This window comes from Ochotona curzoniae, unplaced genomic scaffold, assembly GCF_017591425.1.
Source record: "Ochotona curzoniae isolate NIBS_2020 unplaced genomic scaffold, NIBS_Ocur_1.0 contig_430, whole genome shotgun sequence".
NCBI lineage: Eukaryota > Metazoa > Chordata > Mammalia > Lagomorpha > Ochotonidae > Ochotona > Ochotona curzoniae.
In genome coordinates, this window is record NW_024466219.1 from 28,172,448 (window position 1) to 28,244,536 (window position 72,089).

General features: G+C 40.1%; 1 pseudogene; it reads left to right on the forward strand.

Annotated features, from left to right (window-relative positions):
* The first annotated feature begins 16,057 nt into the window (after positions 1-16,057).
* Positions 16,058-28,200, forward strand: LOC121160114 (annotated as a pseudogene).
* The last annotated feature ends 43,889 nt before the right edge of the window (positions 28,201-72,089 follow it).

Here is a 72,089-nt window from a genome sequence, read left to right on the forward strand (position 1 = left end):
TATGCCTGGCTTTTTTTTTTTAAACAACTCCACTACAGACTGATCCTCACAATGATAAAAGCTCTTTAGATACTTTCTTTTATTTTTCCCATAATGACTTTTCTTTAAAGAAATAACTCTGATTGATGAACTATCAAGATGTGTATCTTTACAACAGCTAAACCCAAAGTGATGGTGGTATCTTCTCTCCAAAAGTAGTCTCTCTGCAACCAAAAAGTAAGGAACGGGCCAGGTGGATACGAGACCAAGCAGATCTTGTGTGGGCTTGGGTCTAAGTAGACAGACTGAAAAAGAAGGAGGTGAAATAAAGCCAAGGGCAGGGTGGGGCGGGTGATAAGATACATCTGTTTCAGTGTCAACAGCTCAGGACATAAGGTGCCAGGAAGCAGCTGGAAGGCAGGAGCAGGCAGCAAAGAGCATCTGCCCAGTACCTCTGTCATCACAGTCAAGTTCTTGTCAGGCACTGGTCTCACTTTATGGAGTGTGTTACATGGACTTGTTAAAATGTGGAGTAGAGGATCACCCCTAGGGTTTGAAAAGTTTAGGTGTAACCCCTACACTTCATGTTAGAAGCAGGAGACAAATCTTCAATTTGTTACCAACTGAAAATCCTAAATGTTTCCTCAGCAATACGAGATTAAGTAGAATGGAGGGGAAAACCACCTTTCTCTGTCAGATCATGAGGATTTAAAAGAGTTGGATGAAAGATTCCACCTCAACCCTCAACCTCTACTGTCACCTCCATTCTAACAACATCCTCTGCAATCCTGGTTCTAAACCCTGATGTGCTACCTCCCAGGTGCCCCATAATTAGCCCGTTATCTCCAAGTTCCTAAAAATGGAGCTTTAATTTACCCTTGAAATATTCCCTCCCTAGGAACAAAATCCCCTTACTCTGAGCCCTATACACGTTGATCTACTGTACCCTAACTGCTCCACTTTCTCTGGTTCAGAGAGATAATTGATCCATGTCACCACTAGATTCTGGCTCTTAAAAAAATGACATTTTATTTTATGGATTATGGCCATTGTTGAATGAAGGTGTGGAGGATACCAGCCGTTCTGATCCAAGGGGTCTTTCCCTACCTACATCACCAGCACTTTCAGTGACTGCCTCATCGCTGTGTACACAAGACATCCCATTCATCAGGGCTGAAAGAGCTTCACATTATTGGTAACTTATAAAATTCTGCAGAAAAGGCAAACATTGGCCAAGAGTCAAGATTTTAAATCAATTGACGCAGTAAACACCTAAAACTACATTTCACAAGGGACAGAGAAATTAAAATGCACTGATATATTGTTCCTCTTGAAATCTGAGTTAAATTCAGATCCCTTCGCCCTCAAAATTAAAAAAAAAAAATGCACAAAGCAACTCCACTACTGTTAGGTTACAAATGAATGTTAGAAAGCTTTCTTCAAGAAGAATACATTTGTTTTTAAACCTAATAGCACATTTTAACATACACCAACCTAAAATTATTTTTTTTTATTGTTGCTTACATTGTATTATGTAGTACAGTTTTATAGGCGCTGGGGATTCCCCCCACCCCTCCCATAACCCTCCCCCCATGGTGGATTCCTCCACCTTGTTGCATAACCATAGTTCAAGTTCAGTTGAGATTCATTGCTTGCAAACACATGCCTAGCATAAAGTTCAGCGTCTTAAAAGCCACTTTTGTGGAGCTGGTATGGTAGCACAGCATGCTAATATTCCATCCTGGCACCAGCATCCCATATGGGCTTCAGCTTGTTCCCCAGCTACTCCACTTCCATTCCAGAACACTGCTTGTGGCCTGCGAAAGCCGCAGTTTCTGGCCCAACACCTTGTCACCCTGCACCACATGGGAGACCTGAAGGAGTTTTGTGGTTCCTGGTTCTAACTCACCTTAGTTCTGCACATTGTGGCAATCTGGGGAGTAAATCAGTGGATGGAAGGCCTTTAAGCACGTGCTTTCTCTCTCTCTATAAAATCTGCCTTTTAAATAAAAATAAATAAATCTTAAAGGAAAAAAAGGAAAGGCCACTTTCTTTTTTGTTGTTTGTGAAAGCCCAGTTTATTTCCAGTGCAACTGTGGAAGTCAAAAATCTTTGATCATGTAAGAACATAAGCATTTTCCTTGAATCTTTGGTGTGTCATGGCCACAGCCCTTAGACACCAGCCCTCAATCACTCCAGACCATGACCTCTCCCTACCATTTGCATTCAAGGACACAGCTGTTGTATAACCCTGTGAGTCACCCTTTTCCAAGAGGAAAACATTAAGCCAAGTAACCTGTATCTGCATTTGTTCATAAATGCATGGTTCAGCAGCTTCCATTATCCAAAATTTGGCATGTCTGACCCACCAAGCGGTTTTGAAGGGAGAACTATGATAGCTTTAAGTACCATAGTGATGAGACCAATGACATCAAAATATTTCACCAACTATTTAACACTCTTGATTACAAGAACATCCTCCTGTTTCAGAGATGTTAAAATACAGAGTCAATGAATATGGAGATTTTTTCATATTTGGCAGACTAGCATATAATTTCTATCATGACCATTTATAATGCTATTCATTCCCTGGTGATTCTTCTTTTTCAAAGTTTTAGCACTGGTTGCTACAGTGACAGCCTCTGGTTCTTTTGTCTAACCCTTTAGGGCTCTGTTAATGACCCAGGGCTCATTTAATTTGCCTCTCAATCTTATATATGCCCCAAAGGAGGGGCTTTTCTGACAAAATAGGGCACACTTGTTTGTTCAGCTCTGCCTCTCCCAGCCCTATGCCAGATGCTTTCTCTCTAGCCAAGGTAGGAAGACATCCTACCAAAGACTTCTCGCACCTTCAGGAGCCCATGTAGAGTTCCAGGAAATCAGTTTCCCAAATCTGGGCATAGGTTAAACCTCAGCCTTATAAACCGCCTTCAATATGTAACATATTCAACGATGTTTCCCCTAGAATTGGCCTTGTCTTTATTCTGAAAAGATATTTCTTATAGAGATGTTGCTATCAGATTATAAGGGCATTCTTACCTTAGCTACAAGTTAATAAGTTGACCTAGCACTGTTTCTTAGGTGCTGGAGGGAGATTTGAGAATCTAGACCAGAGAAAAAGGATATTGATACTCACAGCACCGCAAGCAGCATGAGCTACTGTTTTATCAGTTTCCTCTATCTCCTAAGGAGCAATGTGAAGCCACCCAGATGAATGATGCATACACAATGAGTCTACATCACAGTTGTTGAAGAGCCCTTTGAAAAAAAGTCATTACATCATTCTGCCAGATTGCTCACTGCAAATATGACCTTGAATAATGACCCCTGCAAAGGGCCCTCTAGGCATTGTGTTCTTGAAAAGTCTAGCAAGAATGTGCAGGCATACTCAGAGTCCATGGGGGATTTTTGCTCCCCAGTAACTACCACCAAATATTGGACAGAAGTCCTGGTCATACACTATAAGGTAATCTTGAATTTTGATGTCATAAAAACATCTGAATTGTTTGACCTTTATCCACATAAGCCATGCAATTCCTAAAAGGGCTGATGTAATATTAATGATGTAAAAATGAAACAAGTTTTTAATAAATTTCATATAATCTTGTAGCTTTTTTTTTTTTTGCTAGTTTGTTTTTGAGAGATGCGAGAAGAGAGAACTTAAATCCCCTAGTTCACTCCCCATTTACCTGAATCTACTTCCACAACTTGCCCAGGTCTCATGTGTGGGTGGCAAAGAATTAACTGCTTGAACTGCTACCCACCAAAGTCACATTAGCATACACTTGTAACCAATTGTGGAACTGGGACTCCAACCCAGACACTCTGATACGAATACAGATATCCAAACTGGTGGCTTACCTGCTAATGTTACTTGCCAAATGCCCACTCCTACACTTTTCGACTAACTCTTTATGAGTATCTTTTTAAAGTTTTTTTATTATTATTATTATTATCATTGTTGAAAGGCAGAGGGATAAAAAGAGAAGGAGATAGCTCTTTCATCCACTGGTTCATTCCCCAACTGTACTCCAACAGCTGGTGCTGTCAGAGCAAAACCAGGAGCCAGAAATTCAATCTAGGTCTCCAGTACTGGTGGTAGAAATGCAAGCACTTGAGGCATAAACTCTTGTTTCCTATGATATTTAATAGCAGAACGCTGGATCAAAGGTGGATCAATCACAGGCACCCAGACAGGATGTACAGGTATCCCCAGCAGTGGCTTAATCCTTCATACCATTATTACTACTTCATTTTGTCCTAATTCTTAATGTTTCCTTTTTACACAGACTTCTTAGATTTACTTCCAACAATTCACCTCAATCTTCAACCCTCTAAATTTATACACAATGTCCTCATTCCAATTGAGATTAAAATGTTTCATCCTTACCTCTTCTTATGAAGGAAAGTATCCTGGGTTTCATCGCAAAGGTCAGTTAGTGTCACCAACAGCTAAAGAGCCACTCTTAGGATTGGGGATACTTCTGGATGAAGTTGATTATCCTAGTCTAGGTAGACTTCCTTAAAGGCATCTATAATATAGACCTTCATCCAATCATTGAAAGTGGCATGTATAAGAATACAGAATATGCAAATGTATTTTCTAATTCAGTTACTTATGTCTTCTCAGCTTTGGGCTGATATATGCAGATAACAGTCTGCTGACATGTTACATTTTTATCAATCTTAAAATGTATTCTGGACAAAGGGCTTAAGTCGACAGTACTCAAAAAATATGAATGGCTAACAAATACATGACAAAAACACTCAACATCACTAGCCATCAAGGTTATGCAAATCAAAATCACAATGAGATATCATCTTACCCTGTTAGAATAGCTAAAATCCAAAATACAAAGACTAAGAAATGCAGGTAAGGATGTGGGGAATGAGGAACACTTATACATTGTGGGATGTAAATTAACGAAACCACTATGGAAAACAGTGTGGAGATTTCTTTAAAATTTAGAAATAGGTTTGCTATGTTGATTCAGCTATCCCACTACTGGGCACATACCCAAAGAACTGAAATGCAATGAATCAAAGAGATACCTGAAATATGTTTAAAGCAGCACTGTTCACAATAAGAAAAATTTGGAATCAACCAAAGTGTTCATTATGGATGAATTAATAAAGAAATGTGGTATACATACACAATGGAATATTATTCAGCTATAAATTAAGAATGAAATTCTATCATTCGCAGCAAAACGATTTAAGTAGAAAACATCATGTTGAATGAAATAAGCTAGAGTCGGAAAGACAAATATTGCATTTTTCTCCCTTGTTGAATTTTAGCCATTCTAACAGCGGTACAGACCTTCAGATCATCATTGAAATACCAATCAGATGACAGTTTGAATTTTAAAATTTCAACTTCAAATTTTAAAAAGAAACAGAAAAAATAAGAAAAGTCTGTATGTAACCATATAGGCTTGTAAATCTGCAAATATAGGCTTGTAAATCTCATCTTTGTATCTTTGTCAAAACAATGGTTAAGTATGTCATACTACTCTAGTTTTAATGATATGTGATTACTCTATAATTCGCTGCACATGGGAAAAATGGTCATTTTTCCATTCAACTATTATTTATAACTGCTATCTGCTCCCATTAAGATCTGTTGATTTTTGTTACTTGTTAAGCTTCTTATTCAATTAAGTATCAAGACTTTAACTTTAGTGTAAGTCTAGACTACTTTCCCAGGCCACAAGCAAGGAGTTGGAGGGGAAGAGGAACAGCCAGGATATGAACGGGCGCCCATATGGGATTCCAGCACATGCAAGGCGAGGACTTAAGCCACTAGGCAATTGTGCTGAGCCCGATAGTTATTTCTATATAACTCTACATATGCTTGTTTGTTCTCTTTCCTCTAAATCCTACTTACCCACTCCCTATTAGGCTTTCCCAAGAGTATTTCCTAATAAGCTATTTTCAGTGGATCTCCAGTTTAAGATATAATTTTGGGAACATAAGCTAAGATTGTTGATTTTAGATGTGACTTTTTTAAAAAATCAGACTACCAGTAAAGGATACTGGACTCGGAACACTAACTAGCATATCAAATGCCAGTAGGGCTCCCATTGCAGGTGATAAATTCATGAAGATATCTACTTATATAATTAGTTGCTGAGACTTTCATTTGTGATGAGTTTGGATAGGATACAAGTGGGTAGGATACACCAACACTAAAAACTTCCTAACTAAATTGAGATAAATAAGAGAACTGGTAACTAAAAACACTATGGAGTTAGGTGGTAGCTGTCACAATTAATGAACTGACAAAAAAGTCAAGCTCCAGTAAGACAATTACCAACTCAGGAGGAATCTCAACAGCTAGAAGACCTCTTTTGTCCATTTTTAAAGAGAGTTTTATGCTTTGTAGCCAGAAAGTGGCCTTGCTAAATAATAGCTCAGGACTTGTTGGAGTGGCAGAACTTTGTGGTTCAGTAAATGTGAAGCCTCAGAAAGTCTGAAATAAGACACAGTCCCTGTTGGAAAGAGGCATATAGACATTGTGACATAATGTGGTCACAGCCCCTATCAGGCTCATAATGTGCTAATGGTTCCATCTGGTGATCATTTTTAGGGTCCTAAAGAACATAACTGAGATTGAGATATTAACCACCTGAAAGAACTTTCAGATTGGTTCTCAATAGCATATGCAATCTTATGAGTACACACTGGACAATTTATAGAACAGACCATCTGTCAGACAAAAATTAATTCAATAAATTCAATAGATAAATAGCATATTCAGTACCTTCTCTAATCACAAACAATGACGTTAGAAATCAGCAAGTAAAAAAAAAAACACACTTAAATTTGACAAATGTGTGAATGGTGGAAGAAAACCAGATATCCACATGTAAAGGAATGGGGTTGGCTCCTTTCCTAATTCAATATGCAAACATCAGTCCAAATGGAACAAAAACCCAAATGTAAAGCACGACCTTATAAAATTCTTAGGAGAAAACATAGAGCAAAATCTCCACATTGCATATGACAAAGATTTTAACATAACACCATGAGATACAGGCTGCATAAAAAAAACACAAGTTTGACTACACAGAAATTGCCAAATTTTGTGCATCAAAGACACTAACAGTAAAAAGGCAACTCACAAAATGAGGGAAATATTTTGCAAATCATAGTTGCAAATCATATATTAAGGGATTAATCTAAACTTGGAAAAGAACTTGACTACATACTTACAACACCACTAATAAGCAGCAACTACAATTAGTTTACATCCATTAACAGAGCCAGCACAGTGGCTCAGCTCATTAATCTACTCCTTTCAAGTACCAGCAGCTCATATGAACGGCATTCATATCTCAGCTGCTCCACTTTTCATCCAACTCCCTGCTTATGGGCCTAGGGAAACAGTCAAGGATGAACCAAAGCCTTAGGATTTGCAGCCATGTGGGAGATCCAGAAGAAACTCCTGGCTCCCAACTTCAGACCGGCTCAGCTCTGCCATTGCTGCCATTCGAGGAGTGAACCAACAGATGGAAGACCTTTCTCTGTATCTCTTCTTCTCTCTGTAGATGTGTCTTTCCAATAAAACTAAATATCTTTTTTTTTTAAAAAAAAAAAAAAGACTTTTTAAAAGACACAACTGTCCATGAGGATATGGGAAAATTAAAACCCAAGGGTACCAATGGTATAAATGTAATACATGCAAAACAATATGGAAATTCATTTAAAATATAGAATTACATAATTCAGGATTTTATTTCAAAAGAATTAAAAGCGTCTCAAAGGAAATTATGTATACCCATGTTCCTAACAGTATCATTCTTAGTAGCTAATTATAAAAGAAGTCCAAGTGTTCATTGGCAGATGAGCAAATAAGCACATTGTGAAACATGTATGTGACAAGATTTTATTCAGCTTTAAAAAAGAAGAAAATGCTGAGAAAAATAACATACAGATAAATCCTGAGTAAATTTTTCTCAGTAAAGTCAATCCCCACAAAAGAAAATACTACATAATTCCATAGTCAAAATCCCTGATATGTAAAGTTGATTGGTGTTTCAAGCAGTACAAGGAGTAGATGAGTTGTTTTATGGGAATGGGATTTCAGTTTTATAAGACAAAAATCATTTTGGAATTGGATGATGCTATATACTGTACAACACTATAAGTAAATTTAATAATATTAAACTCTATACTTAAAATGGGTTAAGATGGTAAATTTTACATTGCGTTTATTTTACTAAAATTTAAAAAAAGTATGTCAAAGAATGAGTATTTCAGTAGGGAAAATCCCCATGACTACTAGAGGAATTTCCAATGACACTGAATCAGCATCAAAATCATTCCAAGTGAAATGAACACAGCCACTCATCAAGGTCACTCCTTTCATTTTTAGCTTTGACTCAGACACTGTTGCTATTACTGCTGTCAGCCTTACATTCTGTCTGTCACCTCTTGACATCCTTGTCATTTCAATGTCCCAGGCAGGTAAATCTAAAGCAATCAGAGCAGGCAGATTTCTGTTCAGGGCTGTTTGGAACTGTATTAGTACCTGTAAGAGCCTCCTAGCTCATGTAAACAACTGGTTGGACAACTTACCCTGAATCCAAGAACTATACAACTTCCTTTCCCTGTCATCTTTCCTCTGTTCCTTCCCCCCCCCCCCTCATCTACTAAATAGTGTGAGGAAAACATCCATATTAAGTCCCACAGAGTCTCCACTTTAGCACCCTCTTTGTAACCATTTTTCCCAATAGTGCATTGGTTGATTTATTCAGCAAGTACTTGTGGAGCATTCATAACATACCATGCATTACGCTAGTCATTGGATAAATAATTGGGTACTGTTGATCCTTAAGGGATAGGCAAGGCCAGATGACATTGTTAGCTGTTGTAATCGTACTGAGTTACACCTTCTTACATACTTCAGAGCATGACTTCAAAGTTGTTATGGTTCAGATTAGGACTTTTGTTTAGAAATATGCAGAACAGAGCAATGTGAAAAATTCCCATGTAATTTAAGCTTCCTCAAAAGGGCCTTAAATACACACACACATTATATACACACATACATACATACATACACATGAAGGACAAGGTCTAACACTATCCCAAAGAGTACAAACAACTATAACAGGTGGGCATTTGGCATTTGGCACAGTGTTCAAGATGCCACTTGGGACACCTGCATTCCATATCAGTGTGCTTGAGCTCAAGTCCCAACTTGGCTTCCAATTCCAATTCCCTGATATGTGCATCCTGGAAGGCAGCAGAACTGCCAGTGGCGTTCTGGGCACCTGGCTTTGGCCCGACCTAGCCCTGGTTGGTTTAGGTTCTGACAGAGTGCACCAGTGGATGGACGTTGCCTCTACTTCCCCTTGTGCCTTCCAGATAAATAAAAACAACCAAATATCTTTCAAGAAACAAATTACCAAAGCCAGAAAAAATAATGGGCATTCAGTCAACAATAAAATAATAGACTATATCCCTTCCTTTATGTGTTCTCAGAGGCCAAAATAATCCGACTTGATTTCTCTCTACATTTTTGTTAAACAATAGGCAGATTCAGGATAAACTCATTTGCTACATTGTAAGGTGGCTTCTGGCTGAAATTGATCCCATTCTTGTCTCCATACCAAAAAAAAAAAAAAAAAAAAAAGAAGAAGAAGAAGAAGAACTCAAGAAAGAGACAGGTAAAAGTAAGCAGGAAAACAAGATCCATTTGAAGCAAAAGTACACCTCACTGGAAGTGAGCAAGATCAAGAGAGAATGAGCAGTTATTAAGTTATTAACAAAGTTCAGGAATGTCCTTTGACACCATCTGGAGGCAGAGAGAGTAGTTCTTGGATGAGGTTTAACTAACACTCACAGAAAGGAGTTTGGGGTAGTGCTTGAGTGCATGCATTTTCACATCCCACTCTGAACAATGCCAGTATTCTGACATCAAATGTGCAATGGCAGGAGTGTGTTGGTTGCAATCATTGTATTACAATATTACAGTAACCCAAAGTTTATTGCAGCCATTGGAGATTTCTAGCTGACAATGGTTCCAAGTTGCAAAATCTGGAACTTGTAGCCTGGGAAAGCAGTTGAGAAAGACCCAAAGCCTTGGGACCTTGCACCCACGTGGGAGACCCAGAAGAGCTCCTGGCTCCTGGCTCCTGGCTTCGGATAGGCGCAGCACTGGCCGTTGCAGTCACTTGGGGAGTGAACTATCGGATGAAAGATCTTCCTCTCTGTCTCTCCTACTCTCTGCATATCTGCCTTTCCAATAAAAATAAATAAATCTTTTTTTAAAAGTCCTCAAAGTTGATCTCAGAGTTGAAAACTTAAAGAAAAATCCTCCACAACAAATCTAAAAGAAATACCTAAAAGCTGGCCCAGCACCATGGCATTGTAGACTTAGCTTCCCCCTACAGCACCAGCACCCTATGAAAGTACCAGCTCAGATCTGGCTGCTCTACTTCAAATCCAGCTCTCTGCTAATGGACTTGGATAACCATGGAAGATGACTCAGGCTTTGAGCCCCTGTACCCATGTGGGAGACTCCAAAGAAGCTCCTGGATCCCAGCTTCAGTGAATTGGTGATGGCACATTTCTCTCTCTCTTTCTCTCTCTCTCTCTCCTCTGTCTATAACTCCACTTTTCAAATAAAAATAAAATAAATCTTAAAAACCTAAAAGAAAAGTGTTCTGAAAATTGCTCTTTTAAATGGGAGTCATTAAAATAAAATAAGCAGGCCCGGCGCCGTGGCCTAGTGGCTAAAGTCCTCACCTGAACATGCCCGGGATCCCATATGGCCACCGGTTCTAATCCCGGTAGCTCCACTTCCCATCCAGCTCCCTGCTTGTGGCCTGGGAAAGCAGTCGAGGACGGCCCAAGGCCTTGGGACCCTGCACCCACGTGGGATACCTGGAAGAAGTTCCTGGCTCCTGGCTTCAGATCAGCATAGCATTGGCCGTTGCCATTGCGCTCACTTGGGGAGTGAATCATCGGACGGAAGATCTTTCTCACTGTCTCTCCTCCTCTCTGTATATCTGCCTTTCCAATGAAAATAAATAAATCTTTAAAATAAAACAAGCTATAAAAAAGGGTGGGAAATCAAGGCAATGAGCATAATTCTGATTTGAACTGGAATTAACTGACAGTATGACATGAACTGCAACCTCAAGGTTGCTCCCATGAGAACAAAGCTATTGGCAAATACAGGCTTTACTCCAATGGTTCCCATGACAGCATGCAGTACTGGGATCACAATGAGTCTCTTAGCCAACATCCTAATAGTAAACGTCTGAAATAACCTGGATACACAATCTACACAACACACAATGGAACTGGTGTCATGGCCCCAAAGAGTAAGTTGTCATTTGCAACACCAGCATCTCATATCAGAGTACCAGTTTGAGTTCCGGATCCTTCACTTCCCATGCAGCTCCCTGTTAATGTGCCTGCAAACACAACAGAAGTTGACTAAGGTATCTGGGTCCCTGTCATCCATGTGGGAGATCCAGATGCAGTTCTGAGCTCCTGACTTCAGCCTGGCTAGGCCTCCCTCAGCTGATGTGGCTATGTGGGGAGTAAATCAATGAATGGAAAAAAAAATCTCTCCCTGTTTATGCCTTTCTGTCACCTTGCCTGTCAAGTATATAATCAAATAAATCCTCAAAAACAAAATAGGAAATATCCCGACTATAAAAATATGTTTCCTTTGGGAAACAGTTTGTCTAGGTGAGATTTCAGGGAGGGAAGGAGCAGGAGCTGCCCTGACCCGATCCTTGACTTCTATGGAGAGAGAAAAGGAAGTGACTGCAAAATGACTTCGCACTAATAGATGCAAGAACCAAAAATAAGTGCAAGTCAGTTTGACTCTTGCAATTTTTAACCTGGAGGATAATTAATCCATTATTTCAAATGGCGTTGAATGTGAATGATGACACAACCTGTTTTGTTTGATTTTCTACAAAACATCTTTTTTTAATTTTAAAAATTATGCATACTCACTGTGGAACACATAAATAATGCCAGTTCTAAAAGAAAAAATTCATCCACAGATCTACCACCTAGAGACCTATCCACACTCAGTTTGGGTATAATACCTGCCTAAAAATTTTACCATATAATTTTAATCTACACACACATTTTCAAATGCACATGCACATACACACTCTCTTTAACTGGCCTCATACTCAGCACGTTGTCATATAACATTTTATCAGTATTGATTAGTTTGATTATACAAATATGATATATAAATATGTATGGCTGAGGTTTCTAAATCATAAATGTAGACATATAACTTTTGCCTTTTATCCTATTATCTCTATTCATTATAATTTGCCCAATACCTAAAAAGGGATAAAAATCAGTTTTATTTCTCTTACACTTTAAGAATTCTTCCTATGGCTCTTCTTTGCATGCTTATCTGAACATACTGTGGAAAAATTCCTAGGAGTAAAGCTGATGCATAAAAGAATACCCTGGTTTTTGAAGTCGGTACATGCTGTTAAACTGGAAACCATCTGTCACTAGCAGAGTCTATTGGACCTGTTCCTTCTCTCCCTACCTGACAAAACACAGAACCTGTCCTTAGCCAGGCCATAGCCTGTTAACAACACAGGCAGTGCAGGCATGCCTGGGCTTTCAGCTGTTTCCCTGCTCAGCAGGGAGCAGTTCTCCCTGCTGCTCCCCACTGGGAAAGGACTCTGTGCAAGCCCTGCTGTTGCTGGAAACCTGTAGTGGGGCCTGTCTTGAGCAGCACCACTGATTCCCACACAGGTCCTATGTTCTAAGGTAGCAGTGATGTGTGGAGACTCCAGGCAAGCATCTGTAGTATTGGTAAATATCAGCGTTCTCAGCAAGAGCAGACAGGGAAACCCCACTGCAGACAGCCTTTGGTAACGTCTGGAGACATTTTAAGTGTCATAATTGGGTGATATACTCTTGGCACCCAGAAAGTCTAGGTCAAAGATGCTGCCCAACATCCAACAATGCACAAATGGGCCCCACAGCAACATATCATCCAAAATGTAAACAGAACCCTAGTCAAGAAACCTACATGTAGATAACATATTCCTCTCTCTAATTTGGCTTTTTTGTTCATTTCACTGGGTTTCAAGGAAACATCTACAGATGTGTAAGTACATCCAACTCTCCTATAAGGTCTTTTTTTAAAACAAAGATAGTATTTTATCATTTAATCCTTCCATGTCTTTCCTGATTATACCTCTCCTTATGCAGAACCCAAGATATACCAACCCCCAGGTCCCCAGAGTTCAAACCTATCTGCCTACTTAAAAACCCAAATGGCTTGACACAGACAACTCAGGTTACATGTTTTCTTCTTCTGTTCTTTTTTAAAGATTTTTATTTATTTATTTATTTGCTATTAGAAAGGCAGATTTGCAGAGAGAAGGAGGGACAGAGAAAGATATTCCATATGCTGATTCATTCCCCAAATGGCTGCAACAGCCAGAGCTGAGCCAATTTGAAGCCAGAAACCTGGAGTTTCATCCATGTCTCCCATGCAGGTACAAAATCCCAAGGACTTGGGTCATCCTCTGCTGCTTTGCAAGTGGAGCAGCAAAGACTTGTACAGGTGCCCATATGGCACACTGGCATTTGTAAGTAGAAGATTAGCCATTTGAGTTGTTATGCCAGCACCCCCCTCATCCTTTTGTTTTGAATAAACTCACATAATCAACAGAATTTGAAGACCTGCTCCTTCCTTTTCTGCTATCGAATGATTTTCATTTCATTTCTGTCATCCTAGTATGTGAGGAGTCACTTATCCCAACACAAATCATGATGTGATGCCTTCAGCAGGAAGAAAAAAAAATAGTGGTATGGGTGGGATTTTTTTCCAAGTGAAGTATCCCTTCTGTAAATGAGAATTCCAATATTCTGCATACTCCCCCTTCAATCCACCACCCTTTGGATAAATCAAGAGCATGATACGAGGAATTTGAATATAGGTAAGTTGGTTTATCAGACACATCCCATTGGTTGGATGACCACCTGAGAGGAATCCATACATTATCCCAACTGGCCCATTTCAACACTTCCTTGAAGTACATTCCAAAAATGGAATATGCACAAGACAAAGTAATGAATCATAAATGGAAATTCTGAGCTAAGCAAGGACAGTTCCTATACTCAAAAGAGTCCATTGCATTGGGGTAGCACTCAGGAGAGGTAAGGATGATTTACATATCGTGGATGAGAATTGAAAACCCTGAATTGAGTTCACAAGTTATACTGTGTACACACATGTACATACTGCAAGGCCCAGCCAGCGTGGGGGAGGGGCAGCCCACATAGGAAAGGCAGATGGGGGTGAGGGTAGATGGCTAATGCAATCACCCAGAGAATTACAATACCCAGAAGCCCCTTCCTGGCCTGGTAGTTATATGTGGGTGAGACCAGGCTGGAGGGAACCAATCAGCATTCACATTACCTTATAAAGGAAAGTTCTTTTCCCTGCTAGCCACACCCCACCACGTCCTTGTTTCAACCTGGGCACCGATTCAGGATCCCCACGTGTGACTTCTCTGGCCTTCTGTCTGGACTGGACCAGTGAACCTTGCCCAGGAGCACTCCCAATAATGCTCACTTTGAGCCTAACTTTCATTAACTGTGGATTTTCTTAAGTCGGACTTGATTAGACATTACACATACTCCAACTCATCCCTTGTAGAAGAGTAGCCATGCTTGATTTATTTCCTCATCACCAAAAAGATTCATTCATGTCAGAAAAAGCAAATAATTAAGTTATTCCCAAGTGCAAGGCAGAAGATCCATTTTTTCTCCTTGTATATCAGATGGAAACTATAGCCTGCATAGTGAAGTTGCCAAGGATGGTAGGGCCCAGGCAGCAAAGGTGGGCTAGCATCAATGATCCAGGGACATGCTGAGACTCCTGGGACTCTGTCTCCATTTGGCAGAGAAGCACAGCTCAGCATTAAATAGTCACAAAGGTTTTAATTTTTCATACAGAATAACACAGCATCTTCAGCATCTGTCTCTCTGTAACATCTATCCCACTGTCTGCAGTAGGTTTCAGAATTGTTCACATCAGAAAGGCCCATGCATCTTGCCATTACAGATCCTTGCTGCTGAAATTCAGCCTGAAGATCAGGAGCATCAGCACCCCATGAGCTTATTAGAAACTCAGATTCAGGCCCCTCCTCAGACCCGACTACCCATCTGAATTTTAACAAGATCCCAGGTGATTCATATTCTTATTAAAATTTAATAAGCACTGTTCTAAACAGACTGTCTCCATAAAATATAGGAACTCTGCCCCAAGATGGCCAAGGCCTGTCCAATCCATCAATCAACAAAATTTTGCCTGACAGCCTGCTTCATGCATGAGGCCAATGGAGTGAGTACTCAAACACTAAAACACCAGTGCAAGATAACATCAAGAGAAATACGCTTTGCAGAGGTTCCTCCTGAAGACTCTGAACACATGCCAGATGGGCAAATGAGAGAGAGAGACTGTGGCTGTGATGGGATCTGTCTCAAAAGAAGTCCTGGGAACCCAGCAATGATTATTCTTCCAACTTCTGTAGTCCTGTCTAAGCTGTTTCTCCTGATGAGTGGGCAGAGCTAAATGACGATGCGAAATTCAAGAGAACAGAAAATAAGCAAGCATTGTATTAGAGTGCAACAACACAGGCAACAACAAGAGGCAGAGACCTGTCCCTGGCAATGACTTAAGAAAGTAATCTCTGGGCTGCCAGAGGAAGTCAGCAATCAAGAGTAACTGAATGAACGCCCTGCAGTCACTGTGATTCTGTGCTCCAGCTAGCAGTTGCAGTTCCAATTGCCTACTGGGACTTAATCCTACTGGAAAAGAAAGTTGCTGAAGGGAACAAAAACTCATCCTTGGGCTTCTGTTCAGGCCCAGTAATCAGAAGACAGGAAATGAGAAGACTGGCAGAGAGAAACATTGCTCATTTCCTTCCTGTCCCTCACCACACCACTCATCGCTCTAGGTCTGGTAGCAGCTACATCCCACTGCGACAGTGGCTCTCAGCTATGGGCTCACTGGCCCCATTGAGGACATATGTCAATATTCAAAGACATTGAGACCGTCATGACTAGTGAACTGTGTGCTACTGGCACACTGGGGGTAAAAGCCAAGGTGCTGTCAAAGATCCACATTGCACAGATAGGACAATCCACAATCAAGAGTTACCTAACCAAGTATGTCAACCACGCCAAGGTTGAGAATCTCCACTTTATGATAACAGCACCCTGGGAAACCTCTCCAAAGTAACAGATCACTGCTATTCCTCCTCCCTTGTGCCACTGGGGTGGACCATCTAGAGGAGAACAGACAGGTTCTGGGATAAATGCTGGTCTGCAGAAAATTCTTCCCATTAACAAATGTGTAAGTTGTCAAAGTTTTCTCCCTCTTCTCAACCAAACTGGAGTTCTTTTCTTCAGAAGTAAATCCAATCATACAGACCCTGTATAATTATAAACGTGCCACAAATCTATTTCCTTTTACAGAATAAGTAAAAGGAGAGCAGGAAATAATCAGGCTTGACTTCAGATTTTACTAGACCCCTCAGCCAGATCCCTTTGCATGAACACCAAGCACATACACAATGGCTTTTTTGAGAAGAGAATTGCAAGGACATACCCACTACCTAGCAGTACATGGAGTGTGGAAAGTGCTAATTAAATGGGAGCAATGAATGAATGGATGGATGGAAGCATGAATGGATACATGCATTGGCATAGCTTTCAGTGGCTGGAAATACTTCAACAGAAGAGGTAGGAGACCAGCAAGTTACAAGGCAAGCTCTGTGAAGAATTCACTCAGTGTGTGTATGGTCTAGAGAAACAGCCAGCCCTGGAAGAGGACCAACCCTCCAACACTGGGAGATTATTCTAAGCAGAATGGAAAAAGTAGACACTGGAAGTCCTTGCAAGCCACAGGGATTCTATTTTTATGAACTAAGTAGTGAAAAACAATTTCAGATTCACAAAAAAAAAAGGTAGTGTTAAACAAAATTGACTTGACAGTGGGATCCCAGATAGATAGAAGCAGGGAGTAACCAGGCCCAAGGAAGCACAGCAGTAATTCATGCATGCCATAATATGGGTCTGGGTTGCAGTGCTAGGCACAATAAGGAAAGACTCATGGCAGAAAACTCAGATTGACAGGCAAAATCCCTTTGGAGTTCTAGGTTACTTCTTGGAATTGACCAAGGCACAGCAATAACTAGCACCAACTGCCCGAGTTCTCAGAGTTCTACTGTATCTTCTAGGGTTCATTTATCCAAGAAAAGTTCCTGCAAATACCTTGGTAAAGAAAACCTTCATGCAGCCAGTATGGCATTCAGAGTCAGCTGCTGGCATTGTCATTCTGTGCAGCTGTTCTACAGCATGTAATATCCTGAATGAGTTTCCACCGGAAATCCAGGAAATGTGGATGCCCATTTTAGGACCTGCTATATGGCAGCAGAAATACACATCCTCCCACACACTAGAGGTTGTGTTCCGGAGTCTTCATTCAAATGAAACTGCACAAACCTCCACAGAGAAACTTCAGGGTGACTAATGAAATCACCACTTTTCAATCCCTCTGATTGAGTATTGAGCAAGTCCCAGCAGGTTTCCTTCCTCTAGAGAATAATCCCACTTAACAGGAACATGTAGTTTTCCCTTTCTCCTGATCTTCAAAAGCCAGTCCAGCAAGTGAGCAAACAATTTATTCATAACTTTTAACAACAGTCAGTAAACTGCTATTGCTAAATCAATATGCATTATCCCTCTTCTTCTTTCTGTAATTCCATTCCACAGGATCTGCTCATTCCAAGGATGGCCGAATTCCATCTGAACACTACTCAGGGTCACTTTGGGTTGTTTCACCATGGCCTTCTTGATGGCCGACGTGGTCAGTCAGGGCAAGGCTTCAGCATGGAAGCAGAAGGCACAGCACTAAGGCTTTCTTCTTGAGATCTAAATTTTTGTTTCATTGGTCCAATCCTGTTCTCTCAAATTCTCTGTGCTTCCTTTTCCAGCAGAAGAAGTACCAATTTTTGCTTTTACACCTGGCTCCCCAATTTTAAACAGATTAATCTTTTAGATCTAAATAAATGACTACAGAATTGTGGCCAAAATCCAAGAAAAAAATTTTTAAAGAGTGCAAAATCCAATCAGAGTGGAAAATGTGACAACTTGGATGAGGCAGTACCAAGTGCAATTAATTCTTCCAATCATCCAGCCAAAAGATTAAAGCCCACCCAACATGGGTGAAGAGAGTTCAAGAACTTCATCTATCCAAAACAGGCAATAAAATGTTGGAAGAGATAATAAACATTGAATAAAGGTTAAACTTGAAAATCACCTGTCATAATCTGCTTTTAGTGCTCTAACAAAATATTTCAGACTGGGTGGGTTTTCAATAAAAGAAACGTATGTCTCACAGTTCTGCAGGTTGAGAAGTCCAAGATCAAGGCACCAGAAGTCTTAAGAGTCCAGTCAGGGTCACTCTGATGTCATTTTCTCAGTGTGTCATTATTTAGTGCAAACAGCTAGCAGTTTCTCTGGGGTCTCTTAGATGGGTGCTAAACTCATTCCTGAGGGCTCCATTCTCTGACCTAATCATCCTCCTAAAAGCCCCAATTTCCTAATCCCATCACTTTACGGATTAAGATTTTCATGTGATTTAGAAGGAACACAGTCCAAAGCAATACTAACTGGCACAAACCTGGGTTAACTTTCATTTAGTACAGAATCTCCAACCAAAAGAAATGATTCCAAAGTCTCCTATCCTATATCTATTTTGCTTGAGACTTTGAAACAAACTATACAAAATCTATATAAAATATCTCCAAAACCCAAAAAGGTTCACAGACAACCTACATCATCCTATTTGAAGTTTCAGTTGGGCTTTTTCAGAGTTTCAAGAGACATTTATGTTGCTTTAAGCATCATGGTGTATTCCTTAGGACCCAGAAGAGAAATAATCCAGAGGACACAAAGAATTACGGGAACTAGAAAGCTGTTCCAGACACAGAGCAACCGCAACTCCACGTACCTCAGTGGTGTTCTCACCTTCTTTTTCTTTCCATTTTTTGTGCTTCTGTTAATGCTCCCTCACTCCAGTCTCATGTGCTGATACAATGATTCTCCTGTCTTGTACCTGCTGTTCACTTACCTCTACTTATGGCTTCTTAACATGTGCCACCATGCTCTGTGGATCACTGTTTCTTACATGGAAATTCTCTGTAAGAGACTCCTTTTAGGGTCTCTTAGTCATTCTCTATAAGTAACCTCATGGAGCAAAATTCTCCAAAGAAGTCAGTGGCCATAGAGTGAGATAGTAATCTGTGCATCCAAGCAGCAGACACATGCCAGGAAGCAATGGCAATGACTTTTCTCTGAAAAGAGCCATCGCTCAGAAATCTAGAGTCATTAACATTTGGGTTTCATGGACACACAATCCCCAGTTGGGTTTTTTTGTTGTTGTTGTTGATTGTTGGTTTGTTTTTGTTTTTTGTTTTTTGAGATAACAAGATAATCCTAAAGAATATGACATGTGATTATATTATAATCTTCCCACATATAATCTTGTACTGTAGATTTATGAAAAACATGAAAATTAAAGTTCTCCATCTTCATTGAAGTCAAGGAGCTAATGCTACCAAGAACCCTGAAACACAATACTGCTATATTTCAGCCCCAACATCTCATATAAGTGCCATTTCATGTCCCAGCTGCTTCACTTCCTCTCCCTGCTTGTGTCCTGGGATGCTAGCTGACAATGGCTGACTTCTTGAGCCCCTACATCCATGCAGAAGACCCAGAAGATGATCCAGTCTTCTAGCTTCCAATCTGCTCAGTTCCAGCCTTGGTGGTCATTTGTTGAGATGTCTCTGTCTGTCTGTCTTGTCTTCTCTGGTTTTCAAACAAAAAATTCTAAAAATCTTTAAAATCTGTGAAAGTTAGTATGGACAGTGCTAAGAGGACTGAAAATTGATCTGCTGTATGACCCAGCTATCTCACTTCTGGGACTGTGTTCAAAGGAAATGAGATCTGCATATGAGAAAGTGACCTATACTCCTATACTTACAAGCAACACAATCTACAATAGCAAAGATATGGAAACAGCCCAGATAACTGTCAAAAGAGGGGTGGATGAAGAAACTGTGATATATCTACTCAGCCACTTTAAAAAAAACAAAATTCTACCATTTGCAACAAAATGGTCCCAACTAAAGACCATTATGCTCAGTGAAATAAAAGTCAGTACCAAAAGGACAAATATCATATGTTCTTTCTGATTTAAGGCAACCTTCATGTAAAATATAAGACTATTAGATATATAGCCAAACATGCATGTACATATAGTATCTAGAGGAATTATATAATAGAGACTATCATATCAAGATGTGAGGATACAATGCAGTATGCATCTCTACTTCCAAATCAAAGATGAACTCCCAAGCAAACAAATATATCTTTACAATAGGATGCAGCACTCTGTGCCATTGTCATACCTACATCAGGATACATATAAATAGCAGAATGACTGACTTACGACTATTTTTGAAAGACTATACTATTGTAATAATATGGAGGATTTTAGTGAGCCGAACTTTGGGGAGTGAGGAACCCAGAGCTTATGGAACTGTATCATAAAATAAGTCACCAACAGCTAGTTTTCTTGATTTGGTCCTCAGAGCAGTTTAAACACTAATTTAGAAGCTACACTTTTACATCTACTGTCATTCTTATGTCTTCATTTCAGCTCTCGGAACTGCCTGCTCACGGGTAACTTCAATTCAATTTTCAGGTGAAGAGTCTATGAATGAAAAATTAAAAATGCTTCTGGCTTTCAATCCATTAAAATTGAATTGAGCAAAAAATCACTCAGCAGGCATAATGTAGTGAATTCCATAATAACAATCACAATATTGAGAATTACTTTCATAGGATAAAAATGCAAGCAATAAAAAGACTTGTCTTATAGACAAGAAAAAAAATACCCAAGTTTTTCCAAACTTGTGGTAGTTAGGCGGTCAAGCAGCTAGCTTTGCCTGTCAGAGGAGACCCTAGTGTTTATGCTGTTTTACATAGTATATTGCTGTTTTACACAGGATTTTCCATAGAGATTCTAGGAAACCTCAGGTAGTATAAGATCAGTAACAAACTTACATTTGTCACCCTAAAACATCCAACACTCCTCCCCACCCCAACTTGTGTCCATGTGTGTACACATGCATACTCATATACACACTATCTCATTTAGTCTTTTCACAAACCTAGCAGTAAGCAGAGTAGATACTATATGCTCCTTCAATTTTAGGATGGGGAAATGGAAGCACACGTGTTAGGATGTTTACAGGAATTAGCTGTATTAGATAGCATTCCCATTACAAACATCTTATCTGCACAACAGCCCAGGAGAGTGTGCTTCATGTTGACATAAAGGAGAAAATACGAGACTGTTTCCTGCTCAGTAAAGAAGCTTCATCACCCCTAACAGCTGTTCCTAGGGACTTGTGTCTAGATTTTGCTTCACTTTTCCACCCATGCTCACAAATCTCGTTCTCTTTATCTCCCCCCTCTCTCCAGAACTCTTTCTTCAAATAAATAAATAAATCTTCAAAAAGCAAATTTAAAAATATTTTAAACTGGGCAATAAAGCTAATTAGACATTTCTCAAAGAAAGACAGGCAAATGGCCAACGGGTACATGAAAACAAGTTCAATTTCATTAGTCATGAAGAAAATGTAAATCAAAACCACAAGCAGATATCATACCATTCCAATAAGATGAGCTATTATGAAAAAAGACAAAAGATAACAAGCGTTAAGGAGAGTGTGGAGAAAAGAGAAACTCCACATACTGTTGATGGGAAAATAAATTAGCACAGCCATTGTGGAAAGCAGTTTGGAAGTACCTACAAAAAACTAAAAACAAAACTATATGACCCTAACTGGCCAAGTAGACTCTCTAAAGTGGAATATGTCAGCCAGTGGAGTCTGAAGAGATTTCATCATGACTGGAGTGTCAACATATGCAACAATACAGAACTGTTGAACTATCAAAATCATTTAAGCAGGACCCTCAGAGTATACCACACACTGGGGACCCTGGGATGGTTGGGACACTGGGTGTGGCTCCTCCCCCTATCTCTTCCCTTCCTCCAAATACAGGAAGGAAAGAAGAGAATGTGAAAACAATGATCTTACCCATTTTCCTCTAGCCCTTGATGCTTCGCACCCTAATCAAATATGTAAAAATTACCAAAAATAAAATGTATACAACAAGAAAAAATTATATGACCCAATAATACAATCCCTGGGACTATTTATGCAAGGGAAATTAAATATATCTGTCAATGAGACATCCACATTCCTATGCTTACTAAAGCACTTTTCACAACAGCCAAAAAGTAAAAACAAGAGTACATCCACTGATGAATGGATAAAGACCATGATATACACAATATACTATTAATCATAAAAAGGGTAAAATCATGTACTTATCAGCAGCATGGTTGGAATGGGGGGAGGGGGTGTTATTATATTAAGCAAAGTAGGTCAAGCACGGAAAAACAAAGACGCTGTATGATTTCAGTCATGTGTGCAGTCTAATGAGTAACCTTCCAGAAGTTAAAAATATAGTGGTAATCAGAGGAAAAGTTGACTTATGGGTACTAGGTTACAGCTAGGCAGCAACAAGAAGTTCTTAGGTTCTATTGTGCAGTAAAGTGATTATAGATCATGAGAATGCACTGTATACTTCCCTAGTTTAAAAAACCTCTAAGATAGGATTTTTGAATGCTTTTACCATGAAGAAATGTTAACTGTTTGAAAGAATAATTACATTTACCCTACATGGATATTATGCATCTATACACATAATGAATATGTACAATTTTATATGTTAAATTTTAAAAGATACATAAAGAACAAGCTGATTTGGAGAAAAATAAATTTTAAAGATCTAAATATATGTATGCATCTAACAATAAAACTCTTGCAATAAAGGAAGGACCAAAAAAATCCAGAAGAATACATGAGATTAGACCAATAAAGCTTCACGAAAAAAAACTGTATTCTACAAAAAATGTTCAGTTGATAACTTACAAAAAGGTGATGAACTGTATTATGCATTGGTTAAATTCTAATTAAGGTCATACTGAAAAAGCATACAGTACACAACCAAAAATAAAGAAACTGACAAAATCAACTGTTGAAAATTTGGAGAAACTAGAACTCCCACACATTGCTTGCAATACAACTAATTTTGAAAATTATTTGACAGAATCAACCAAAACTGAAGATATCTCATGGCTTAGCAATTTCACTGCTACATATGTATGTAAGAGAATATATGAATTAGAACTAGAATATTCAAAATAGCTAAAAATGGCACAAGTCCTCAGCAGCACAGTGAGTTTCAAATCATGGTATATTCATACCACAGAATATTGCACACTAACAAAAATGAGTGAAAGACTGCTATATACAACCATGTAGAGGAATCTGCAAAATACACTAATTAAATAAAGCCAAGTTACAATGCATTCCATATTGTGTGATTCCATTTACATTATGTCAATTTTTAGAAAGGCTGCAAAACCGTTATGCTAAAAGTTCCAGTGGGAATTGCATAGGAGAAAGGCAAGACATACATTTGGTAGGAGATGCGATGTATTAGCAGGAGGGTATGAATTTTGGGGTGGCGACACTGAGAACAATCAGGTTATGATAATGTACATATGCTTTATTCATGACATGTGTAAACATTACATGTGTTACATTCTTCAATTTAAAATATTACCAAACAACAAAAGCAAATGAAACTTTTAAGCCTATTTGAAATTCTAAAAACATTCATTTCCTTCTACTCAACAATCACACTTTTGAACATTTATCCTAAGGAAATAACTTTAATGGAATATTTTTATAACAAATTTTCTGTTTTACACAGCTATTCCTCCAATTTCAAAAACTAATTTTGTTTATTGCTATAAATGATGCCGTGGTAAATAACTCAGATTGCTTAGTAATTTTTTTTTTACTTAAACCTATTGCCCTAAAATTAACTATCATTAAAAATGTTTATGACAGGCACAAAACAAAAAAAGTTATAATTTTGACATCAGATAGAAAAAAGAAAATAAAATTATAGAGAAACTATGATCATAGCCATGATTTTTTTAAATGTTAAGGAAATAAATCAAAATGAAAATGACATCAGAGATTGTTCTGTGAATTATGGATTATTTTTAATGTTTATCATTTAGAGATTTCATATTAAGTATATATTATTTCTATTATAGTAAAAATGTAAAAAACACCTCATTAAAATGGGAAATTAACATTTGTGATTAAAAATCCAAGTTGTCACCCTAGCTATGTCTGTTCCTGTCCCCATCCCTACCCCTACCTCCTGCCCCCTGCCACCTGCAAGGCTCATTCAGGTGATGTTAGAGCACTCACAGCTCGCATGCTGCCTGGATTTCTATGTTTTAGAAATCAGCTAAAACACAGAGGCCAGGCCCAGAGTTACCTCTGGGTAATGAACTTGCGTTCATGACTCTCTTGGACGATCCCCAGTAAGAAAACCAATCCAAGGCAATTTGAGGGCCCATGCTTCTCAGCACACACTTTCAAAGCAGTGCAATGTTTGAACACACACACACAAATAACTCATTAGTTGATGGAACTTGTTGGAAAGAAAACATGTCATCTGAACCATAAAATGACTCCTGAGCTCTGTTTTCCTTGATGCACTCACTAGTTCTGCATAAACCAAGATGCCTCAGATGCAGATTCATTTTCCTGTCTCTCTAAGTGCTGGTTAGTGGATTACTATCCAGAACCTGACACTGGGGGACACTTTTCAACTTCATGCACTTCCAAAAATATTTATCTTAATTAAAGCCCTAGAAAAAACAAGGCACATAACCACAAAGTAAGCTCACTCAGTATTGGCAGGAAACCTGCTATGGAACAACGTATTAATCTTTTTCCCATTCAGAGAATTTCCATAGAAAATGCAAAATTAATTTATTCCAACTCTATATGCTTATTTCTTTATGAGTCATTTCTTCACAATTTTTCAGTGCTATTATTGTGTAAGACACTGTGCCAGGTACGGTCTGTGAAGACAAACGCAGATTTCCCCTGTCTCAATGAACTCAGAATCTGGAGAGAATAGCATTAAGTCAACAGATGGTCAAGTCAGTGGGGTCAGCTAGGAGAGAGTTCAACAGAGTGCTAGAGAAACTCCCAGGAGAGGCATTGGGTTTGTTTTTTGTTGCTGTGTAACAAATTACCACAATCTGGTGGCTTACAACAACATGCATTTACTCTCTCACAGTTTCCATGGGTCAGGACTCCACACAGCTTCCACAGGGCCTCTGCTCAGGGTCACACAAGGTTGCTAAGTATCTGCCAAGCTGCATTCCTTTTCAGAGCTCTAGGACCTCCTCCAAGCTTACACGGGTATTAGCAAAACTCGTTTTCTTGTGATTACAGAAATAAAGCACCATTTCTTTCAATCTGGCACCACTCTCAGCTTACAGAGGCCCCATAGATCCCTGTCACATGGTTTTGTCACCACCATCTCACAACACAGCAACTTACTCTTCAAAGCCAGTAAGAGTCTCTGAATTCTAGACCCTTTCAAAAGTTAACCAGCTTAAGCCAGGTCCATCTTCCACCAAAGATAGGTTCCCTTCTGACAAACTCAAGGTCCACAGAGGGGTAGATGTTTGACACAGCAGTTAAAATGTTACTTGGAGACTCTCTCTCTCTCTCTCTCCGCCCCACCCCCATTAGCTTTCTCCCATCCCATATGAGTGCCAGTTCAAGTCCCAGCTGCTCCATTTCCCATCCAAATTCCCACTTGTAGCCTGGAAAAGCAGTAGAGGATGACCCAAAGCCTTGGGATTCTACATCCACATGGGAGACCCAGAAGAAGCCCCTGGTTCCTGACTTCAGATCAGCTCTACTCCAATCATTGTGATCACTTGGGAAGTGAATCAGCAGATGTAAGATTTTTCTCTCTGTCTCCCCTCCTCTCTGTATATCTGATTTCCCAATAAAAATAATAAAGTAAGTCTTAAAAAAAAAAGGAGGGGTGAGGAGGACTAGTTTCCAGGGGCCCAACAGAAATTATCAGCAAAGAAATGGGAAAACAAAGAACAAAGAGTCACTGGGACAAAGGAGAGAAGGCAGAGAGACCAGTGCAGCCAAATGCCAGCTGTGAGGCACCATATTAACACCTCACATGAGGACGAAATCACCACCACTCACAGTTTCATCTGAGAAGGAATTCTGCAGCCGCCCACTGCCTTTGACTTCAGCCTGCACTGCTGACTGGGGTCTGAGCAATTGGCGAGCTTGGAGCAGGGAAGCCATGTTGTTTTCCTTTCTGCCCTTCCCCCACTCACAGAGTGCCATACTTGGCAGCAGAAGCCAGACAACATGTTCTATTTTGCAGCTACTAGCATCATAGAGCCAGAGCCAAAGGTGGAGCAAAGCATAGTTTGTTCACTTCCTATAACTGGGAATTCTGAGGCATAAGGACAGAAAAATATCTTGGGACATCAGAAATCTACGTGCTACAAACACTTCCCCCAAAATGGAATTTTCAGTAGCTGCCAAAGAATTGACACTAGAATAAATATTGAAGTTGAATACAAAGGGATGCAGAGGGCATAAAGGAGGGTCACTTCTTACAGATGTATGTATGTATTCGAAAGGCAGAATGAATGAGAATGAGAGAGAGAGAGAATTTGTCTATCCACTGGTTCACTCCTCAAATGACCACAATGTCCACGGTTGTGTCAGGCCAAAGTCAGAAACCAGGAACTTCTTCCAGGTCTCCAATGTGGCGGCAGGGGCTCAGCACTTGCGCCATCATCCACTGGTTTCCCAGGAATATTAGCAGGGAGCTGCATTAGAAGTAAAACAGCTGGGACTCAAGTCAACATCATATTTGGAATGCTGGCAGTGTAAGCTGTCGCTTAACCTACTAAGTCACAATGCTGGTTTGTAAAAGATATTCTAATTAAAGTTACTAACAAGTGCAAATGTACCAAATACAAAACACCAAAGAAAATGTAAAAAACAAAAAAAATAGTCAAGAAATTTGGTGGGGTTGTTTTGCTTTGGTTTTTTGGTTTTTGTTTTTCACTTTAGTGATCAGTAGTGATCAGTTTCACTCCACAGACAGAATTTCAGTGACAAATATAATGAGCATATCTTTGGATATACTGAATTTTTGCATATAGCCTCCATGAAGAAATGACAAGAGGACTGTAGAAGACAGAAATCTGTAGCCCAGAAAGAAAAAGAATGGGACAAAATATACAAATCTGAAGTTGCTGCTTTGAGAATTAGTCATCAATCCCTAGTAGTGGATGGGATTTTTTCTGTACAAATGTATAGAAAGGGCTGAGACAGCTATCTTGCTCTAGTTGTGTGTTGATATTGAAGGACCCCCTTGCTTCAGATTTACCAACAACACAAATCAAGAAAAGTTAGACAAACTTCAGGTTCAGGTCCAGATAGGGGGCAAGGGTACAGCTCATAGGAAGAAGGCAGTAAATAGAACAGCTACAGCTGATGATACAAAGCTTCAGCGTTCTCTCAAAACCTGGCTGTGAATATAGCTGGTATCGAAGAGATCTTGCCTGAAATTTAGAAGCTCCTTTCTTCCCCTTCCCTCTGGTGCTGTCAGTGGTGGTGATCATCTCTGAGAAGAAAAGCTCACTTCCCACTGACCACGGAGAACACTCAGCATCCTTGCTTGGTTGTGACAAGGGCAATTTTTGGATGGATCATGAAATGCTTCTAAAGTAGCCAAGAATTAACTCTCCTAACTTTTTATATAATAAGCATGTTACTAACAAGGTGAACATGATGACAGATAATGGGATCATTATTCATTTCAACAATTCCAAAGTTCAAGCTTCCCTCTCAGCTAACAGCTTTGCAATTACTGGTCATGCAGAAGCCAAGCCAATCACAGAAATGCTTCCTAGAATATTAAGTCAGCTTAGTGCCGACAGCCTAACAAGCCATACTAAATTAGCGAAACAGTCCCATGGCGAGCGTTGGATAGCAAAGCACCAAAAGCAGAAGACATTGATGAGGAAAATGATGATGATCAAGATCTTGTAGAAAATTTTGATGAAGCAGCAAAGAATGAAGCTAACTGAATTCATTTTTGATTTTTGGAAGCTAGCATGAACTAGATTTAACAAATTGCTATGTGGTTTCAAAGTTTTACCAACAGAGAAGATCACCTATTACTAGTTCAGTCATATGAGTAAAAAAAAAAAAACTTTAAAATGTATAGAAAGGAAGTCCAAAGATGAGGTCTCAGAATAGAATAAACAAAAGACAAACAAGATGACAAGATAAGAAGAAGATTGGAAAGAAGATAGTAATGTGGAAGGTAAGGGTGTTACTCCAGGAACAAAAAGAAGTGGACCTCAAGTAAGTGAACCATGTGCAAAAACTGCACAACTATTAAGATAAAGACTGAAACGTCACTGATTCATCAACCATGAGGCCTCTGCTTGTGTTAGTGGTAGCTGCTTCAGTTGAGAGAATAGATTTCTCATGACCTGTAGAGTAGCTGATTCACAATAACGGTGGGAGTGTAGACCATTCTTTACAGAAAGCCCATGAAAAAAAGGGGAGAAGAAAAATGTGATAATGTAGAGCAAGATATGATAAGCAGCAGAGTCTAACACAACCTCAAAAGATGCTGCAGTTTGGTGTGCTGATTCACAAATAACATATAATAGCCAGCAAATCACTTATGGGCTCATGGTACGTGCCGGTAAAATCACTTCCTTTGTAAAGCTCTAGTAGATGTCCTAGATGAGATTTGGTCCTGATTTGACAGACCTCTTCTTTTTTCCTTTATTATGTTTTACTAATATGAAGAATAGATTTCATGCATCCAATACAGTCTCAAGCAGATAACCACACTTCCCTCCCCTTTTTCCCACCCTCTTATCCTCCTACTCCCTTCCATCACCTTTTGCAAAGCCATAATTTGAATCCACTCTATATTGACAGACTTAATTCATCAATCGCCATAATATTCAATAAGTAACAAGCAAGCGGACCACAGTAACCCTGCTCTCCCTACCTTCTCTCCAGAGTATTTATAACAGCAGTCATTTTCCATTGACTTTTTGTAACTACCTGTTTGGGCTGATTTCCCCTACTGTTTACAAACTCCATGCAGGTAGAAGGCACATCTTGTTTACTCAACAATCTATCACCACAAGATTAGCATTGTTCCTGGAAAATATCAGCCATTCAATAAACACATGTTGAATACAGAACTTGAATACTTTTATTTTACAGATGAAGAAATTAAAACCCTGTTGTTAAGTTACCTGCTGTTGGTTACACAGCTAGAACAAGCAGGTGGAAATGAAGGTGTGTGTGTTCATTTTCAGCTTTTGGAAGAATGGCCACTTCCTACTCACAGCATACTCGTGTACTCTCAGTAAACATGAAACAAATGCTCTCTTCCAAAACTACTCACTCAGTGCTTTCACTGCCTCATCTGTTACATTCATCTAACATCACCACCAGCTCTGATGTAACGACTTCTCTTCTTTAATTTATCATTTACTGAGTGCTCACTCCATGATCAACACATAAGTGCTAATGGCTTTGCAATCATTTCCTGAGTTGATTTTCCTAAAAATTCTTTAGGTTGTTTCATATCATTCCTGTTTGACAAAAAAGAGAACTAAGACTTAGACAAGTTAGGTACTTGCCAAAGCATGAATGCCAGAACCAAGATATAAACACAGATCTGTCAAATTCCAGAATGCAGGATTTTATCCACCATGCTAAACTAGTTCACTGACAATTTCACTAACTCTCTTTCCGAGATGATTTCTTTTAGATTCATTTATTTGGAAGGCGGTTACAAAGAAAGGGAGATATTTTTCTATTAACTGTTTCACCCTCCTCAAATGGTCACAATGGCTTTAGCTGCACCAGACTGAAACTCCATCTGGGTCTGCTATAGAAATGGCAGAAGTCAATCTACTGAAAACATGTTCTGCTGCCTTCCCAGATGCATTAGCAAGGAGCCAGATAGGAAGTAGAGCAGCCAGCACTCAAACTAGAACCCATATAGGATATTAACACCTCAGGTGGTAGTTTAACTCACTGAACCACAACACTGGTCCACAATAACTACAAGATTTTTTTTTCTATACAGACATTCTCTCCTTTGGGGAAAATGTAATCAGTATTTAAGGAGACCACTGACCTCTTTTAAAGTACAATAAGCTGCTGTGAAATAAACCTATGAAAAGAGGGGTCAATAATGAGTAAAGCCACCACTTGTGATGCCAGCATCCCATATGGGCCCCAGTTCAGTCTGGCAACTCCACTGATCCAGCTCCCTGATTATATGCCTAGGAAGGCAGTAAAGGATGGTGCTTGGGCCCCTGTACCAACATGGGAGATCCAGATGAAACTCTTGGCTACTGGTTCCTGACTTGAGTCTTGCCCAACCCTAGCCTTTGCAAACATCTGGGGGGTGAATCAGTGGAAGGAAGAGCTTTCTGTCTCTCTCTAATTTTGCCTTTCAAATAAATAATCTTTTCAGGAAAAAAGTATGGAAAGAAAAATCTTACTGTAAAGCAAATCATAGAATATAAGTGAATTTAGTGTTAACTTATTTCAGGAGTATAAATCTCATAGTCAAGAATTATACACAAATTATTTTACATTAGAATAAATATAGGTGATACATACAAAAGTAGCTCAAAATGTTCATAGAAAAATACAATTATAAAATTTTGAAATTCATGAGTATTCTTCAGAATATGCATACTTCAGATTTTGTAAAGACCTCTCACGTAAATGATAATTAGACACAGAAACATACATACTATAAATATAACATTAATATTACATTGGTCATGTCACAAGAAGATAAAATGTTCTAGCTTCTTTAGGTTAACACCCTTCGATCCTTATCTGTTACACACTTTTTTACCTTTCCAAGGAGCAATTTCATTTAGTGTGTACATTCCTCATCCTTCCTCAGCCAGCCTGTGGTAATTTGAAACATCTCATACAGTGAAAAACAGAAGAAAACTGTCTGAACACAAATATTTGGCTTTGAAATAGGTGTGAAAGTCAAACATCCTAACTCCATGGACTAAACTGTCTGTGCCTAAAGAAATACAGTCATGTCTTTTGGCAAAAACATTGATGAAAGCTTTGGAAAAACAGAATTTCTGTTGCCGCTCATAAGCCACCACTCGGCAGCTGTATGAAGCTAGTGAGTTCATTTAATCTCTACAAATCTGGTTCTACAGCTGTTCAATGAAGCCATGAACACATGCTCCCCCTCCCTGTGATTCGGTAACTAACGCCAAGAATGGCTGAAGTAAAAAGTGCAGTCAGACATGAGGGGTTGTGTTCACTCAAGATGTAAGGAAAACCCTCTAAGCCCTCTCCAGCATCAAGACTATCCTCTCAATGCCAACTAGACATCTTCACCTAGAAGTACCTCGTTCATTCATCTCATCTCAACATGTTGAAAACTGAGCTCATCATCCTCCCATCTCCCAAAAAACCTCACCTTATACTACCTCCTTCTATCAGAGTCATTTTCATCAACTCAAACTACCAAGAAAGAAGCTACTATTTCTTCAGTGACTCTCATCCCATTGGTCACCCAACGCCATTGATGCCACACGCACCTGCAATGTCTAACTCTGCATTTCGCATTCACTTCTTTAGCTGACTTTGTCTGAAATTTGAACAATTTCACTGATAATCCTGGCTGTAACACTTAAACTGAAAATCTGTCTCCATTATTCTAGTGAAGTTATCAATAAGACAAAAAAGCAAAACTTATCACTATTCTCAAGTTATAAATATCCATGGACTAAATTGCCTATAAGAGGCAAATTCTTTAGCCTAGAATTTGGGTAACCTACACTGATGACTCAATGATGCAATATATACCTTTTTTTCCGATTTTTATTCTGCCTTTCTCAGTAGCTTACTTTTTCTCATTCTCACAAAATAGCACCTATAGATCTAAATGTGAACATATGACAACATTCAACAGGGGGAAAAGGGGACTGTTAGTAGACAGCCTTATCAGACTGAGGAAATCCTTAGTTGGCCTCAAATCTCATTGACCATATTGCCTCACTCATCCAGGGAATAAATCAAGCTCTCACAAGAAGAATGAATCTACAAATGCAACTTAATCAGATATGTGGAGAACAGGTTAGGAGGCAAGACTGAAAACAAAAAGGTCATTAGTTGACGTTCTCAACCAAGACAAAAAAAGACATAGAGAAGGGGAGAAAAAAAAAGTACAATTGTACCAGTCCAGGTGTGAGGTTTGACTGGGTCACTGAGTTAAACTAAAGGTGGTAAAGAAATCAAAGATGTTAAGAAGTATTTAAATCAGGTGTCAGTAAACCACAGTTCCTGAGGTCAAGTCAGACCCACCATCCATATTTTCATAGACCACAGTGAAGAATGGCCTTTGGATTTCCCAATGAAATATAACATTCAAAAGAATATTTCATGACACACAAAAATTATATGAAAATCAAATCTCAGTCTCCATAAATAACATATTAGTGGTACACAGTCACATCATTCTTTTCATATTCTCCATGATCACATTTGTACTTCCACAATAAGACTCAGCTGCAACAGAAATGTATGCTTCTCAAAGCCTACACTATGTATTATTTGGCCTTTTACAGAATATGTTTTCCAGCCCCAACTCAGGTTAACCATGAACCAACCCATCATTGTTTGATAAAGTAGAAGCAAGGACACAGTCTCCATGAGGTCTACCTATAGCTCTGGAGAGAGAATGAAAGGGTCAAAGGGCTGTGAGGACAAGAAATACTGGCAGAGAGCATTCCAAGGGGTAGATTAGATGACATGAGAAGCTAGATTTCCTTCCCATTTTTAAGGCCATGATCTAAGGCTGAATATACATGCGTCACCATTCACTACTAAATACCATTTGTTTCTTGTAGTTCAGATGATCAGCTAAGAAAATCTCAGCTTCATCGCTGGTATGCCTACTTACAAGTTAAGTCTTTTGTCACAAATGACAATAGAAACATCAGTAACTGCTACTAACTGCCCTTCTCTCGCCCCCTAAAAAATCATACATTGAAATCTAATCACTGATACAAAAGTATCAAAAGATAAGAGTCTTGGGGAACAGATCAGTGTCCTCATAAAAGAGGCCCCAAAAAACTGCCATTCTCCACATACCATGACAGGACACTAGGCACTGAATAAATCACTGCTTTCATCTTGGACTGAACTTTGTGAAATAAATGTTCTTTTGTGAGCTAATCAGTCTATGGTATCTTGTCATAGCAACCTGAAGATACTGAAACAAAGGCGTCAACTACTGAAAATATTTGGATTAAATTTCAAATCTTTTAATGTATTACTTTATCCCAAAATAAAAGTCTCAAATCTTCCCTAAAATCATGGAATGAGTCCCAGCATGACAAAGGTAAAATAAAAGCCTATAACTCTGGAATTTGGTAACTTGATTTTCCTGTGGTTTCAAATAATTTAGCTTACTTGACTTAACTAACCCTGCTGCAGTGCATAAAATGGGTTTTCTTTGGAATCTTTCGCCTTGCTGACCCCTTTCTGATGGAATAATGGGTTCTCTCCTCAACTTTCATCAGATCCTACAGCACCCCACAGAGAAATCTGCCTGCAGCAAATAAATGCCAATTGGAGTCTGACTGCAACCAGTAGAACCGGGAGAAAAATATCCATTCAGCTCAGAGCTGTATGGATTAGAGCAGCATAACGATGCACATTTTACAGGATTGAAGTGATCATTACTAAAAGGCAATTTGGCCGGCAAATGAGAAATTACTCATCATGTAGCTTTGCATAGAAATCAACATGGTACCAGGCACAATGACCAAGGACAAATTGCCATCTCTTACTCCATGGGTAGGGAAATACAGGAAATGAAGCCTGGCCACTTGAAATGTCATCAGAGGAACCCACAGCCAGAGAGTTAGAGCCATCAGCAGCAAATTAAGCCACTGGCATCTCAACTACAGAGAATTTTGAGGGCCAGAGAAAATATTTTAAATGACATATACATTTCCACCAAAATCAAGAAAGGAACAGCTTCTTCCTACTTCAGAATTCAAACAAAACACTTCATAGATTAAAATGGACCCATTATTTCCAAGACACAAAATTATCCTCCATCTTGCAAAGTGCAAAACAAAAGGGCATTTCAAAAAATAGAAGAAATTTGACCTAACTACCTGCTAAGAAGTCACAAACAAGATGGACATCTGCGTTCCACCATGTCCTGGACCCTGAGGCACCTTTGATCATGACCTGCCATCTCTCTGCTCATTAAGTGCCTGTTCATCACGAAGCAAGCCCTGCTCAAGTCAAAGGCAGAGCTTCCTTTCAGTTCCAGGAGCCGTAAATTGCACCATTAGTTTTTAGATGCTGTTGGAAGGTCAGGGGTCTCCTGATCCTGTCTGGAATTGAAGAGACCTCACACATACTTCCATCAGAGTTTCTGGTGGAATCACCCGCAGAAGAGAAATACCTTGACATTATGAAACTTTAGATATGAGACAAAGGGAATCACAGTTACGTAGAAACATTTAACCTGGCCCTCGTGCTTCACTTGATTGTGCCTTTCTCATTAACCCCAGGACCTTGAGCTAGTTAGTTTTAAATGTATTTTTATTTTTTCATATCACTAAAAACCATAGGAACCAAAAAGAAAAATTCACAAGTTTTCCACATACCATAACCTGTATCTGAAGAAACACATCAGAATTTACTTGAACAGTGAAACTATTTACACATGGTAATGAAGACTATTGGGTTTGGCATTGTAGCACAGTGTTTTAAGCTATCAGCTGCTATGTCAGCATCCCTTATAGGGACTGACCCAAGCTCTGGCTGTATTTCCAAGAATGGAAAGGGAGCAAGCATTTAGTCTAGCAATGAAGAGGTTCAAATCCCACCTTAAAGCACCTTGGTTCAATTCCTAGCTCTTGGTTCTGACTCCAACTTCCTAAAAAGCAGATCTTGAGAGGCAGTCGTGCTGGCACAAGTAACTGGGTGCCTGTCACTAAAGTAAGAGACCTGGACTTAATTCCCAGTCCTGACTCTGGTCCCTAAACCAGCCCCCAAGCTATTGTGGTCCCTTGAGTTGTAAATGAATGGATAGAAGTCCCCTATGGGTGTGTGTGTGGAAGGTGGAAGTCTCTCTCTCTTTCTCTATCTTAAAATGTGTTTTAAAATAATGGAAAAGCAGATTGCAATAAAATACAGGATTACAAGGTAGGATAGAAATGTGTGATTATACATTATATGTATTATGTGGTGCCTATATTAAAGAGCTTTATGATTATAAATTTAAAGAGAAACCAATTGTTACGGTTCTGTATTTTTTTTTTTCAGCTATCTTTTCTGCAGCAGTCTTCAAAGGGGCTTATTATCAGACCAGCATTATGGTGCAATGGGTGAAGCCCCACTTGCTACACTGGCATCCAATGTCAGAATGCTGTTTGAATGCTGGCTGTTCTGCTTCCAATCTAGCTACCTAACAGTGAGCCTGATAAAGCAGCAGAGGATGCCCAAGGGCTTGGGCCTTGACACTAATGTGGATATCTAGAAGAATATCTGGATTTCTGGCTGCAGCCTGGCTCAGACATGGCTATTACAGCCACTTGGGGTGTTAAATGATAGTTAGAAGCTCTCCCTTTCTCCCTCTCTTTTAAATGAATAAGTAAATCTTTAAAAACTGAAGCATCCAAAACGGGTGCTGGTTTTTTAAGTTTCAGTGCTCCACTTCCAATCCAGTTGCCTACTAATGTGTCTGAGAAAGCAGCAAAGGATAAATCAAGTCCTTGGGTCCCTGTATCCATGTGGGAGATCCTGAAGAAGCTTCTGACTGCTAGCTTCAGACAGAACAGTATCAGCCATTGTGACCATTTAGGGAGTGAACCAACAGAGAGAAGATCTCTCTTCTCCTCCCTCTTATTCTTTCTCTTTCCCTCTTCCACTTTGTGTAAAATCTGCCTTTCAAAAAAATTAACAAATCTTAAAAAAAAAATGAAGCACTGTGACCCCCTTTCTAATAAGGGAGATAATCAATAGCTATGGCTAAGCTGAACTCAAGAGAAGGGTAGAGGTGTGAGTGTATGCTTCTTTGTCTATATGTAGTATGCTTTCCTGTCATTCATTAGTGAACCAGCTGGTTTGGGAAACAAGAAATCAGTTCAGCATCCTGTGATATCAAGTGTCCTATTGGGCTGATTGAGCCAAAGTTCTACTACATATTATATAAATGCAAACAAGTCACATAACCTTTCTATGTTTCTGTGTAAAACAGACATGATAACTAGCCTTCATTCAATGTAGTAAGGAATAAATAAAATCCAAATATGAGCAATAATCAGTTACTGATGGGCCCAGCACAGTAACTTAGTAGCTAAAGTCCTAGCTAAAGTCCTCACCTTGTATGCTAATGCCAGCAGCCCTACTTCCCATCCAGCTCCTTGCTTGTGACCTGGGAAAGCAGTCAAGATGCACTATAGTTTGACTGAAAAAAAGGGGGGAGGGGAAATATATACAGATTTTCCTATGGTGAAAAAAGCAAGCTTATATATAAAGACTCAGCCTCTCATTATTCCCATGCTGATGGCAGCCAGAGGTGGCCAGCTCATGGGGGCCTTGGAGTGCGGGCTTGCAGGGGCCCAGAGGGATAGAACCAGCAGGGATGTGAGGGGACCTGCGGGCTCACATCCAGGCAGGCGGAGCAAGCCTGGGGATTTCTGCAGGTGAGGAATGTCTGATGGACTCCAAATGACAAGGCCACTGTACCTTCAGATAAGCAACGGGGCTAAGACCAGGCAGTTTGGAGGGGGAAACCTGAAGGACCTTTACGGGTCAAACAGATGCACCAGCCCACATGGAAGACCTGAGCTGGGCTAGTGAGCATCGGACTACAACCAACCACCATTCACTAATGCACTATAAAGCGAGGGTTGAGGACCTGCCTGGCAGAACCAGATCAGTACCCACCAATCAGTGCCAGAACAGGAGATAAGTTACATTTAGGCTGGGCCATGACACTAACCAGCATGTGAGAGAACTAGGTCTAGGGGCAGAATCTGTGGGAGATATGTGGGTTGAGTCCTGTGGAGCTACAATTTCCACTGGTTGGCTTAACAGCTGGCAGTGGTGACAAGCTGAGCTAGGCATGACCAAGGAACCCTCTGACACTCATGGGTCCTGAGGTTGGGAACAGGCAGGGCAGGTTCAGCCTGCATTATAAGCAACCAAGAATACGATAGCATATTTGACAGCCAAATGTGTGGTGGGCTGGGCCATGCCACAACATTCACCATCTTACACAAAGGCCGGGACGGAGGGGGCAGACTATGCCAGGTAAGGGCCTAACACCCACACCTGTGTGACTTGGGTCTAGGAGTGGGCCTGGTGGGCTTGGTGGGGGAACTTGGGAAACTCCTTTGGTGGACCAACAACCCTGCTGATGAGTATGTGGTTCAGATCTAAGTGTTGGTCAGGAAGGGTAAGATAGTTCCACCTACTGGCAAGTGTGTGAGTTGGTTCTGGAGGAAGGAGGACTGGGCAGCACCAGGCCATCCTTAGCTTATTGGCATATGAGTAAGCCAGGCTGGAGTGTACATCATGTCAAACTAGGCTATTACACCTACCAGTTCGCATGAGCCAGGAATAGGAGCAGACTGGGCAGGGCAAGATTGCAGCATTCACTGGTGCTCATGAGAGCCAGGGTGGGTATAGGACAGGCTGGGCTAGGTCTCTGCACCCACTGAACTGCACAAGAGATGTGTTTAGGTATGGCTGGGCTGTAGCAACCAACAGTAAGAACCGGAATGGGTGAGAGCCAGTTGGGCAAGACTACTGTTCCTGCCAGAACAAGAGGTGGACTATGTCAGGCTTGGCCAAGGACCCACTGTTATGTGTAAGATCTGCCACTGGGAAGAGATCTGATAGAGAATTATGGGGAACTCCTCTGTCAGGATGCAGTCCCCACAGGTGAGTGCAAGAACCAAGACTGGGAGCAGTGCAGACCATGCCAGGTTATGATACCCACCAGCACATGTGTGGGTCAGGTCTGGGGGGTGGGCCAGATTGGATCAGTTCATAATACCCACTGGCATATCTGAGAACCAGGACAGGCTGGGTCAAGCCACAACACTAGCCAATTCACTTAGGGCCAGAACTGGGACTGGCTGGGCTAGGCAAGACAGTAGCACCCACCAGAATGAGCTGGAACTGGCGGCAGATCGGGCCAGGCCGGACCAGGCTACAGCACCTGCCAGCAAATACTGAGGTGAGACAGGCTATGACAGACTGGGCCACAGAACCCACCAGCACACGTGGACCTGAGGGGGAGAGTGCAAGCCCAGCATGGGGACTACAAAGGGTTTCCCCTACTGATGAACATGAGAACTGGGATAGGTGCAAACCAGGCTGGGCTGTTGGCCTGCATGTGAGCTGGGTTAGGGGGAGAGCCAGGCTGGGCTAATTGATTGTACCTACTGATGCATCAGATTAAGTACAAGCTGGTTGGGCTTTGCTGTAGCATCAATTGGCAAGTGATGGGACTGGGGTATAAATCCTGTCAAGATAGACTGCAGAACCACCTGCAGAGTACAAGATCAAGTACTGGGTTTAGGCCCAGTAGGGAAACTGGGAACCTCTCTGAAGGGATGCAATTCCCACTAGTGAACATGAGAATTAGGGCTGGGGGCAGGTCTGGCTAGACAGGTGGTGGCACCCACCAACATGAGTATGGACTAGGTAGTGGGGTTGGTTGGGTTGAGTTTGACTTAAACACTAACTGACATGTATGAGAACTGAACGGGATGTGGGCAACTCTGGACCAGTCTGCTACACAAACTGGCAAGCACAGGAACCAGGGCTGGGGATGGGCCTCGTAGGGATTATTGGGGATTACTCGGACTAGGCTGCAGCTCCCGCTAGCATACTCAAGAGCCAAATGTGTGGTGGGCAGGTTTGCCAGTTTCCATTGGTTTATGTAAAAAATAAGAGACAGGGCTGGAGACCTAGGAATTCCTACTACTAGTGTGTGTATGCTGATGTGGGGGACAGACAGAGCCAGACCCTATACTGGTAAGTACGAACAAGAGTTAGTTTGGGATCATGTCAGACGAGATTTTCTTTGGGGATCCCCACAATTGAACCATTGGACTCAGAACTCCAACCAGGAGAATTACAGGATCTGTAGTCTGACCGTGGAGTGCATGTGTCAGAGCTGAGCGGCGTAGATCTGTGGCGTAGATGGAGCAGTGGACAAAGGCATGTGAAGTTAGTCATTAGAAGGTACCTCTAGCATCACCAATTTTAACATCTTTTCACTCTCAGGAGAGAGATCCAGTGAATAATTCAAAGTTAGACAACAGGAGATTAAGAAAATAAGATTATTCATAGGAAGTTAAAGAAGATGAGAAAAGAGCAAGGCCGGGAGAAGTCAGAACATTCCATACAGAACATGCCTTGAGCTAAATCTTTTGTTCATAACTGATTCTCTCTTATTATGAAAAAAAAAACCACAAAATTCAAAATGCCCAAAGGAATGACTGAAGTAATTGGAACACACAAGTCCTTCAAATTGATCTCTCTGGCAAACAAGAAATAAATTTCTCTTGTAGTAATATATGTTATTTTTTCTAATATCCACTAGTACCAGGAACTGTTATGTGCATGAAATATACATGAGTTCAGTGATTTTCCCAACTGCATGGAACAGCAGTACTAACACTACTTACAGAAGAATCTGAGCTCAGCAAGTTTACAACTACATAGCTATTAAGAAATCAAATCTTTTTTCACCTTTAATGTTGGCTTATATATATTTCCTTATAATCTCAAAATGTGTTAAACCTTTGCTTACTGGAGAGCGAAGTTGCTCATCCTCAGCACTATTTGTATTTGAAGCCTCATGATTCTTAGTAGAGCACTGTCATCTCCCTGCAGGATGTTTATCAGTGTCCCTGGCCTCTATCCACTAGATGCCAGAAGTGATCCCACTCCAGCTGAAACAACCAGAACTAGTGCCAAATATTGCCAAATGACCTCTAAGGAGCAAAATTTCCCTCTATTGAAGTCCACATTATGGAATGACTTATAAATGTTCTTTATTTTTTAATCTTTTTTATGCATTATTATATTATCATTTTATGATACAGTCCCATATGCTCCTGACATTTCCCTATTACCCTCCCCAATCCTCCCTCCAACCTAGTTCCTCTATATCATTACTAAAGTATAGTTCTTCATACATAGTCATATGTCCATCACTGCGGGCATGAACAATGGCAGAGAGTCCAGCATCCTATTTTCAAGATAGAGTAAACAGTTCCATTTTAAGTCCAACTTTGTCTGGAAGTAGAGATGCAGTACATTGTATCCTCACATCTGGATATGTTAGTCTCCATTTCACAATTACTGTGCAACCCTTAAATGAAAACTAACAATACAAGATCAACAAGAGAAAGAAAAATAGGAATTTACAATGCCATGAAGTTAAATAACATGTTCCTAGATATGACAGTCTCCACTACACAGCTACTATACATCTCCTTTAATGAAAAAACCACAAAACAAAATCAACAACAGGAAGAAAAAAGAAATTAACAACATCATGAAGTTAAATAACATGCTACTGAATGACTAATGTGTCGCTGAAGAAATGAAAAAGTAAATCTAGAACCTTCTTGAAGAAAATGATGCTTCTGTATGATCTATGAGTCATTGAATAATCAGAAGAAAATGTTTTAAAAAGATGAAACTAACAAAACAAAAACATCAAAATCCCTGATATAGCTTCTGCTGATTTTTGTTGGTGAAATGTGTCTCTTCTAGACAACAAGTAGATGGTTTTTGTTTTTTAATCCAGTCCACCAATTTATGACGTTTGATTGAGCTTAAGCCATTTATATTCAAGGTTAATATGTATGGGTGGTAATTTAGTCCTGTCATTTTAGCATTGATTTAGTCTTCTGTTGTCATTTTACTGGGATGTTCTTCACATTTGCCTTTGGTTTTGGTAGGTGTTATTCTTCTTCTCTATCAACAGAACATCTTGAAGTATCATTTCTAGGGCAGGTTTGGAAGAGGCAAATTCTTTTAACTTTTCTTTACTGTGGAAGAATTTTATTTCATTTTCAAAGACAAAAGACAGCTTTGCTGGATATGTTATCCTGGGCCGACAATTTTTTTCTTTTAGATTCTGGAATATGTCACTCCATTCTCTTCTGGCATGTAGAGTTTCCTGTGAGAGATCTCCTGTGAGCTTAACTGGCATTCCTTTATATGTTCATTGATTTTTCACGTGCACATTTAAGGATCTTTTCCTTATGCTTGACTGAAGAGAGCTTGGTGATCATGTGTCATGGTGAAGATCACTTTTGATCAAGCCTGTTGGGAGGTCTGTGCCCCTCCTGGATCTTGTTTCCCAATTCTTTCTCCAGATTAGGGAAATTTTCTTTTATTATTTCATTAAATATATTTGTAAATCCAGTTTCTCTTTGCACTTTCTGGGACTCTTATATTTGGCCTTTTAATAATGTCTTTCAATTCTTGAATACTTTTTTTGGCCTGATCCAGCTCTGCTTCCAGCTTTTTGTTTGCTTCCCCCTGGTGACAGGAGATATCTTCCAATTCTGAGATTCTTTCTTCTGCTTGCTTCATTCTATTTTGGAGACTCTCCACTGTACTTTTAATTTGCTCCACTGTGCTCTTAATTTCTGATATATCAGCCTTGATTTGCTTTATTGCTGCTATTTCTTGTGTAACATATTCCTTAAATTCTTTGAACTCTTGTATGTGTTTCTCATTGTTGATCAGAAGCTTCATAATGAGTTTTCTGAATTCTGTGTCCCCCATTTTCTCAATGTCTTCCTCAGTTTGGCTCCTTTGCAGGGGAGTAGTCAGTAGTACTTATTTTGCCTTGATTTCTTTTTTGGTCTTGATCACTATACTTCTAGTTAACAGATTCTTCTCCTTGGGGCAGGTTTCTAAGCTGTTCCACCCACAGGTCTACAGTTTGATTTTACTTATTGCAAGTTCTAGGTCTGGTTTCTTATTTTAGCTTTCCACCAAGGTCTCCATAGCCCCAACTCCTGGTTCACCACTTTCCACCTCCTGTGCTATCATGCTGAGGTTGCACTGTTGTCAGTACAAATTTTCTCCCACTTCTGGTTGGAACAAGTCCCAGGATTAGGGAGACATCAGGTGTCCTATATAGATGGGTTGTTGGTGTTGCTAATCTTGCCAGAACCTCTCGGCCATTAAGTCTGGGTGCCACATGGACCTATTTTGCCCCAAATTGTGTCACAGTTGGTATTATTTTCCTGCAGGACCAGTAAAAAGCATGGAATTCAGTGAGTTCTCACAAGTTCAATACATGTGCAGTTCACTGTTGTCCCTGCAGTCCTAAAGCTTTTGCCACACTGTACAAAATGGCACCTGCCGTACCACTACTAGAGTTTTTGATCTGCTGGCCATCAGATCTGAGGGCTACCCAGACCTGTCTTGGGTGGAACCTGTAGAATGCCACATTGCTGCAGTTCACTGAGTCAGAAATGAGTTCACTCCCAGCTCAGTGTATGCTCAGTCCTTTCCCTTGCTGTTGCTTCCTTACGCAAAATGGCACCCAGTTTGGCTCTAGGAGGGTGACTGGGCTGTGACATCCACCCTGTTCTCACATTGCCCATCTGGGATCTGCTGCTCTGTCTCTGCTCCTGGTTAAATCAAACAGGCCAGCAGGATGCATAGTTTTTTGTCTGGGTTCATTTCCCAAGCTCCCAGTGAAAGTGCCTTCCCACCTGGCTCCTGGTGGAGTTTCAGCTGCTAGTGGAGTTCAGATCACTGTTAGCTGAATGCGGCTGGAGTATCAGGCACTGCAACACCATACAGTTGTTTTCAGTGCTTTCCTGTGTCTGTCAGTCTCCAGGTACCCCTCTGTGGTTGTTCTGTCCTTTCCTATTTCCTGGAATGTGTCCTTTCTGCTTTATCTTGATTAAATATTTTTCCATCCATTTAAACGTTTCCTTACCCTATTCTGCCATCTTGATTCTCCTCTCTTTAATATTTAAGTAGTGAGGGGGGGTAATTTACATGAACATAAGCCTAACTTAGGATAGACTCACACAAAGCATAACTTGGGAAATTTTGGGATTAAGTGTCAATATTCAGTTGCCAATAGTGGACACTGTTATGCACCAAGTTGTGCTCATAAAGTGGCAGGGTCCCCAGCTCTGATAATCTTGTCAAGGTGCTGCCTGAGGCCAGGAGGTTGGCACATGGGATGTCTCTAGGCCTTTGAGCTCTAGGAGTCTATGACTGATGACTTAAAAGGGAAGAATAGCCCATCTGCTTAAGTAGACTGACCAATATTTTCACAATTTAAAGGGTTCCAAAAATGACATACAGACAAGAGGAGAATTACAGTAAGGGAGAGATAAATGAGAACATCTGCTAAGCCTATTACACAGGCCATTTATAAGAAGGAAGCAGAAGTGAGACAGACACATAGAACACATGAGAGGTTGGCAGGTGGACCAAGAGGGAGGCCATTAACCAGAGTGCTCCAGACCAGTGCAAGCAGTTGCTCCATCCCACACGGTCCAGAATTCCAGGTCAAGATGGGTTGGTGCTTCACACTGTGGAGCTCAGGTCCAACACCCTTGTTTGTGTGGACTTGGCATCATCCAAACAATAAAATGCCAAATCACTTCTTTGTCATCAATGTATTTCAAGGGAAACCCGGGCCATCTGTTTCTGCAGGGCAGACTCTACATCCACAGTATTGCTTTTTGGAAATGTAGTTGCCATCAGATGATTACATGAAATTTTTCATGTGCCAATTTGAGATTTTTATGTCTTTTAGGGAGGTTTTCACTTTTAGTTAGTGGTGATTTTAAAATAACCAAATCTAGTTTCTCTTGGAGAAAGTAATCCAAGTAATCAAGTACAATAAACCAAAGAGACTTCAAGCCTGGCAGCACATGTTTTGCAATCTTCTGGACTTCTCACATGAAGGGAATTGAATGAAGTAGTGCTGGCATTCAGGGACAATGTCTCAGCCACATGCCACCATCTGTCACACCGAGCAATGTGGGTGGAGTAGAGATGATAAATTCCACATTCATCTTACTGATCACTTTATCTCTCTGAAGGCAGAAGCATAACAATGGGGACATTGGTTCTGCTTTTTGTTATTATCAAAAGTGAAAACACAGAAGGTAGAAATGGAAAGGAACTTAGAAAAAGAGTAAGCCTTATCTCCTGAGAATTTTTAAGAGCAAAAGAAGATGAAACAAGGCAAATAAATGCTTTCCACATTTGGATAAAATAATGAAGGGTTGATAGATATGATTCTCTTGAGCATCCCTGAGTGTTATAAGATAGTTGCCATAACTCCAAGCATCACATGTTCACAAATCAAAAGGCGGGAACTGGCTAGAGCAACAAGAGGCAAAAACATGCTTGTGATCTTTGTTCCTTTTATTAAGGAAAAAAGATCTTTCCAGAAGTCCACAAGCAGAAGCTCATTTCTATGTGGCTGAAGAGAAACTGTTCACAGGGCTAAACCTAGTGGTAAGAGAGGCTGGATCTGTCATTAGAGTTGAAGCAAATAAGGGCGATGGAGGTTGGGCCTGGATCTTCGTAACTAATCAGAACTTAAGTGCCCCACACATACATGACAAATATGGTTTCATCACACTGCCTGAAAAAATCATACTTTTAAAGAGCCTTGCACACAACAGGCACAACTATGACAGAGCACAAAGAAGATTAGATCAAGATGTTTAAAATTTGGACTTGCCTCTTAATATTTTATCTCACAGGCAAATGAGATCTTCACATAGTCAACCTTAGCTCCTTGTCTATAAACTGAAACTAATTACAGGGATACCACAGAATTATGTAGTGTTGTTAAACTTAACAAAGAAAAATACAAAAAAGTATCATTCTATGGCGAATGAAACTCAGACTTAACCATCATTTAAAAATATAGATTTAGGGGCCAGCCTGATGACAAAGCGGGCTAAGCCTCTACCTGAGGCATATGCATCCAATCTGGACACCAGTTCTAATTCAACTCCTGCTTAAGCCCTGGGAAAGCAGCGGAGGATAGTACAGTCCTCGGGAAACCTGCACCTTATGGGAGATCCAACAGAAGCTCCTGGTTCCTGGCTTCAGACCAGCCCAACTCTAGTTGTTGCACCCGTTTGAGGAGTCAATAGTAGATGCAAGATGATCTCCCTCTCTCTCTCCCTCTCTAATGATGCCTTTCCAATTAAAAAAAAAATAAATCTTTAAAAATTAGATAAATATGAATACCATTGAAAAATAAATTCACAGTATTTCACCTTATTTTTATTTTTCTTTTAAAGACTTTTTTTTTTTTGGTCTGGTAAAAGGTAAAGTGACACAGAGGAAGAGAGAAAAGGAGCTCCCATTGTAAGGTGTGAGCTGACTGTTTATATAGGATGTAAAGTAAGGGATTTTGCTTTGTACTTCCAAATGCAGAGACCTAATATTGTAATGTCATTTATTAAAAAGACCGTCCTTTTGCCAGGGAGTGGTTTTAGTTTATTTTTCAAGAGTAATTTGATAAACAGATCTTTAAAAAAAAAAAAAAGATAGTTTCCTTGGGAGTCCATCTGTTATTCAGAAGCAGAGATGCATACTGTGATGTACATCCACTACATAGTATACCTGCCTCCAATATGCAGTTCCTCTAAATAAATATATGTATATACATCTTTACCTATATATCTACTGCTCTTGCATTTTGCATGAAGGTTGCCATGTATCAGAGAGAGCATATGATATTTGTCCTTTGGGAATTGGCTTATTTCCCTGAACAAAATGGTCTCTAGTTGGGACCATTTTGTTGCAAATAGTTGAATTTCATTCTTTTTAATGGCTAAGAAGTATTCCATAGAGTAGATATACCACAGGTTCTTTATACATCCCTCTTTTGATGGGTATCTTGGTTGTTTTCATGGACTTTCTATCATTATCTATACCTGCAATGTTACAATGTACTTAAATACAAAAATGATGGATTTGTGATTGTTGTTGATCTATATTATTGCAATAATATAGGGGAAAACAGTGGACGGGGGATAGACAGGGAAATCCCTGAGCCTAAGGAATTGCATCATGAAAAATAAAAAAAATAATAATAAAATATCAAAAATTAAATTAAAAAATAGGGGTTAGGTGATTCATATAGGGACATGCAGAACATTGCTTCTGACAGAAATGAGCCATTGCAGGATTTTTAACGGAGGAGTGACATCATCTGATTTACATTTTCAAGGATCATTTTAACTGCCAGTTGAGAAAGGACAACAGGAGGGCTAGGGTAAAAGTAGGGAGAATAGTAATGGGGCCCAACAGCAACCCAAACAAGGACAAACAGCGGTTTGAATCAAGGTAGTGAAGCAGTGAAGGATGAAAATAATTAGATGAATTCTATGATTGTTATCAGTAGAATGTTTAGCCAACATAGTATATCTTAACAAAATATAATAAAGATAACAGAAATTTACTTTTCCACAGTTTTTGAGGATAAAAATCCAAGATCAGGATGCCCGCATAATCAGGTTGCCGTCCTTGCTGACTTACAGCTGCTTTATCACTGTTTCCTTCTTTTCCCCTAACTTTCCCCATATAATATGTGTGCTACCATCATATGTCATATAATTAAATTCAACACTATGCACTTTTACATAATGGAAACAATAAAATAAAAGTTGGACATTCTTGTATAAAAATAAAGTAATTTCAGTGAGTAACAAGAGATAATAAAATTTAGTAAGCTTCAGATAGGAGCGCCCAAAGCAACCAGGTAGCAGGGAGACAGTGGTACAGGTACATATGCTAACAGGTAAGTAGAATGTGGAGGCCAAAGTCTGTCAACATTCTCTTCCAACTGCTCCAATTTCTTGTTAAAGCAGGAATCAAGGTGAATGGTAGTGTGAGTATGAAAGAGGAGTTTTGAGAAATTTCAAATGATGAGAAAATAATCTAGGAAAAGGGAAAACTAAATGAATGAAAAATTCTTCTCCCTGGGAAGAATTAAGAGAAAATGTCAAGTTCACAGTCATGAATAGATAATCATGCCAAACCTCAAGAGTATGATTTTTTTTCCAGCCAAAATCAACTGTACAAGGACAGGCATAAACAGAGAAATTCAACTAGGGCTGTGCTTCTTCTAAAACCATAAAGTAAATAGGCAGAAGAATAAAAGGTTATATATAATGGGAGAATTTTAAGAAATGATCATGGAATTTAAACATGGTCAGGAAAGGTGAGAGGATATGGAGAGAATGGAGGAGTGGCAGGCTATGAAAAAGAAGTAAGACTGATCTGTTGAGAGTTCTTCTGGCCTTGCACAATGTCTGGATTTTAAGGTTATCTGAAGGAGATTATGAAAAGATAAAATGTTGCTAACAAAACATATGACATACAAAGCCAAAGTAATGGGGCACAGCAAACAAGTATATAGCAAAGAGATGCTTACAAAGAAGCATCTTAAAGGATTTGAGAAATAGACATTTTTCATCTTCTTTTAGAAATAGTGTATGGAAGTTTTCAGTCGTAGAACTATGTTTTGTAAAAGGAAAGATGTTATAAAGATGCCCACAAAAGTCGTGAGATTTCTACAATTATTCAGGCAGATGATGGATACTCACCCTGTCTCTTGTGAGACATGCATGAGGAGAGTCCTGTAGTAAATGTATCATAGTAGAAAACCATCCTGCTCAGTTACTTTCTCTCTCCTAAAAAATGTTTTCTATTATTTTAAGCCACCTGAAGGGTGGTATGATCACATATGCTGCTGGGGGTTGCCCTACCTGCCCCAGGTCCCTTCCATCCTTGTGATGACAGAACCCCATAAGTTCTACAAGCATCTGTCTAGGCACTGTTTAATTTCTTATTAATATAAAAGAAAATATTTCCTATAACTCATGGGCACAACTCTAAAAATATAACACTTTTATTCTTCCTTCTTTTATTCCCTTCCTTCTTCATCTTTTCTTCTTTCAATTTTTGCAATAACATTTCTCATTCAAATTAAATTGCAGGTTTATACTCCACTAAGCGGACAGTTCAACAAGTAAACAGTTCAGCAGGAAAATAAACAAGGGCTACAAACAATAATCAAATTCCAAGATGCCAACTTCATTCCTACACATTTTTGTTTTGTTTTGTTTTGCTTTGCTTTATTTTGGGGAATTTGTGGGAGAAGGGTTGTATTAAGAACTTGTTCAGTGTTACCAAATAATGTAGGGTAAATATTAAGCATCCAATCCAAATGCAATGGATTGGTTTTCATCTCCTTCTTGCTCAGAGCTCTACCAACAATGTCCTTCCTCAGTGTTTCCACACACCGTTTCCTTCACATTATTTTGCCTCTTCCATCACCTGCAAACCCAGCCGCCTTTTTGTTACTTCCCATCCCATCCTTAAAATCAATTCAAAATCAGCTTTTCTGTAACACCTGGACTGTTTTAGAATTATCTCTTTTTCTCTTTCAAATAAATATTATAACACATTTAATGCATTGCTAAAGAACTATTTCTCCCCCTTCTTCATATATTTATAAAGAATTTCTACTAAAGGACCCTTTCCACATGGGAAGGCTTATTACAAAAACCAATTCTAAACTCCATTTCTAATGGTTCATCTACAAACCAAACAGCCGCCATCTGACCAGTTGAAGCATATCCCTGTCTTACTAGGGGGGACATTAACTGCTCCTCCAAAAACAAGTCAAGCCAATTGTTGCAGCGGTGATGTCGGAGATGGTTTTCAATTCCTATGGTCCATGACTGCTTCTTCTGTCCCCACGCAGTAGCACATGTGTAGATAATCAACACTTCTCTAGGGTCCTTGTCCATGCAACTAATTGGTAAGCCAATTTAGAATCACTTACACGGGTCTAGTCATACTAAAGTAGGACCAGTGTGCCCCCACCATGACCTCAGACTTAATTCATATTCCTCATAATTTGTCAGAAGCAATACTTGGGCCTATAGGCTACTTGCCCAGAGTCATTAATCAGAATCTCACATCCCATTCAGCTAATATTGCTTTAATGATTCCTCTGGTCCCTGGAATCCTAGGAAAGGAGAGGTGAGGGACATTTCATTTCTGTTCCTACACTTAGTGTTGTTCTGAGAAACTGACCTCTTTTAATGCTCAGATGCCTTCACTCAGACAAAATTTTACAGTTTTGGCATCTGGAGCATCCTATACCTCTTTAGAACCCTTCTAGCACCCACCATAGGGCATATATGTCATTGATATTTAATAGATTACTTGCTAACAATATTATCTTCAAGTAGATATAAGTCCATCAATCATCATTGTCTTATACTGCCAGATAACCAAACTTTTCAATCAAATATAAGCATCACAGTGTATGAGTGAGAAATGAGCCTGGAGAGGACATTTGCATTCCCCATATGTTTCTTCTGTTTTTTTTTTTTTTTCCATCAGCACAAGCAAAGAAATTTCTCATCCCCTGTCTGAGGATCTGAACACTTCAGAAACAATATAGATCTTATCTCTGCTCCATTTAATTGAACATAAAAAGCAAGGTCACTTCAGCCATTTGGTCTCTGTATCCCAAGAGTCACTGCATCAACTCAGAATATTTAGCTCTCCTGTCACCTACTGCTTAGAAACAAAACAAATGACACTAATGGGTCTTTAATCTTCTCATTAAGTCAGCATATGGCCTAGAGTTTGTGACAGCACTGCAATGAGCATGAGAAAAATAAGAATCCATGGTTCTTTCAAATAAGACTTAGGACAGCAAGAGCCCTGAAAATGCTACTCTCTCCTTCCCATACATATAAAACTATTTCAACTGAAAGAAAGGAAAAATATATCAGGTCATATTGTGTTTGATTTCTTCTTGTTTTGTAACAAACCTATCTTTATGATTGATCACTGTCATTGCATAAAGATAAATTACACATAAGGAAGAACAAGGAATACTTTGTACTATGAAACAAATCATCCAAGGTCAAACGAATTGTCCAGGCCTATCCAATTGCCTCTGAACTTAGCCTCAGTTATAAGTGACTTTCACCGGCTCAAGCCCAGACATCTAGCAAGCATTGTCAGCCATGTAAATGTGATGATCCCAACAGACAAACTTAAAGCAGCTAAGAAGCCCCGATTCACCTCCCTCCATAGTACTATAGAACACACTGGATAACATTATTAATAAATAGCTTACTGACTATCAATACTCTGACTCACTTCTCCTTAAGGTACTATACAGAAAGCACCAAGGAAACTAAAACTGGCTTCTTGCCTTACTTGTTCTTAGACTCTTTCAACTATTCTGCTTAAATTGTCACTGATTAGCACAGGCCAGAGATTCATAAAACCATTACAATTAAATATGGTAACCCATTGCCCAGTGCTCTTGGATTTCCATAGGCATGGCCTTCAGGCCCTGTCCCCACTCCCTGCAAAAAATCAAGCTATGCTTTTCACTTACGTGCAGCTATTCAGCACCTACTTTGTTCCAGACTCTCTAAGTCCCAGATTTGAGAACAGGGAGGAGGGTATCCTGAACTTAATAAAAAACCATCTAGCAGGAAAAACAAAAGCAATCATGAAATAAGTGCTATGGTAAATATAAGCAGAGATATAAAAGAGAGACTTGACTAAATGGCTTAGAAACTTACAGAGCATTCTTGATACCTGCCACTGCATGAAAAATTATCCCCCAAACTAGGTGTCTTGGAACAACTAACCCTTTGAAAGGTAAACTCCAAACTGGCTTAGCATCCATTCAAATACGCTGTGCTGGTCCAAGCAGTTTCTGGACAGTCCAGATGCAAGCGGAGCTAAAACAGCCCCAACCTCTTGATAGGGTAATATAAAAGAAAACTGTAGCCATCCTTCATCTTCCACAAGGAAGTTAGGTCTCTTACCCAAGATTATCATGCAAACAAATGTCTTAGCTGAGACTCAGTCCTGTTCAGCTGCAGTCCCTGTTTGGGAGCATAGGAATCTGTTAAAAAAAAAAAATTTAAAACCCACCAGATCCTGGAATCTGTACAAAACTCCAGACCCTTTAAGTTCTGGTCTTACATACTGTGTTTACAAGTGTCCAAGATTCCTTGTCTGAACTTTTGACTATGCGAGAGACAAGCTAGAAGAAAACCCAAAGAGCAACCACAGCATTTTATTATGGTACAGATCTCATGCCAAGCCACACACAGAAACCATGAGAAGGCCTTTCTTATGTCTTATTTTTAGATTTTGAAATTTTTATTGCAAAAATCAGATACATAGAGGAGGAGAGACAGATAGGAAGATCTTCCATCCATTCATTCACTCCCCAAGTAACAGCAATGGCTGGAGCTGAGCCGACCCAAAGCCAGAACCCAGGAGCCTCTTCCAAGTCTCCCACACAGGTGCAGGATTCCAAGGCTGTGGGCCATGCTTGACTGCTTTCCCAGGCAACAGGCAGGGAGCTAGATGGGAAGCAGGGCTGCCAGGATTAGAACCGGTGCCCATATGGGATCCTGGCACATTCAAGGCAAGGACTTTAACCGGTAGGCTACCACGGCAGGCTCCAGGAAGGCCTTTCTTGAACACACCGAAGGTAGCAGTGAACAGCATTGGGATCTAAAATCTTCCCTTGACTCTCTGAAGCACTCTGTTGCCCACGGATTTTAAATAACAATGATCAAACTGGCAATAGTCCTAAATTTTGTTAGTAGAGAGTTGGGTTACAGGGAAATAAAGGTTAGAAAAGCCCTCTCTGAAAAAAGAGACAGGAAATGGAAGTGCACAGGACAAAGCAGTGGGGGTGTTGAGGTAAACCAGGAGCTAAAATAATCAGGGTCTCCAAGAGGAGAGACATGGAGAAGGGAGACAATTCTGAGATTTTTTTTTCTTTTTTTTTTTTTTTTTCTTTTTGCCTGCTCCAGGATGACTTGTCCTGACTATGATAGGTCCTAGCCAGATTCTTTGGCTTCTCACCCATTAGTAAGGACCATCCTTTCAGACACCTTTCCTCCTTTCTAACCTGCATTTTCACTTCTCCTTTGTCTCTCTGAAGCAAGCCTACTGGTAGCATTGCTTTTCATTAATCATGCATCATCCAACCCTGGTCTACAGAAATGTCATTGCCTCCTGGAAAGAACTTTCTACCCATCTAGGGTCATGACTACAAATGCACAAATTGCCACACACGTTTTAATTTGCTCAAGGCAGCTGTTTTTACGAGCAGTGGTGAAATCAAAATTCCATTATGTCAAAGTTAATTCCTCTGCAGCACATCGATAGTTGCTTCTTGGAGGCAGTGCATTAGCCCAGCGGCAGCCAGTAGCTTAGAGGTCTGACAGAATTGAAACTTTGGTGATGCATTCTTTGCTAGGATCACAGCAATAAGCAATTCTTCCATTTTCCTGGGCTGCCTCATCTGGATCAATCCCAAAATGTGTCACTACCAACCTATATATCACTTGTCCATCAGTAGAGTGCCCATTTGGTAATTCCACTCAGCATCCTCATGACTCTGTTTAAGGCCAAGAAATGTAAGGCCTTAAATAGGTTCAACTAACAGAGCTGATCAACTCTGACCTACCTTTCTCTTGTTTTCCAATAAAGTCTGTCTGGAATTCTATTTTGTCAAGGACCTCACACTTGCTTCCCTCAGGCAGCAGCAGCTGGTGTATTCCCACAAGGAAACCTTTATTGCTACTTACCTCTGCTGGAGAGAAAGGAAGATATGGATTTATTTTGCTGACACAGCTTCCTATGAATTAAGTATTGGAGAGTAATGGTACTACACCAATATTTTCCTCCTCAACAAATGGAAAAGGAGAGAGGAAGGTGTCATGGGGTCTTACAAAAAACAGAAAGAGAGTGACAACACAAAAGGTAAAAGGGACACAGATGAGAAGGCCACAAATGCCTTATCTACTTGTCCACAAAGAGAAAGCTATTCCAATTAATAAGAGGATTAATACAGTTACAAAGATAGACACTTCCTTTGGAATGCGAAAGATCAGAAATTAAAGATTGAGGAAAGAATTCTAAGTGCCTTCCACTTCCCATCATCCTGACCTTATAATCCATGAATTCAATTTGACAAAATAATCTTGATCCAGCAATAGATATGCTTGCTTTTCTTACTGCTTAAGCAGACTACAATGTCAAGATTTTACTGTAAAAAATGCCGATGACACTTGGACAACAAAAAATGACTTAGACCCATTAAAGGGAGAAAGAACTGTGAGGAAAGGAATATTACTTACTAGTTCCAAATCATTCTGATTGGTGTATATGTTGCATGAAATCCCTAGATCATTTCTCATCTCCACATTTCTGTTTTCCTTATAAAGTTGGACAAGGTTGTCATACCAGAAGTATCTTTGGTCTCTAAACCTGGTAGTACAACCAATAATGGAAGATAAGTTTAGAAACTTATGGTAGAGAAAACATTGGTAGAGAAAAATCTCTTGCTGAGAGTCATAAAAAGAGTTTCGGAGATTTTGAAATAATCTGAAACACATCTCCCAGACTATCTAGGCCTACACATATAATACTGAAAAACAGTCAATGGCAAATAACTGAAGGTAACTCCAAAACCTAACAAAAAGAAAGGAGTATTTCCCAGCAGTCATGAGAACTTAGAAACCATTGAGTTATTTACAATGTTAAGGTCTGTGGTGGGCTTTCCATGACTGAGTCACACATCTTTCCATTTCCCTCTGGGATTCTCAGGAGGGGAATGCTTACCAAGAACAAAAGCTCAATGGAGAACAAAGTACAGTTTGGTTCATAACTATGAAAGAACACACTATAGTAAATTCTCGGGCACTTAATGGGAGCAAAGGCTCAGAACAGAAAACCTAAGTGGGGCCTTTCATCTTCTCCCACCATAGAGCTTGATCTCTTCCTGTTAATGTGCACCACAGCAGTGATAAACAAGGCAGGATAGCAAAACAGGGACAGGGCCTACTGAAAGGTGCTAGCCAGGATGTCTTCAGAGACTCAATCAGCCTGCAACAAGTACAATACCTGGCAAAGAGGTGACTGCAGAACCAACAGGGGAGTAAAGGGAGTGACTGAGTGCATCATGGGTTTGGTGTCCTCTATGAAAAAATGTTGAAGCATGAGAAAGCACAAAAGTTACATAACTAAGACATCTCAAGAAATTATGCAGATCATTGATGTGATTGCTTTACCCAGATGTGCCTTTATGAACACAGACAGGGAATCCACAGGCATAGTGAAAAGATCAAGGAAATGAGATTCCTTCACTAATCAAACCCATCTAAGCTTGAGGAAGCTTCTATCAGGGACAAGGAAATACTATCACTATACTAGGAAAGAGTGTGTCTACCAAGATCATTTGGGAGTTGTTCCCTAATCATTAAGCCCCAAATTATCCCAATGTGTGCAGAGGCAAGCAGCTGTTTAACGTACCCACAATCCATATGTAGTTGGAGGAAAACCTTGGGCCATGATCCAGTGATTCATTCCACTGACTCAGGAGGATGTAATGGCTATAGAAAATGCTGACTGCCCATAAAATAGGTTTGAGGGCTTGGCTCATTGTCCAGCTGCTGAGGCCGATGAGAGAGAGGTGTCCTTGGACCACACACTGTGCCCTCAGTTTTATGCCCACAACAGAAACAAAGCAGTTGAGTGGTGCAAAAAGTGTTATCTATATCTTTCTGAACCAGAAAGGCCATGGGATACATAACAAAAGCAGATTCCTCACCATTGCTGCATTGCAAGGTGGAAGGATGTTCTATGAACTTGAAAAAAATTCTGAAAGTGTCAGCTAAAAGATAGACATGTAACAAAATCAGAAAAGGGAAAGGAGATAGGGAGAGAATGAAACGCCTTTGACCTGAGCTCCATCTTCAAGTGTTCAAAAGTTTCTCAAGGCCACATGAGGGACAGGGAAAGGTGGAATAACAAAGATTCTGCACATCCACTTTAATCACAGTCATTCAATTTCAGTTTATATATGGGCTTTTATGTCAGATTTCATTTGGCAGAAGGAAAGAAGTCTCCTAAACACCACTGTTCTAGAAAAGATAGAGTCGGAATTCCTAATACAACATGAAACAAAACTCTTGGCCTCCAACATGCTTAATTATATAAATTGATTCATGCATACTTAGAGTTGGAACTACTAATTTATGCCTTATTTCCTTCTCTTCTCCATCCCACAGTTCAATAAATCAAGATGATGTGGTCTGAAGTAGAGTCCCAGCCTCAGAGATGTGCTGAAGGGGTGGTTGTTTTGTTTACTAGTGGGGTAAAATGCACTGATCACCAACGTCCCTGAGCCACCATTTATACTGATGCACACAGACATCATGATTCATATCCTCCTGACCTCACAGGGTTGTGGAGATAATTTATTTGAAAGAATTTCTCCTCTAAAAGAACATTATGCAAATCCGTTCACTACTTCTGAATATCTTGTAGCACCTATGCATCTCTCACTTGTCAGCAGATTCCAGTACACAGTTTAGCCAGTGAGTCACTTCTTCAAATATACAAAAATTTCTGTCACCTGCAGATAGGCACAAGTGTATGAATAAGCTAAACTCCTAAGATTAAGAATTAAATATCAGAAAAGTCAGAAGATATAGAATTAGGAAATTTCAGTGTCTGACAGCATTTCCACGGGTGGTCTAGAAGCCACAACAATCAGCAGTAGAAGGGAAGTTATCGTCCCAACAGTTATCTGAGGGAGATCTGCCTGGGGGCCCAATATGCACAGATTTGGAATAACAGCCATTACACTGTTCCTCTTGTTCTCTTCCAAGAATATGTCCCAGAGCTATTGAAAGACACAGGACTTTTTACATTTTATCCACGTAGATTCACAACCCATGCCTTGACAGCCAAGATGTGCACAGATGGCAGGACACCCTACAGACTATAAGGTTTAAAAACTGGAACAAGCATGTAGCCTAGTGCTACGACACCTACATCCCACCTTGGAGTGCCTAGATGTGTTTTCTCATTTTGGTTCCTGACTCCAGCCTCCTATCAGGGCAAATCCTGAAAGGTAGTGAGGATAGCTCAAGTAAGATGGTCCTTTCCACCCATGTGGAAGACCTAGATTGAGTTCCCAGCTTCTGAGTTCAGCCTTAGCTCAGGCCCAAGCTGTGTGGGTATTTACGAATAACGAATCACAAAATGAGTACTCTCTCCAGACCTGGATAGATAGATAGATAGATAGATAGATAGATAGATAGATAGATAGATAGATAGATAGATAGATATAGATAGATAGATAGATAGATAAAAGGTAGATAATAGATTATAAGAGTATTGTCTATGAGGTTCAAGAAGAGAAATAGATGCCTAATTTCAGCTAGAATCAGAAAGGAGAGGATGAAACTGCCACATTGCCATTGTATACTTTCACTAGGGTAAAATGCCACACATAATTGTTATATAAGCAATTACCAGGCGTACAAGTGATCTGAATTAGCTAACTGTAGCAGTGTCATCCCAGAGCTTCTCATCCATTTCTCAATCACCAGAGACCCCAGCACAAGGTCATTAAAACTCTGTCCATGAGCATTTCTGATGATTCTACAATTCACAACAGCTGCAGAATTGACCTTGCAAATGACGCCAACTACTGCTCCAATCGTATCTAAACCATAAGATAACACAAGCATAATGCAAGATGTTACCTCGGAATGGAGAAGTACATTTAAATCATGTGCCTCAAGTAACTGTGTATCCTATATATTACAATCCTCATCTTAAGTAATGACAGTGAGTAGTAAATACAGGCACAGAAAGAACTACTCTCCTGATGTAAAACTGGAGCCATAACACTGAACAGCAAGTGGGATAATAAAATAAAACAACAGTCAGACTTCAAAGGAACGGGATCTGTTGTCCTTCGCAATAACAAGCAGAACTGACTAGAAAAATGATTACATTAATATGGAATCTCAAAATAGTCTTTTACTCATAATTAAATGTGACCTTTAAACATTGCCTTGCCATTTTCACAGCCTTTACACACACCATCATATGCAATGTTCACAAAACCCTTGGAAGCAGGCAACACAGACATTTCACCAACAGGCAAATCAAAGCCAAAAAGGTTATGTGGTTTACCCTTGGTCAAACAGCTGAAAAGTGACAGGGCTGGGCCTTAAGGCCAGGTCTCCAGGCTTCAAGCTCAGTGATGTATGTTATATAAGACCAAATAAAAACAAGCAAAAGAAGGCTTCAAAAAGTTCATGGAAAGTATTTTTTAATTATTTTTAATTTTTTTCTGCCTCATATTGTTTTACAGAAAGCATTACGTTGCAAAGTGTCTCAAAATGTATCATAAACAAACCAGCCCAAGTCAAAGGTCACAAAATAAAGAATGGCAATGCATTTGAAAACATCCCCATTACATTGCTATGTCATAAATCCACCTACATTCCCAATTTTCACTAACCTATTTTCCCTTATTTTATTTAACCCACTATGAGTTTCTTTAGCAGATGAATTGAAATAAACTATTTCACATGCATCAGCACAAGTTCTGAGAGTTCCTAGTTTCCAGTCATGCAAGCCATCCTCCTTTTGGGCAGATGTGTGTTGATTGAGCGTGTGTATATATATGTGTGGTATGTGTGTGGCGTGTGTTTTTCCCAGGCACCATGTTCACTCACAGAAGGAGACAGACCTCAACAGCCCAAATTAAAGTCTTCATAATATTCAACTTACTATTCCACCATAACAAGAAAACCAAAACATAAATTTTGCAAAAGCTGGGCTCACTAATGAAACAGGTTTTACACCCAAGATCTGAATGGGCTTTCTAGGTGCTAAAACAACATATTTTGTGGCAATCAGCAGCAAATTGCCCTGGTGCCTTGCTTCCTTCACTTTAAGCAGGATTTTTTTCCAACCACACCTCCTTTCTGCTTATAATTTGGTGGAATGCTTTCCTTCCCAACTCCTAAGGAACATCATTCTTTGGTTTGAAGTGAAACATAGCTCTAACCTTCATGAGGAAAATGGAAACTAACAACACAGGATGTGACATTGAAGAGGAAACCTCAGACCACCCAGCCAACTACTGAAAATCAGACATTTTTAGTCCAGGCTGGGAAGAGACCCAGAATCTTGTTCTGTGAAAATAATATCACAATCCATCAACATGACTCCAGCAGGTACCTCTCACTCCTTGAGGGCAATCAAGGCTAATTATGCTGCCAGATGACTAACCATGTTCAACATTTTCACAGGCAGATTTTCACTCTCTGAAACAACATGCTCTCCCCTTGTTCTGGGTAGAAGCCTAACTGCTCACAGCTGCCACCAGAATCTTTGCTGATGTCCACAAAGAGGAGGAAAGGGGCAGATTTCTGAAGAGCAGATCAGCACAGTGTTTTTTGAATCCAGGGCTTTTTAACAGTGGCACTGCTGACATTTTAGGCCAGACACTCTGTGCAGGTGCCTCAGTTTGCTAAGACAACCAAAGTTAAGTCCTGCAAACTGGGTGGCTAAAAACAAAACTATATGCTCTCCTACTGCTAAGCTCTGGAAGTCTAAGTCAGGGTGGGGCTGGTTCCTGCTGGATGTTCTGTGAGACTGGCTTCCAGGGCTCTCTCTCTCTCCTAGCCTGGTGTTGAGGGAGATGTGAAGCCAATGCCTTCCAGCGTCATGACTTTCCACAGCATGGCCTGTGACATGCGCCATGCTCAGTGCCCCTTCACTAGGAGATGCATCAGTCCAACCTCTTCATCCTTCTTCACATGGCTTTCCCTGTGTCCCCATCACCACATCACCATTTCTAATAAGGACACCAGTTACATAGGTTGAGAGGCCCAATGGCCTCAGTTTTGATATTATATTAATTCAGTATATCTTCAAGCCAGTCCACGTTATATATGGTACTGAGAATTAGGACTTTGGGCAGGGTAACACAACCCAGCCCATCACGTGTGGGTGCTGAGCTTTGTAGGATATTTAGCCACATCCTTGACTTCCACCACCTAGATAGCAGAAGCCTCCCTATTGTGACAATAAAAAATGTCTTTAGTCTGTGTTAAATGTTCCCTGAAGGCAAAATTGCCCCTGGATAAAAATCACTGTCTTAAGACTTCGGGTCATAAAAATGAAAGTTTAATCCTGTTTCTGTTTTTAATGATTCATACTGTGACCTTGGAAAAAATAGTTAAACTCCCTGATCTTTGTTTTTCACGCCTATCTCATGGAGGCACCGTGTTGTTATGGACTAATGAGCTAACATATCAAAAGCATTTGCTATACAATGGGACCAAATAAAGAACAATTATTCTCTTTCATGTATTAAAGATGCTTCCTTTGCAGAATTTTTCATGGGTTTCAACATTTACTACCCTCATACAGAACTCTGACCCTTGTTCCTGAGACCTCCAGAAAGCAACAGAGCTATCCAGATATGCTCTATATTCACTGCTGGGGGCAGAAATTCCCCCTCACAGTCCAGCTGCTGCCTTGCCAGCGTCTGTGGCTGCGACATTGAAGCTTCAGATCATCATATATCTCAGCCAAGGAATGGGAAGCTCTGCATCTGACTGGAATGTTAATGTGGCTGCACTGCACCATGCAGAGTATCAGCCCAAGTGAATGCTGGAGCAAATCTGCTGGGGTGAACAGGGAAGGAGAAATAAAGAGAACAGGGCCTTAGATGCCAGGTTTGACATCACTATAGAGACCTAACCCCCCCTTGCCATGACATGACAGTTCAAGATCCATTGCTAGGTGTGTATTAGAAACATGCTACAATGAACTGTGGTTCCTGAGTTACCAATCTAGTTCCATCATCAGAGTTGAGAGATGACAGAAGCAGCATGTCATTCCAGGCCTACCACATGCACTCAGTAAAATTGCCTGTCCAATAGTAAAAGCTCAGTGAAAGTGTAGGTTCCACTGTGTCTCCAAGCTCTCTAGCCTCTAGGATGATACTTGCCTTCAAAGTCTTAATAAATGCAACTCAAGCCCACATTCCGTGAATCTTGGAAAATAATTTCTTTTTCAGATTTCTTCTCACCAACTAATTTCTGAGCATCCCAAAAACACCAGTATGTTCCATAAATCTGTTCTAGCTGACATATAACATTTCAATCAGCGTCCTGGTTACTTCTTTGCATCTTTTTTTTTTCTGTTGTTATCACTTACTCCACATAATTTCAACAAAAGAGTAAACCCTCACCCCAATTCCAAACACATTGTTAAGAAGAGGCAAATGCTATGTATCAGATCCGTTATCAAAGACTCTGAGAGACCAAGTGAGAGCACAGTTGTTTTCTTCTGCTGTTGCACATGGATACTTGCAACGTCTTCTGCCTACACGTGATTTTATAAATCTGCCAATTTCCCTCATAGCAATGCCAAGATCTTCCTCTTCCCCAACACCTAACACAATCCAGCTTCAGGCTGGAGAATGACAGGTAGATCTCCCTCCATGTCTCATTTCCCACCCCAAGGTGACTGACAGTAACAACAGCATTCCCTTTAGATTAAAAAAAAAAAAAGTCAGAGTTGCTCCTATTGACCATAAAAATGATCACTGTTTATCACTACCACATCACTACTACAGCCCATTCTTGGCATATTTCATAATCAATCTTTCACAGTAATATAAAGGAGGGGTTTGCACAGTGGTATAGTATGCTAATCCTCTACCTGCAAGAGCCAGCATCCCATATGAGCACAGGTTTGTGTCTCAGCTGCTGCTCCACTTCCCATCCAGCTCCATGCCTGTGGCCTGAGAAATCAGTGAATGGCTCAAGTACTTGTGCCTCTGCACTCATGTGAGAGACTCAAAGGAAGTTCCTGGTTTCAAATCACCTCAGTTTCAGTCACTGTGGCATCTGAGAAGTGAACCAGCAGATAGAAATATTCTCTCTCTCTTCTTTCTCCGTAAAATCTGCCTTTCAAATAAAATACATTTAAAAAATGTTTTCCAACATAAGAACATTCAGCTCTCATCACTAAACAGAACAGCTGATAACTCAGTCTTCATCTCCCATGCAATTACTAATCACGTTCAATCCTGCTTAGCTTGAGATTACGCACACACAGGAGTAAGACTACAGACAATATGAATCATTTACATTTCATTCACATTGCTAACATTGGTCCTTCTCAATGCATTGGGTAGGTTTGTGCTTTAGGTTTTCCTATAGAAATGTATCTAAGAAAGGATTCTCAATTATGAAAGCATATTGCATTGGGTATTTTCATTCAATTTTTCATCAGAGTCAAAAATTTTTTCCCATTTTGGGAGAAAGTTCCAAACTTTTTCAGATCCACAGAAACCAAATGTGGGCAATTCTTTGCAGTCCAGGGATGGTAATATTTTATATATATATAATATATATATGTATATATATAATATAATATATATGTATATATATACTGCTCAATTCTAGAGTGCCATCATAAACATCATAGTTTCCCTTAGTTTACGTGTGTGTGTGTGTGTGTGTGTGTGTGTGTGTGTGTGTGTGTGTGTGTGTTTCTTGGGGCAACATTCTGGAAAATGAGAGCGAAATGTCTGAAAGGAAGCATGTCTTTCCCTACTTCATACAAAGGCTCTATTTGGTCTACATGGTCCTTTCCAGCCTCATTCAGTATTTTATATCATGAACAAGTAATACAAAAACCAAGGTCAATGAGACTAATGGCAATGATTATGATAGCTGTATAGCACCAGAACCCACATCTAGAGGCTATAATATCTTGTGTTAATGGTGTTGAATGATAAATTGTGACAGAAGCATTATGAATCAGTTTGGCTACAGCCATACACTAGCCTCAAGTTTCATTCTGCTGCACCTCCATTGATTATTTGTCTGTTTTGCACACCTGGTTTTCTAGACCCCAGTTAATTCTGTGAGATCTAGGATCCTTCTAATTCTGCACCAACCAGCTAGACAATGCTGGAGAAAGATTCACAGCATGGCAAAACTGTCCAGCAACCACACAATGCAAGGTAAATTTGCTTCCCCACTTGTCAAGATACTCTTGTACACACTTCCTCCTTCAACAACTCTGGTACTTTCTCCAACACCTCCCCTTCCTATGCCTGTCCTCAGCTAATAATGTCATGCTTTATTGCCTGAAAAACCTGAAAAAAATGAGAACCATCTGTACCCATCTGCTCTCCTTTTCCTTTGTGGCAATAAATGGACCATCTCTGGTCCTGACTTAGCCAACACTTTGGTTCTACACTGTACTTTATCAGTATTCATCTGATGAAACAATATAGGTATGCAGTCATACCTCTCTCTTCCTCATTCTCAGCCTTCAATCAACATCATCATAACCTGCTGATGGAAACAAATACCTCCCATTTAATGAAACAAACAAAAAAATGTATTCTCATCTCACCTGCACCACTCAACAAAAAATCTCTGGCATGACACTGTACTTTACAGGTCCAAATTAACAACTGTAGACATTCCCTATGTTAGAGCCCTCCCTGTGTAAAGGGATATTCATTTGTTCTAACCAGAATGGATACCTATTTTCCATGTGGATTTTTTTTCTTTGCCTCCTCCACCATGATTCTACCATTTGACCATTGTTGAATTTTCTGTATGCCTGATGTACCATTATATGCCTTTATCACTAAGGAGCTTACTTCACAGAAAAAGAAATACAAAAATCTGGCCATTGCATATAGAACTTAATGGTACTATAAGGTACCCTATCACCTGAAACCAATCTATAGAGTGATACGATGGCTTACTGAACCACCAGTACCATAATAACTTGAAAACAACATTGTGCTGTGCAGATGCAAGTCTGTATTAATATTATATATGTGGTTAAGAACTTGCATTTTTTTAAACATGTTGATTACTCAACACCATGTCAATTAATTCCATAATGTGGTAAATTGTCATTGATGTTATGTTGTGGCTTTAAATTGATCAGGATGATATTTTGCCAGCATTGCCTTCAGACCAGAGATGGTCTCCACTTATCTGGACAATAAGATGCTGGACTCTATGCTTGGTATACTCTTGCAATGAAAAAATCTTGACTGAATATGAAATGTAATACAGCAACAAGGTGGAAGAATCCACCATGGAGGGAGGGTACGGGGAGGGGTTGGGGGATCCCCAGAGCCTATGAAACTGCCTCACATAATGCAATGTAATTAATAAAATATATATATTAAGATATATATATTATATATGGACTGAAGTAGCAGTCAATATACAATATCCTAACTGGCATAAGTATGCATCATACAGCAACGTTTCAAATAATGAATAGCTCATTACAACAAGGATTTCCCAAGATACCTTGATGACATCATGGTTGTTTTAGTTTATATAAATACAGTCTTTGATGTTCATGCAAGGACAATATAACTTGATGATGCATTTCTCAGAATGTATCCTTGTCATCCAGGGATGCAACACCACCCAAAGGTGATACAGTCTTGAAATAGCAATAGAAGATCACCAAGAGTGGCTGTGCTGACTGGTGATAGCTGTGTTCAGCAAGCATTGAGCCAGCAATGGCAGCAATATACTGCAGCGGTGGTGCCCATATTATGTATTGGTTATCTCTGATACCAAAGCCCCTTTGATTTCTGTCCATTTTCAAAGTTCTTTAACCTTCTCTATTAGTTCTGTGAGCTGACACTCTTCCATTAGTCTTCTAAAAAACATGGTTTCAACTAAATTATTCAGCTTCGATTTCTATTTCTTGAAACTACAAACCCAGGCTGTCATAGCACACTCCACACAAAGATAATTCTGAAACCACTTGCAATTCCCACAATGGTAGTTTCCTAGCCTTAAAAAATGTAAGATTCTGCCTCCATGAGGCATCCTATTACAAATGAATGAACATGAGAATTAATGAACTCTCCCTTTTAGCTCTCAAGAGTAGAATAGGTAACTACGTGTTTAGAACCCTAAACAGTAAACTTGAGTCTTTTATTTCCTTATGTTGCCCAGCCTGCTAGTCTTTTCAGCCATAAAAATGATTCATGGCACCAATCAGTAGTACAAAATATGGAATGTAGATTTACTGGGGGGTTTTCCCTCTGAGGATGAGAAATAGATGAGTGATAATACTAATCTGGCTCCTAAGCCATTTACTGGTAAAAAGAAATTCCAAGGTTAAAGCAGATATTTTTAAATTTCAGATACAAATTTATGTAATACTTATTCTGTCATGCTAAGACTCTCAGGACTACTAGAATTTAAAAAAAAACAGAATAAAATTTGTGTATGACCATTTGTACTTATTTAGAACCCTCTTCAGATCACCAACACCATCCAAAAAAATAAAAGATAAAGTACAATAAATCTAACCAAGAGCATTGGATGCAAACTAGCAGTGCCTATTGCTGTTTGATCTTTACATGATAAATGGCATTGATGCTTATTAACACAATATCAGTAAAATCACTGCAGAATTTACCAACTGGTATGTTCTGTTCCCCTCTACCATCCCAAGAATAACCATCAAAAATAGCCCATTCTTACATCTATAGTATATCACTTACTGTGGCATTTTAATTTATGGCATTGTTTTAAAATGAAGGCTCCATTATTGAGGTCAATTGATCAGGTATTGAATACCATTGAGAAGAAAACTCTGTTGAAATGCCAAAGAGAAAGGAGTGTGCCATGCCAGAAAAAGCCACATGAAGTTGAATGAGAGTTAATCAGAAGGCACAAGGAACAAAGAAAACTGTGACCATTAAACTTTGTCTGTTTTCCACAAAACAGATAAGGTAGCTTGGACAGCTTAAAATAGCTAATTCAAATATTGTCAATGGTGGTGTCAGTGTTGTGTTGGGTTGGGTTAAGCCACTGCTCATAACACGTACATCTGAGAAACAGTTCAAGTCGTGATTACTCTGATTCCTATCCAGCTTCTTATTAGTGCACCTGAGAAGACAGCAAAATATGGCTTAGGTATGCAGGTTCCTGACTTCCATTTTTTTTTTTGAGTGAAATAAACTGAATATTTATTTGTTATCAAAATCAAAATGTATAAGCAGAGCTCATTTACATTTTTCCACTCACAATGGGAGAGAAAGTACAGATTGCACCTCAAAGAAAGATTTTAAGACACATGGCCTGATTCTGATACACAATGACATTACTTGTGTGAATTTCTTTTTTTTTTCTTTTTTTTTTTTAAAGATTTGTTTATTTTTATTACAAAGCCAGATATACAGAGAGAAGGAGAGACAGAGAGGATTCCGTCCGATGATTCACTCCCCAAGAGACTGCAACGGCTGGTGCTATGCTGATCCGAAGCCAGGAGCCAGGAACTTCCTCCATATCTCCCACACGGGTCCTGCCTTCCACTTGTGACACTAGGACGTAGTTGCTGGCTCCTAGCTTGGGCTTGGCTCCGTCCTGACTGCTGCAACCCTGTGGGGAGTCAATCAACAAATGAAAGATAGATCTTTTTTGCTCTTTCTCTCTGATCCTCTGTCCTTCAAATACCTATAAAGCTCCAGAATATAAAGGTTGACTCTAATTGTCTGGTACTTGGTCCTGGGATAATCAGAGCAGGAGAATACAGTCTCACAGCATTTAAGAGCAAGAGAGTAGAGAAAGTTCTCAGCAGGAGCTCTGGGTTGGTTGCTGTCTCTAAGAATTAGTTAATCCTGAAAGGGGCAGTCTCCTTGTCAAGCTATGAGGTCCCAATCATCAAGAATACAGAAGATGAGAAAATGTTACTAATACAATCAGACACATCAAAGTCTTAAAGGGCTCTCTGATTCACCAAACTGTCAACTAAATATTCATAATTATATGGGTGCTAAGACCTATGACTTTTAGGATTCTTTGTGTTGCAAATGACTGGGAAAAAAAAATCAGTCTGGCTTAAACAAGACAGGACCTTTCTGTGTCATTTAAGCTGCAAACAATAATAGTTAACATGGCTGAGTTTGAGGGAGCTCAGATTTACAATTACGTTAGTGGTATAGAAACCAAACTTTGGGAAAATGTTAAGATGTTCTTAGTCTGAAACTTCTAGGACTGCTTTATATTCTGGAATTATCTGACTCATTACCATGAGCAATAGGTCCCTAAATGCCATGAGTGCAAAAGGGACTGGTATCTGACACATCCACAATTCATCCCTACACTGAGTCCCCCTTTTGCTGGACTTTTGCTGCATGACAAGTAATCCATTCCCCTGAGTACCATGTTGTTTCTGATTGGGAAAGTCTCCAAGGAAAAAGGCAACAAATTTTACCAAGCATGAGGGTTAGAAAGCAATACATTTGTACACACATATGGTTTCTATAGAAGTTTTTTTTTTTTTAATGAACTTGACCTAGCTCTCTGCCACAGACAACCTGATTGAACACCACAGGCCCTGGGAACCCACCTCTGCCCACTAGGCAGGAGAGCACCTGGGCTTGATTTGCAGCACTCAATGGGGACCTGTCCTTTTGCAAGGCAATTTTACACTCTTGTACTTCACCAATAGCCCTCATCCAGGCTGCCTTACACACACACAAGCCAACACCAAACATGTTGGCAAAGCAAGAGCTGATTTGGAATCCACAAAGAAGAAGCATCTCAGGGAAAGTGAGAATAAGAGCCTCGAGAGTGTGCTCACAAAATGGAGCTGTGACAGCACAGGGGCCATTGGAACCTACACAGCCACCAGACCACTGATCAGAACCGAGCACACAGATCCCACAAAGACTATTTCATGTGAGTACTCCTACAAAATGTTTTTCTGTCTTCCCCCCTCCATAATCCCACTGAGCCAGGTTATTGGAAAGAGGCTCCATAGACTTGAGGGACGATGGATCCACAGCTTGAGCACACCTGTCCCATCTTCCCCTTCAGGGTCCTGCTTCACTGAAAGCCAAAACTCATCTCAACACCTCTGGCCTGCTGGAAGCCGTAGAATACCAGAAACATTGATAAAGAATGATAGGACTTCTTGGCTGATGGTGAACAGAAGGAAGCCAAGCGCTGCAAAGTCAATTCTGCTCTCCCAATAGGATGTCAGAAACACTTCACCTACTGCCTCCTGGCATCTGCATTAAAGGAAAGCTGAAGCTGGGAATCACACGCACACTCCAAAATGAGACTTAGATACCCCATCCAGTGTCATAACCATCAAGCCAGTGGTTTTTGCATTTGTCTTTTTGTGCCCAGCTTACTTCACTAAGCACAATTCCCTCCAAGATAATCCATATTACTGTTAATGACAGATATTTTCTGATTCTGACTCCTTCGCACATTTCCACCCCCATTTTCTGCTTACCACCCACCCCAACAGCAGTTCTTTTCCAATACCTGAAATTCGTTTCCTCTAAGCCCCCACAGAGAGCTTCTTCCCTTAAAGCACACCTCTTACCCTACAGATAGCCTGCCCTATCACAGTAACATTCTATTTCTTTCACAGTTCATATTCTTTTTTTGTTGTTGTTATTTTTTTTGTTATTTTTTTTTAATTTTAGTTTGACATTCTTTACACAGTTAATTAGGGTAAGAAGGTTCAAGGGCTACAGGAAAGTGGATAATACTAGTATGTTTTCCATACTGTTACCTTCATGTTTAAAGGGGGGTATTAAGGGAGAAGGCCCACCCAATTTCCCACCCTCCCCAGGTCCCGGATGTACGGCATGCTCTGAGGTTCTTGCTCAAGTGGTTTTGATATTGCAACAGTTATGAATTGCTGTCAATCTTGCCACTCCAAGCACTATGAGGTCTTTGAAAAATCCACTGATTGACATAGTCCATCATAGCTGAGATGGTTGGTTGACCTGTTCTGTCTTCTCTCTTTTCTTCGTTAGGGTTCTGAGTCCAGCATTTAGATTAGGAAGATCTCCAAAGAAACTTCTTGTATGTGCTAACAAGTACAGGGCCTGGCACAGTCCATCACTCCAATCAGCTGGTGGTTGCAATTGCTGGGTTGGTTCTGCTTTCACTCCCGACTTCCACTGGAACCAATGGGTGTTGCAGTCCAGCCTGGTTCTGCCCAGCACATACTTGGCCCTCACATAAACCAGTGGGAGCTGCAGCCTAGTTGGAGCGACCCACAATAACCCCCACCAGGCCCACCCCCTACCCTGGTTTGCCAGTAAGTATAGCAGTAAACAGTTCATATTCTTAACTGGAAAATTCACAGTAGCAGGAAGGAACCCCAAGTACACAGTACATATTTTGGAAAAGACTAGCTGAATGAATAAATGAATCCTGAAGTAACATTCAGGTTGTGGATACTATTCCACTTTCTCTTGAAAATTTGAACAATTTGCACAAAAGTAAGGCTGCGTTCTTGGGGCACTGCAATTGCGTGCAGCTCAGGAGTAGCACCCCCAGTTGTGAATTAACTTAGTGGGTTGTTTCTTTCTGATTTATTAATGTTCATTTTTATTTATTTTCTTCTACTTAAAAGGTAGAGCCACAGAGAGAAAAGGTGAGGGAGGGAGGGAAGCAGGGAGACACAGTGTAAGTGGGGCAGATATCGTCTACCCATTGGCTCACTCCCCAAACACACACAAAGCCTAGGGCTTGGCCAGGCCAAGGCAGTTCTATCCTAGTCTCCCACATGAAGCAGGGACCCAACCACCTGAGCCAGTTTCTGCTGCCTTCTAGCATGCATAAGGTTAGGAAACTGGATCTGAAGCAGAGTAATTGGGACTTAAACCAGCTGTTCAGTAGGAGAATGTCCCAAGTAGTGGCTCAACCCAGTGTATACCACAACACCTGCTCACAATTTGTTTGGTTATTTCTGTCTTCCTGATTTTTACTTGTCACCTGTATGTTTTTGCTTCATTTTCTCCATTCTACCCATGTTAAACAAGTACAACATCTTGGCACATGCCACTTGTACCAATAAGTAGCAGGCACTTTGAGTGTTGACCAAGTTCTACTTCATTAGCAGTTTTTCTTTGAAAAAAAAAAAGAAACAAAAAGAGACAAAATATAAAGCAATAAATACAGTATAGTGGTTTGATGCTAGCCTTGCAAAATGCTTTATTTGTGTAGACTATAACAAAAATGCCCTGCCCTAGCCAGGAGATATCTTCACACATGTTTCTTTTGACACTGGCCTTGGATACCATTTTATTGTCAACCATGGAATGAAGAGAATAGATGGTTGTAGGAAATAAAGAAGAGAGACAATGGCCCTGCAGGGATAACATGATGGGGTAAGACCTCTCCTAACTTCCTCACTTGCATTTGCAGATACACGATATGCTCAGCACGACATACTGAGACTATAGTGCCAATGCTCTGCTCAGTTCAGACTAAGTCACAGTTCATGAGACATAACATGGCTTAGCCAACACTGCACATGCTTGAATCCTTACACAAATTGTTTCAGGAGTTTCATGTGACACCTCTTTCCTAAGTCACTTCTTCTTCAGGCTGCAACCAGAGGAGTCAGAATTTACTGCACTTACCTCCCTCCTACCTTGAGCCAACTACTTCTGTTCCTTGAGAATCAAGAGCTTTTGCTGAGGACCCTCAAGTCTGCTCCCATTGGCCCTAGGCAGGGCCTGACCTGGATGTTTTGGGCAGAATCTCCCACCTCTGGACATTCCAGAGAAGGATTTTTGGGGTCATATACTCCAGTGTTCCTCCGTGGCTTTGATTCTGTCTCTGCACCCACATAACCTTTGTTACAATAAATCCTAGAATGACTCCCTCTGCTTTCCTTCCAACGCACCCTCCTTCCTTCCTTACTTCCACCCCACCTCTCCTAATAGTCTTAGCAGAAACATTCCACTTCTTGTTCAACAGATAGAGTTGTGTTAAGATCAAGTACATTCATAGGACCTCAGTATCTCCTTGGATCTAATGGAACAACCAGGCATCCGATTTCTGTGTAGATTCTTCTGGCACTTTTAACATATTAATATTTGGTTTTCCTTCAAGCAATCTGAGGTAGGGCTAAAATAAGACTGAAGGACTCCCAGTGGCAGTCATAACCATCTTGTTCTTTATCCCCACCATGGGGATCAAGGGTGGTCCTCATTCATTGGCAACCTGGTGGTCCAGGCAGAGACCCTTATAATTACTATTGTCCCCTGACACTCCCAATCTCATTCACACCTACAAACACCACAGCCAACTGACTGGACTTCAGCCCGGTAATTTTACCATCTCCACACATCTGGTTTCTGTTTGGGGCTAGTTAATGAGTTCATTGATTTTTTCTTTTTGAAAGGATTTTATTTTCATTCACAACTTTTCTGAAAATTGTTTAGAAATACAACTCTAGATTCTTTTCCAAGGCTCTCTTTTTACTTTTCCTGGATAGACTAGAAGAACTGCAACTTGCTTCTAGGATAAAAGCACTCACTTGTATGCCTACCATGCCCCTCTCTGCACAAACTGGGCAGCAAACCCACTGGAACATTCTCTTCAACATGCCCCTTTTCTGAGCTCCATTCTACCTCTCCCAGCAGCCTGATGGCCCCTGACTTCCCCAAGCATGTCCCTCTCTTGTGATCTTGACTCTTCATAAATGAAGCTCTTTCATTTACTGCCACTAACACTGTTCCATGCCAGACACACAGCATATACAGATTTCAGACATGTGTGCAAACACAGCTGGGACACAAACAGCAAAGATTTACCACTCTGGAAACATCACCTTCTTCACAGATTTATTCTTGGAAAAGAGAATTTCCTCCTGGGATGGACCTAGAAGGGGTTCCTGCAGGGAAGGAGAAAGGCTAAATACTGTGGCAGCCCACCCAGGCTCCAGGCATCTGGCAGAGGGTAGGGATGTGTAATAAAAGCAGGAGGAGCAAACATAAATCACACAGATTGGAGGACTGAAAATGCCACGTGTCCTTGGAGAGAGCTAAGGCTTTAGAGCTAATGCAAAGGTCCAGATGCTTCAGAGGTTTGTAACAACAACATCTAGTCCAACCACAGGTGGATTAGCACCCACATAGGAAAGCTCCCCTTCCAGAAGCATAAGTTGCAAAACAGTGAATCTCGAGGTGTGGGCAACGGCTTAGTATTTATCTCAGAAGCTTGTCCAAAACATCTCCACATACACCTGAGAATGTCAATGGCATAGCTGAGTCCCCAGTTATGTTTACATGGCTCAGGAAGCTCCTTGTGACTATATTAAGTCATCCTGCAGCATCTTTCTGATGTAAGTTTTAGTTCTACAACCTAAGATAACATACACAGGTCCCTGAAAGATGGCAACTAGCTTTAAGATGTGTACTATCAACTCCAACTGCCTGGACAAGAAACTAAGAGGAAGGGGAACCCAAAGATCTCCACAGACAGCAATCTAGGAAAGAGTCAAGCCAATATTTTAACACACCCTGAAGTGCTCTAAATCTTCTTGCTGCTTATAAGTGCAGCCTCTCTAGGTTGTCCATAAACGCCATCTTGGACAACATCACTAAAGAGTTTAGTACACAATCTTCATCTAGATTGGTAGCCCTCAGTGAGTTCTTCAACTATAGAAAGCCATCTGACTCAAAGTCAAATGCTAGCACATGTCACACCCACATCCAGTGACTAGTCCATGAATGGGCAAAGCATCCTGAACATCTCAATCCATCTTAAAACAGCCATCCTGATTCCCATATCCTAGAAATGGAATTCTCTCTCCTATCACCTCCAAACAGACAGCAAGGACCAGTCCTGCATACAGAGCATAGCAGTCTATCACATCACACAATATCACCGCACAGGCAATACATACACAAAGAAAACAACCATGATTATCACAGTCTCTTTTCTTCCATAATCTCCAGAATCAAATCAAATTGAAAAATAGCATGGTAAAAGAAGATAATGAGAATAAAGTGCAGTGCTCAGTCTGTTAATAGCATCAAAGAGAATTACATAAATTAGGACATGCCTAATTGAGGATCAGTGGAGCCTCCTCACTGTAGTGTGTCAGTTTGGGAGTCTACATATCTGGGAAGACCCAGTGAGAAAATGCTTCTTATTCTTCCAAATATCAGTCTGGGTAAAAGCATCAAGA